At 38.4% G+C, this 72,089-nt stretch overlaps 1 long non-coding RNA gene and 1 other non-coding gene across 2 annotated transcripts; one reads left to right on the top strand and one right to left on the bottom strand.

The window, feature by feature from the left end:
- Nucleotides 1-40,091: 40,091 nt before the first annotated feature.
- Nucleotides 40,092-40,198, bottom strand: LOC144309374 (U6 spliceosomal RNA). Its single transcript, XR_013375390.1, has one exon. It is a non-coding gene; the product is annotated as a U6 spliceosomal RNA (small nuclear RNA).
- A 1,733-nt stretch (nucleotides 40,199-41,931) lies between these two features.
- LOC144308037 (uncharacterized) lies at nucleotides 41,932-57,584 on the top strand. The gene is made up of 4 exons (XR_013374688.1): nucleotides 41,932-42,118; nucleotides 42,238-42,300; nucleotides 50,161-50,242; nucleotides 57,387-57,584. It is a non-coding gene; the product is annotated as an uncharacterized LOC144308037 (long non-coding RNA).
- Nucleotides 57,585-72,089: the final 14,505 nt, after the last annotated feature.

Here is a 72,089-nt window from a genome sequence, read left to right as displayed (position 1 = left end):
TAATCAATCCCATGTACAATTGCACCAAAAACCATAAGATGCCTAGGAATAAACCTCACCAAAGACGAAAAAGATCTCTCCTCTGGAAACTATAGAATATTTATGAAAGAAATTGAAGACACAAAAGAAATGAAAAAAAACAGTCCATACTCAGGGATTGGAAAAACAAATGTTTTAAAATGTGTATACTACCCAAAGGAATCTACACATTTAATGCCATCTTTATAAAAATACCACCATCATTTTTCACAGAGCTAGAACAAGCAGTCCTAAAATTTGTATAGAACCATAAAAGACCCCGAATAGCCAAAGCAATCTTGAAAAAGAAAAACAAAGTTGGAGGAATCATAATTCCAGAATTTAAATTAACCTTTATTTAATATCTACTTTAGTCTAATTCCATGCTATAATATATATATATATTATATATATATGTATTATATACATATATAATCATGGGTCTTTGTGCTAGATATATGAAATCATTTAGGTAGTACAAAGATGGACATTTTTATTTCAATATTTATGGATTTATTTTAATGTATAAATAATGAAATAAAAATGTTTATCTGTGTACTAACTAAAAAAATTTAATATACTAGTAGTGGTACATATACCACACTTTAGGAAACTAGTGTGGGAGACTAGTCCAGCCCCATCACTTTAAAAATCATGAGATTTTCATCAAAGATAAATATGCAAATGCCAAAAAATGTATAAAACTCAAAAAGTTCTTTAAAACTGTTTCTCCACGCCCAGCATCAGCAACAGTGACACTGTAAAACCAAGCCCTGGTATTCTACAGCAAAATGTCGGCAATCATTGACCAGGCTTCTCTGAAGGCTCTAGAGCCCCCAAACACTAAGGGTTAGTCAAGTGTGCCCAGTGTCAAACCCAAACCCAAGCTCATATAATAACGTTTACATTAAAAGTCAAGGTTTTGATGAATGTCACACTTGGAAGCCAATTAAATGATCTGAAAGGAAGACACAATTTCCCATCGTCTAATTGACTTGCAGCACCTTCAAGGTAATAAATTTGTCACCTTGAATTATTAATGAGAAATGAATATTTGACTTGCTGCCTTGAATAGAAAATAGTTCATTATTGGGTAGCATTGTTCCTACCAAATAATAAGTCTGCCACTAGGGCAGTTTAGGGACAATGTGACTAAAAATGTATTTTTCTTCATCACTGTATTTTTCATACCATACAGCTCTTTATAACAAAATCCTATGATCATTTAAATAGGCAGAAATGGTACCTTTAGTTTAGAGCTTAATGCTGCATTAATTCTCATTGTCATAGACTTAATAGGTTTCTCCAATATTTTCAGATACTCAAACCTATGCTTGTGGTTAGGAAAAGGAATTCCATAGACCTTATTGTTACTTATTCAATATTTTCTTTAAATCAATTCCCTTGTTTACTTTTTGTATCTCCTAAACCATAAGATCTATAAAATTGTGGGGTTGATATATGAGTTGTTAATGTTTTTCAACTGTGTATTAAAGCAAACATGAGACTATTAAAATATAAAATATTGACGTATATACCACATGTAATTATCACCTACACACTTTGGGTAACACTGCACATACCACATATTTGAAACATTGCATTAAAAACTATGTACTTAAATAAAATGTGTTCTTGAGAAATAAAGGAGGAAGAAAGCATGCAATCTACAAAATCAAAATTTCAAAACATTCTTTTGGGGGAGAGACTTGGGACCTACCTAATTTGTTACTATTTTATGAAGAAATCCACTACTACCACCCCACCCCACTCCTTCAAATGCTATTTTCTGCCTTTTTAAAGCTGTACCTATTCTTCCTTCATAAAGCTCTCCCAGATTTCCAAATCAGTTCTGATCTTATTTTCCTCTGAAATCTCATAACACTGTATATTCTTTTTAAGGTTCTTATCATATTCTGAAATCAGCTGTAGTTATGTTTGCACTGGACTTATTCCTCTCATTAAACATCATATTCCTTGAGGTGGCTAATATAGTACTTTGAACACTGGATGCTCAATAAATGTCCTTTTGAGTTGAAAAAGTATGGCACAAACCAGGATATTTTGCTATATCTAATCCCAAAAACCTTCATTTATTGACAATCTTAAATGTCAATTATCTAAACACCAAATCTCAGTGTCCAGACACAGAAAATGATGATGAAGGTATAGGAGATTTGGGTGAACATACAGAAACTCTGTATGTCTTGTGTTGGATGCTGAGAGTCTCATTCAGCTTCCATTATAAGTGGCAACGAGTGACGTTTTGAATGCTCTTTCCATAAGCCTGCCTACTGGGACAACATATCTTATTTGATGGGTTCAGCAAGAAGCAATTAGGTTTTCTTACACAGGCCACATTTCTTGATCATGTCTGTGCTGTGTTCATTATACTCCCTCCCTTGACACCAATAAGTCGATTTTAAAGAGCATCCAATGCTTTACAGGGTATTATGGAAAGTTCTCTTTCTGAGTTATGTAGTTTTTCCCATTGTCCCTGAATATGTACAGCTCTTCAGTGAAAAGTAGGATATTATATTTCCTGAAGATTTGTTCCTCTTAGCCTCTCTCAACCTTATCTCCTAATCCTAAAGTCCAAAAGTAGGAAAAAAGTAACATATTTGGAATAATGAGACCCAGGGATAATCTAAGTATTTTTAAACATGCACAATTAGGAGGGCTATTTTATGCCCATTTTCCTGCCTAGGCAAAGGTCTACACAAGCAGACACATCATACCCACTGTGGCAGACAAGAAATGCCAAGACAACATTTATTCTATCCTCAATGAACGTAAAAGAGGAGTTCTATGATTGGTACCTGCATACAAGGTTACAGAAGACCACTTACCTAAAATGCTCAGATCCACTGCACTTCCCACTGTTATAGACACTAATGGGTTACTTTTCTCCCACTGATTTCTATATTTGGTAAAGGATTTGAGATAATAAGAGATGTGATAGGAGAGAGAGAGATGGAGGGAGATGAACCACTAAAGCACGAATAATGGAGCCAAAGTTTTGTAATAGAGGAAAGAGATATTTAAAAAAAAAACTATGATAAGTATAGCAGTACAAAAAACTGCTTTCAGCCTCCTGAAAGTCAAGACTCATTATCCAATAACAGTAACTTTGTCTTAGCACTGAAGTCTAAGAATTTTTTAGATGAATCATTTTGTAGAAAAAATAAACAGCAAAATTTGGTCTATCAAATCTTTACTCCGCTTGGGGCCTAGAATTCAAAAACAAATAAGAGCCAATCATAGAACTTAAGCTACTAAAAGTAAAACTTGTGTGATACAAATATGTGGATATATGCACACATATTTATGTGTAGATAAGATATGATTCAGTGTACTTGAAGTGAATCCCTTTGTTTAAAGATATACTTATTATTTTAAAAAACGGGGAGGGGCAAAGGGGGAGAGTCCCAAGCGGACTCCATGGTGAGCATAGAGCCCTACCCAGGGCTCAATCCCACAATCCCAAAATCTCAACCTGAGCTGAAACCAAGAGTTGGACACACAACCTACTGAGCCACCCCAGTGCCCCACTTAAGTGAATTCCTAAAGAAAGGGTTCTGAAGAGAAATTCTCTTACTACTTATTTTTGGGTAGAACCAGAGAGGGATATAGTAATCTAGTATAATGGTCCTCAAAATGTAGTCTCTTCAGTACCAGCAGCATCTTAATCACCTGGTAACTTGTTTGAAATGCAAAAATATGGAACCCACACGAGACCTACTGAGTCTGAAACTCTGAAGCTGGGGCGCAGAAGTCCATGTTTTAACTAGTCCCCAGTGGATTCTGGTGCAATGTAATGTTTAGTAAAACCCAACCCCCTAATCTTTCCCACCCTCTTTTGGATCCAGGTCCTGAACTCTTTATCTCCAGTTGAGAAATCAGATTGCCTAGGTGTTTGGCCTTTCAATCCCCACTCCTACTCCAGGATGCTTTCTAAAACACAGAACAGAACGATACAGACATTTTCTAAAATAAATTTCCCAGAGCCTACTCTATGCTTTACCCATATCAAAGCTTCAGAGTTACCCGGGATAATAAATTCAAATTCAAAAATAAATTTGATCTGTTTTGAAGATAAGAGGATAGCTAGAGATCAAGCAGTGTAAATGATTTTGGGAGTAGTATAATAAATTTTGGGAATTTCTTTAGACTTTGAAATAAACTGCCAAACAAATTATTCTATAAATGAGGACCACAGAAATACAGTAATCTGTCATATTTCATTCAACTAGAGATCACTTTTCCAGAAATCTCATCTATCTGCAATAATATGGGCAAAAAGGAAAATAAGAAAAAACAAAAACAAGTTTCAAAGAAGCACAAGTATCTATGACTTGATGTGATTTAATGTATACATAGGGTAATTTCTCTGTCTGATATTCAGAAACTATATTTTAGACAAACTTTTAATCATAATTTAGTGGGGCTATTTGGGGTTTATCGACTGACAGCAGCAAGAAATTCCCCTGGGGGACAGAGGATACCAGGGAGGAGGAGATAAACTCCCTAACACCAGCACCAGAAGAAATGCCATGTCTCCCAGCCACATATACAGTCCTCCCTAATATAAGTCTAAGTCAAATCACCACAATTTGCCAGTCAGCCTCATGGTCAACTTACTGAATGGCCAATGACTTAAATTCCTTGCTTTTTCACCTATTTAGTTTTCCTTTCTCTGTATATTCTTTTTATTTGAGTTTGATTTGCCAACATATACCATAATACCCAGTGTTCTTCCCATCAAGTGCCCCCCTCAGTGCCCCTCACCCAGTCACCCCCACCCCCTGCCCATCTCTCTTTCCACCACCCCTTGTTCATTTCCCAGAGTTAGGAGTCTCTCATGTTCTGTCTCCCTTTCTGATATTTCCCACTCATTTTCTCTCCTTTCCCCTATAATCCCTTACACTATTTTTCATTTTGTCTTCATAACAGCATTTTTAGAAATGTTAAATTTATTTCTGCCTTAGCTCCCTACTACTACAGCTGGAGAATCACAGTGAGACTGAGGGTATGAGGAGAATGCGTTCATAGAATATTCTACTGTAAAAAAACAAGCCTTATGAATATTTTTTCAAGAATATCTTAACATGGTTACATACATGAGAATTCTTTATATTCAAGAGCATAGTCAAGAATGTATTCAAAGATATATTTAAGAACAAAATTTAAATATATTTACTACATTCAAGGAGATATCGAAGTATCTATTTATGAGTTTATTCAAGAATATAACAAAAGTAGGAGGAGGGGCAAGATGGCGGAAGAGTAGGGTCCCCAAATCACCTGTCCCCACCAAATTACCTAGAAAACCTTCAAATCATCCTGATAATCTACAAATTCGGCTGAGATTTAAAGAGAGACCAGCTGGAATGCAACAGTGAGAAGAGTTCGCGCATCTATCAAGGTAGGAAGACGGGGAAAAAGAAACAGAAACAAAAGGCCTCCAAGGGGGAGGGGCCCCGCGAGGAGCCTGGCTGAGGCCGGGGCGAGTGTCCCCAGGACAGCAGAGCCCCGTCCCGGAGGAGCAGGAGCTGCACCGACCTTCCCGGGTGGAAAGGAGCTCGCAGGGAGTTGGAGCAGGACCCCAGGAGGGCAAGGATGCCTTCAGGCTCCCTGGGACACTAACAGACACCTGCGCGCCCAGGAGAGTGCACCGAGCTCCCTAAAGGGCTGCAGCGCGCACAGCTGAACCTGGGAACAGCTTGGAGGGGCTCGGGCGGCGGCTCCACGGAGGGGGTTGGGCGGCCGGGAGCACGAATCCAACAGCGCAGGCCCGGGAGCACAGGGCGTCGGGACACAGCCCAGGATCCGGCCTCCCCCCGGACAGGCAGAGGCCGTGAGGGCCCAGGATCGCAAAGACGCTCCTGCCCGAGCTGAGCAGATCAGCGGCCCCACCCCGGAGCCTCCAGGCCCTGCAGACGGAGAGCTCTGGAGTTACTGCTGGAGCTGACTCCAGGGCTCCAGAACTGGCCGCTGCCACTGGGCTTGTTCCTCCTGGGGCCTCATGGGGTAAACAACCCCCACTGAGCCCTGCACCAGGCAGGGGGCTGAGCAGCTCCCCCAAGTGCTAACACCTGAAAATCAGCACAACAGGCCCCTCCCCCAGAAGACCAGGGGAAGGCAAGGGACTTAAAGTATACACAATCAGAAGATACACCCCCATGGTTTTTTTTTTCTTTTTGATTTCTGTTTGCTTCCCCCACCCTTTTATTCCCTTTCTTTATTTTTCTTTCTCTTTTTCATCTCTTTTCTTCTTTTTTTCTTCCTTTTTTCTTTTTTCTCTTTCTCTTTTCTTTCCTTCTTTCTCTCCTCTCCTTTTCTCCTTTTCCCAATACAACTCGCTTTTGGCCACTCTGCACTGAGCAAAATGACTAGAAGGAAAACCTCACCTCAAAAGAAAGAATCAGAAACAGTCCTCTCTCCCACACAATTACAAAATCTGGATTACAATTCAAGGTCAGAAAGCCAATTCAGAAGCATTAATATACAGCTACTGGTAGCTCTAGAAAAAAACATAAAGGACTCAAGAGACTTCATGACTGCAGAATTTAGATCCAATCAGGCAGAAATTAAAAATCAATTGAAAGAGATGCAATCCAAACTAGAAGTCCTAACGATGAGGGTTAACGAGGTGGAAGAACGAGTGAGTGACATAGAAGACAAGTTGATGGCAAAGAGGGAAACTGAGGAAAAAAGAGACAAACAATTAAAAGACCATGAAGATAGATTAAGGGAAATAAACGACAGCCTGAGGAAGAAAAACCTACATTTAATTGGGGTTCCCGAGGGCGCTGAAAGGGACAGAGGGCCAGAATATGTATTTGAACAAATCATAGCTGAAAACTTTCCTAATCTGGGAAGGGAAACGGGCATTCAGATCCAGAAAATAGAGAGATCCCCCCTAAAATCAATAAAAACTGTTCAACACCTAGACATTTAATAGTTAAGCTTGCAAATTCCAAAGATAAAGAGAAGATCCTTAAAGCAGCAAGAGACAAGAAATCCCTGACTTTTATAGGGAGGAGTATTAGGGTAACAGCAGACCTCTCCACAGAGACCTGGCAGGCCAGGAAGGGCTGGCAGGATATATTCAGGGTCCACAATGAGAAGACTATGCAACCAAGAATACTCTATCCATCAAGGCTCTCATTCAAAATGGAAGGAGAGATAAAGAGCTTTCAAGACAGGCAAGAACTGAAAGAATATGTGACCTCCAAACTAGCTCTGCAAGAAATTTTAAGGGGGACTCTTAGAATTCCCCTTTAAGAAGAAGTTCAGTGCAACAATCCACAAAAACAAGGACTGAATAGATATCATGATGACACTAAACTCATATCTTTCAATAGTAACTCTGAATGTGAACGGGCTTAATGACCCCATCAAAAGGCGCAGGGTTTCAGACTGGATAAAAAGCAGGACCCATCTATTTGCTGTCTACAAGAGACCCATTTTAGACAGAAGGACACCTACAGCCTGAAAATAAAAGGTTGGAGAACCATTTACCAATCAAATGGCCCTCAAAAGAAAGCAGGGGTAGCCATCCTCATATCAGATAAACTAAAATTTACCTCGAAGACTGTAGTGAGAGATGAAGAGGGACACTATATCATACTTAAAGGATCTATCCAACAAGAGGACTTAATAATCCTCAATATATATGCCCCGAATGTGGGAGCTCCCAAATATTTAAATCAATTAATAACCAAAGTGAAGAAATACTTAGATAATAATACACTTATACTTGGTGACTTCAATCTAGCTCTTTCTATAGTCGATAGGTCTTCTAAGCACAACATCTCCAAAGAAACGAGAGCTTTAAATGATACACTGGACCAGATGGATTTCACAGATATCGACAGAACTTTACATCCAAACTCAACTGAATACACATTCTTCTCAAGTGCACATGGAACTTTCTCCAGAATAGACCAAATACTGGGTCACAAATCGGGTCTGAACCGATACCAAAAGATTGGGATCGTCCCCTGCATATCCTCAGACCATAATGCCTTGAAATTAGAACTAAATCACAACAAGAACTTTGGAAGGACCTCAAACACGTGGAGGTTAAGGACCATCCTGCTAAAAGATGAAAGGGTCAACCAGGAAATTAAGGAAGAATTAAAAAGATTCCTGGAAACTAATGAGAATGAAGATACAACCATTCAAAATCTTTGGGACACAGCAAAAGCAGTCCTCAGGGGGAAATACATCGCAATGCAAGCATCCATTCAAAAACTGGAAAGAACTCAAATACAAAAGCTAACCTTACACATAAAGGAGCTAGAGAAAAAAAAATCAGATAGATCCTACACCCAGCAGAAGAAGAGAGTTAATTAAGATTCGAGCAGAACTCAATGAAATGGAGATCAGAAGAACTGTGGAACAGATCAACAAAACCAGGAGTTGGTTCTTTGAAAGAATTAATAAGATAGATAAACCATTAGCCAGCCTTATTAAAAAGAACAGAGAGAAGACTCAAATTAATAAAATTATGAATGAGAAAGGAGAGATCACTACCAACACCAAGGAGATACAAACGATTTTAAAAACATATTATGAACAGCTATACGCCAATAAACTAGGCAATCTAGAAGAAATGGACGCATTCCTGGAAAGCCACAAACTACCAAAACTGGAACAGGAAGAAATAGAAAACCTGAACAGGCCAATAACCAGGGGGGAAATTGAAGCAGTCATCAAAAACCTCCCAAGACACAAAAGTCCAGGGCCAGATGGCTTCCCAGGGGAATTCTATCAAACGTTTAAAGAAGAAACCATACCTATTCTCCTAAAGCTGTTTGGAAAGCTAGAAAGAGATGGAGTACTTCCAAATTCGTTCTATGAGGCCAGCATCACCTTAATTCCAAAACCAGACAAAGACCCCACCAAAAAGGACAATTACAGACCAATATCCCTGATGAACATGGATGCAAAAATTCTCAACAAGATACTAGCCAATCGGATCCAACAGTACATTAAGAAAATAATTATTCACCATGACCAAGTAGGATTTATCCCCAGGACACAAGGCTGGTTCAACACTCGTAAAACAATCAATGTGATTCATCATATCAGCAAGAGAAAAACCAAGAACCAAAGAACCAAGATGCTCTCATTAGATGCAGAGAAAGCATTTGACAAAATACAGCATCCATTCCTGATCAAAACTCTTCAGAGTGTAGGGATAGAGGGAACATTCCTCGACATCTTTTTTTTTCTTTTTTTTTCATTCCTCAACATCTTAAAAGCCACCTACGAAAAGCCCACAGCAAATATAATTCTCAATGGAGAAGCACTGGGAGCCTTTCCCCTAAGATCAGGAATAAGACAGGGATGTCCACTCTCACCACTGCTATTCAACATAGTACTGGAAGTCCTAGCCTCAGCAATCAGACAACAAAAAGACATTAAAGGCATTCAAATTGGCAAAGAAGTCAAACTCGCCCTCTTCGCCAATGACATGATACTCTACATAGAAAACCCAAAAGCCCCCACCCCAAGATTGCTAGAACTCATACAGCAATTTGGCAGCGTGGCAGGATACAAAATCAATGCCCAGAAATCAATGGCATTTCTATACACTAACAATGAGACTGAAGAAAGAGAAATTAAGGAGTCAATCCCATTTACAATTACACCCAAAAGCATAAGATACCTAGGAATAAACCTAACCAAAGAGGTAAAGGATCTATACCCTAAAAACTATACAACACTTCTGAAAGAAATTGAGGAAGACACAAAGAGATGGAAAAATATTCCATGCTCAGGGATTGGCAGAATTAATATTGTGAAAATGTCAATGTACCCAGGGAAATTTACACATTTAATGCAATCCCTATCAACATACCATGGACTTTTTTCAGAGAGTTAGAACAAATTATTTTAAGATTTGTGTGGAATCAGAAAAGACCTCGAATAGCCAGGGGAATTTTAAAAAATAAAACCATAGCTGGGGGCATCACAATGCCAGATTTCAGGTTGTACTACAGTGCTGTGGTCATCAAGACAGTGTGGTACTGGCACAAAAACAGACACATAGATCAATGGAACAGAATAGAGAACCAAGAAGTAGACCCTGAACTTTATGGTCAACTAATACTCGGTAAAGGAGGAAAGACTATCCACTGGAAGAAAGACAGTCTCTTCAATAAATGGTGCTGGGAAAATTGGACATCCACATGCAGAAGAAAGAAACTAGACCACTCTCTTGCACCATACACAAAGATAAACTCAAAATGGATGAAAGATCTTAATGGGAGACAAGATTCCATCAAAATCCTAGAGGAGAACACAGGCAACACCCTTTTTGAAGTCGGCCACAGTAACTTCTTGCAAGATACATCCACGAAGGCAAAAGAAACTAAAGCAAAAATGAACTATTGGGACTTCATCAAGATAAGAAGCTTTTGCACAGCAAAGGATACAGTCAACAAAACTCAAAGACAACCTACAGAATGGGAGGAGATATTTGCAAATGACATATCAGATCAAGGGCTAGTTTCCAAGATCTATAAAGAACTTATGAAACTCAACAGCAAAGAAACAAGCAATCCAATCATGAAATGGGCAAAAGATATTAAGAGAAATCTCACAGAGGAAGACATAGACATGGCCAACATGCACATGAGAAAATGCTCTGCATCACTTGCCATCAGGGAAATACAAATCAAAACCACAATGAGATACCACCTCACTCCGGTGAGAATGGGGAACATTAACAAGGCAGGAAACCACAAATGTTGGAGAGGTTGTGGAGATAGGGGAACCCTCTTGCACTGTTGGTGGGAATGTGAACTGGTGCAGCCACTCTGGAAAACTGTGTGGAGGTTCTTCAAAGAGTTAAAAATATAACTGCCCTATGACCTAGCAGTTGCACTGCTGGGGATTTACCCCAAAGAAAGAGATGCAGTGAAATGGCAGGACACCTGCACCCCGATGTTTATAGCAGCAATGTCCACAATAGCCAAACTGCGGAAGGAGCCTTGGTGTCCATCGAAAGATGAATGGATAAAGAAGATGTGGTCTCTCTTTATATATATAAATACATACACACACAATGGAATAAAATCTTTTTTAAAAAAGGTAAAATATTTTTAAAAAGCAAAAATAAACAAATTAAACTCTTAATACTAAAAAGCTTCTATACAGCAAAACAATAATCAGCAAAATGAAAAGGCAACCTAAGGAATGAGATATTTCCAATCTATCTAATTGGTTACAATCTAAGGTACATACAACTCAGTAGCAAAAAAAAAAAAATCTACTTAAAATGGGCAAATGTAAAGTGTATTCAGAATATGTTCTTCATAATACATTTTCCTTCAAGAATACTCTCTGGGGGATCCCTGGGGGGCGCAGCGGTTTGGCGCCTGCCTTTGGCCCAGGGCGCAATCCTGGAGACCCGGGATCGAATCCCACATTGGGCTCCCGGTGCATGGAGCCTGCTTCTCCCTCTGCGTGTGTCTCTGCCTCTCTCTCTCTCTCTCTCTCTCTGTGACTATCATAAATAAATAAAAATTTAAAAAATATTTAAAAAATACTCTCTGAGTTTAATGTATTTGATTAATTATAAAATGGTTATATTTTTCTTGTTCATATAGTCTTGCAATTTGTGAAACACCATATTCAAAAATGAAAATAGAACCAAATTATGCATGATATCTGTTTACTTTCAGTCCAACAATCGTGCCTCAATTTAACCAAAGCTAGAGTATGTTCATGACTTAACACAAGGCTAAACTTTCTTTACCTCCTGTCAAGAAGAAACTACACAAACATCACACTACATAAACATAATATAAATATATTATCTGACCATGTACAGTGGAATTCCATTATATATCACTAAGATAATATGTCAAAATTTTAATAATAAATATTTTAACTTGAGAATAATGTTTGCATAATTTTTAAACTAGAAAATATTTTACTAACAGTACTTTATTCATTTTATGCTATATACATTTATTGCCTGGAGACCATCACTATATTACAGCCCAGTACAACAGTGAGTTCTCATAATGATGGCACAGAATTTCAAAAATTAAACTAAAATATAATATTAACTTCTGTTTAGTATGCTTAGTTTACAAAAAAATTAAATATACAATTCACTGCAAAAAGATTTCCAACAAAAATTTTAAAACAATAATCAAAAACAAAAGTTTATGCACTTAAAGATATAAGCATGGATTATTAGGAAATTTCAGTTATGTTTAAAGGAATATTTCATGTCTTTTCTAGACACCATTGTAAAGGTTTCTCAATAAAATACTAGCAAAGCAAATCCAACAAGTAAATTTTAAATATTTTTTCCATTTTAATTGAGATATTATTGATACATAACATGTAATTTTAAGGTGTACAATTCGATGATATTATATTATATCATATTATATTATATTGCCACAATCAGCTTTGTTAACACCTCCATCTTCTCACATAATTACCATTTTTAATAACAATATCACTTAAGATCTACTCTCTTAACAACATTCAAGTATATAATACAACACTTTTAATCATAGTCACCATGTTGTACATTTGATTCCCAGAATACATTCATCCTATAGCTGGAAATTTGTACCCTTTGACCAACATCTCCCCATTTTCTCCACCCTCAGCCTCTGGCAGCCACCATTCTACTCTACTTCTTTTTTTTTTTTTAATTTTTTTTTAAAATTTTTATTTATTTATGATAGTCACAGAGAGAGAGAGAGAGAGAGAGAGAGAGAGGCAGAGGGAGAAGCAGGCTCCATGCACCGGGAGCCCGACGTGGGATTCGATCCCGGGTCTCCAGGATCGCGCCCTGGGCCAAAGGCAGGAGCCAAACCGCTGCGCCACCCAGGGATCCCTCTACTCTATTTCTATGAGTTTGGCTTTTTTAGGAATCCATATATAAATGAGAACACATATTATTTGTCTTTCTCTTATTTCACTTAACATAATGTCCTCAAGGTCCATCCATGTTGTCACAAAGGGCAGGATTTCCCTCTTTTTTATGGATGAATAATATTCCTGTGTGTGTGTGTGTGTAATGTAATATATACATGCCACATTTTCTTTATCCATTTATCTATCACTGGACACTTTGATTGTTTCCATGTCTTAGTTATCATAAATAATGCTTCAATAAGCATGGGAGTGTAGCTATCTCTTCAAGATAATGATTTCATTTCCTTCAGATATAATGCAAAAGTAGAATTTCTGGATCATACAGTAGTTCTAGCTTCAATTTTTTGAGGAGCTCACATAGAATTTTCCATAGTTGCTATACTAATTTACATTCCTACCAACAGTTCACAAGTGCTTGCTTTTCTCCACAGCCTTGTTAGTACTTGTCTCTTGTCTTTTTTGCCATTCTAACAGGTGTGAGATGACATATCATTGAACTTTTGATTTGCACTTCTCTGATTAATGATGTTAAGTATCTTTTTATGTATCTATTGGTCATTTGTATATCTTCTTTAGAAAAAAAGTCTATTCAAGTCCTTTGCCCATTTTAAGTAGATTTTTTTTGCTACTGAGTTGTATGTACCTTAGATAGTAACCACTTAGATAGATTGGAAATATCTCATTCCTTAGGTTGCCTTTTCATTTTGCTGATTATTGTTTTGCTGTATAGAAGCTTTTTAGTATTAAGCAGTTTAATTTGTTTATTTTTGCTTTTTAAAAAATATTTTACTTTAAAAAAAAAGATTTTATTCATATGAGAGAAAGAGCCCAAGTGGGGGTAGCACCAAAGGGAGAGGGACAAGCAGATGCTCTGCTGAGCACAGAGCCTGACTCAGGGTTTGATCCCAGGATCCTGATATCATGACCTCAGTTGAAGTCATACACTTAACTGACGGAGCCACCCAAGCACCCCTAAAGATTTTTCTTTTTAATTAATCTCTACACCGAATGTGGGTCTTTCACTTAACAGTCTCAAGATCAAGAGATACAGGCTCTACCAACTGAGCCAGCCTGGTACTAGCTGTACTTTTCCTTTTGTTGCTTGTACTTTTGATGTCATATCCAAAAAGTCATTGACAAGACCAATGTCAAGGAGCTTTTCTCCTATGTTTTCTTCTAGTAGTTTTATAGTTTCAGATCTTATATTTAAGTCTTTAATCTGTTTCAAGTTAAGTTTTGTGAGTACTGTAAGGTAGGGACCTAATTTCATTCTTTTGCTTGTGAATATCCAGTTTTCCCAATTTCATTTATTGAAGAGACTATTCTTTCTTTGTTGAGTATTCTTGGCTCTCTTGTCAAATACTAGTTGACTATATATGTGTAGGTTTCTTTCTGGGCTCTCAATTCTATTCCACTGGTCTATGTGTTTGTTTTTATGTCAGTACCATATTGTTTTAATTACTATAGCTTTGTAACAAAGTGTAAAATCGAGAACTGTGATGACTCCAGCTCTGTCTTCTCAGGATGGTTTTGATTATTCTGGGCCTTTTAAAGAGATTGAATTTGTTATCCTAAGAACGCCCTACACAGAAAATCCCAGATACAGATAGCTTCATTGGTGAATTCTATCAAACATATTAAAAAGAATGATTACCGGGGCAGCCCGGGTGACTCAGCGGTTTAGTGCCGCCTTCAGCCCAGGGCCTGATCCTGGAGACCTGGGATCGAGTCCAACATCAGGCTTCCTGCATGGAGCCTGCTTCTCCCTCTACCTGTGTCTCTGCCTCTCTCTCTCTCTCTCTCTCTCTCTCTCTCTCTGTCTCTCTGTCTCTCTGTGTCTCTCATGAATAAATAAATAAAATCTTAAAAAAAGAATGATTACCAATGCTTTAAAAAAATTTTCCAAAAAAAGAAGGGATGAAAACACTTCTCAACTCATTGTATAAGGTTAGTATTACTCAGATATCAAAACCCAGGTAAAGACATTATAAGAAAAGAAAATTACAAACTAATATCCCTATATAGATGAAAAAAATCTTCAAAAAAATACTAACAAATCAAAGCCAGAAACATATAAAAAGGATTATACACCATGACCAAGAGTGATTTATCTCAGAAATGTGAGATTGATTCAAAATATTAAAAGCAATCAATATAATGCATGATATTAATAGAGTGAAGGACAAAAAAAAACCCAGTCAGTAGATGCAGGAAAAACATTTCATAAATTCTAATAGCTTTTCACACACACACAAATACTAAACACACTAGATATAGAAATAACTTTTCTTAAGAAGATAATCAGCATTTCTGAAAACACATACTAACATCATACTTAAAAGACTGAAAACATTATCCCTAAGATCAGGAAGAAGATAAGGATACCTACTCTTGCCTCTTCTATTCAACATTGTATTGGAGGTACAAAGCCAAGCAAGGGGAAAAAAAAGGCATTCAGATTAGGAAGTAAGAACTAAACTAATCTTTATTTTAAAAATAACATGCTATTGTATAGAGAAAATCCTAAGGAAGCCACTAGAAAGACTATTAGAACTAATAAACAATTCCATCAAGGTTTTAATATACAAGATTGATATAAAAATCAATATACAGAAATCAATATTTTTGCTATATACTACAAATACAAAATAAAATTAAGAAAACAATTTCATTTACAATGGCATGAAAAAATACTTAGTGATCTAGCTAACAAAATGAGTATAAGTCTTATATGCTAAAAACTATAAAGCATTATTGAAATAAATTAAAAAGACCTAAATAAATGGAACGATATCCCATCTTCATGGGATATTGTTAATACGACAATACTCCCCAAACTGATCAACAGATTCAACATGATACCTAGCAAATCTCAGTTAATTTCTTTGCAGGAATTGGCAAGATGATTATAAAATTCATATGTATATGTAGTGGATTTTGTGTAGCCAAAACAATCTTTAAAAAAAAACAAAGTTAGGGTACCTGAGAGGCTTAGTCTTTTAAGGGGCAGACTCTCAATTTTGGCTCAGGTCATGCTCTCAGGGTCCTGGGATTGAGTCCCACACTGGGCTCTGTGCTCAGCAGGGAGTCTGCTTGAGTCTTCTTGCACTCCCTGTCCCCTCCCCCTGCTCACATTCTCACTCTCTCTTTCTGAAATAAATAAATCTTTAAAAAAAGAACATAGGGGCGCCTGGGAGGCTCAGTTAGTTAAGCCTTGACTCTTGATTTTGGCTCAGGTCATGATCTCAGTGTCATGAGATTGAGCCCCATGTCAGGTATAGTTTTAAAAGTCTAACTTCGGGGGATGCCTGGGTGGCTCAGGGGTTGAGCGCCCGCCTTGGCTCAGGGTGTGATCCCCGGGGTCCTGGGATGGGGTCCCGCATCGGGCTTCCTGCAGGGAGCCTGCTTCTCCCTCTGCCTATGTCTCTGCCTCTCTCTGTGTGTCTCTCATGAATAAATAAAATCTTAAATTTTTTTTAAAGTCAAACTTCTATCCCTATTCTCTCCACTATGTTCCCTCTCTCCCCCATGGATAACCAGAAGTCCCCCCTCAAGTATTTTTCTCTACCACTACTCCTTCTTTCTTCCCCAAAGTAAATATTATTCTGGCTTCTGGAATTATTGATTAATTTGCCTTGCTTTTTCACTTCCATGTAAGTGGAATCATAGTATGTATTCTTTTGGGTCATGTTTGTTTTTTAACTTCCATGTAAGTGGAATCATAGTATGTATTCTTTGGGTCATGTTTGTGAGATTCAGCCATGGTGTTTCATGAAATAGCCATTTGTTCATCTTCATCACCGTATAGTATTCACAGTTTATCACAGTAATGTTGAGGGATCTTTTGGATTGTTTCCAGTTTGAGGGCATAAACTTTTCATGGTTCTAGAAGCCCTGCATAGCAGGGAGTCTGCTTCTCCCTCTCCCTCAGCCCCTCCACCTCTGCTCATGCTTTCTTTCTTTCTCTGAAATATATATATATATATATATATATATATATATATATATATTTAAAAATTAAATATATATATATTTAAATATATATATATATATATTTCATGATACCACCACCCACTTGTTCAAGAAATAGAGTATCACCAGCACACCAGAGGCCCCCCTCATGTATATTTTTTTAAATATAAAATACATAATGAGCTTACAGAATATTTCTAGATCAGATTCAGGACTGTAAGGTTTTTACTTGGCATCATCAAGAATACATTAGGTCTATATCTCCTTTTGTCTGTGCCAAAATGCCTGCTTCTTACCAACACTAATAAAAGCACTTATTCCTTTTATCTCTTAATGACACTAAACTATCACCAAGAGTAAGATTACTAAACACAGTTAAAGGTTTTTAAAAATTAAATCAGTCCTTAAGCTATATCTGACTAGGTATGGAGAATCAATTTCAAAATCACTAGGAATAGCTGTTTTATGTTTTATGCATTGTTATGACATCACTTCTACATGCAGGGTTATTTCCATTTTATTTCATTTTGTAGTGATCACCTCTTAAATTTTAATTGAATTTTGTAATTATATATGATATTATAAAGATCCAGAGTTACAAATCTAAAAAACAAGGTATAGTTTTAAAAGTCTAACTTCTATCTGTATTCTCTCTCCACTATGTTCCCTCTCTCTCCCATGGATAACCATTTCAAAAGTAATTTTTTTAAATAAAATCTTTTAAAAATTATTTTCTAGCTCTATTGACTAAAAAAGGCTAGAAACAGTGACCAACCCAAGAGCAATGAGCAACCTTAGCACTCAACTTGTCATGTCTAAATACCATTTTCCACTAAAAGAAATGAAGGCTTGCAAACTCCCAATAATAAAACAAATAAGTCATAGGGATAAAAAGTATACTTTAGTTTATAGTTTAGTTTATAGTTTAAAAAGTATAGTTTAGGGAATATTATTAATAATATTGTAATAACTTTATAGAGTGACAGATAACTATACTTATTATAGTGAGTACTTCATAATGTTTTTGTTGTTGTCAGTATATTGTACATCTGAAAATGATAATAATATGTATGTCAATTATGTCTTAATTAATTCATTAATTACTTACCAACCATGTTCTAGAAGAAAGAGAAAAAAGGAACCAAGGCTTCTTGGAGAAATTACAGATTCCAGGTCTGGGACAGGAAATGTTCAAATTGAGACTAGATCATCTGGTCATACAAGATAGCAAGGAAATTACCAAAAATAAATAGGTCAGGGATCCCTGGGTGGCTCAGTGGTTTAGAGCCTGCCTTCAGCCCAGGGCGTGATCCTGGAGGCTGGGGATCAAATACCACATCGGGCTCCCCTGCATGGAGCCTGCTTCTCCCTCTGCTTGTGTCTCTGCCTCTGTGTGTGTGTGTCTCTCTTGTGAGTGACTAAATAAAATCTTAAATAAATAAATAAATAAATAAATAAATAAATAAATAAATAAATAAATAAAAAGTCATGGTAAAGGACTCAGGAGTCAATGTGAATAGTTTTAACAATTTAATCATTGACAAAAATGGTAACTACAAAAAAAGGATTGCTGCAATGGATTGAAACAGAGTTTATTAAAAATATGGGTTCATACTAAAACAACTCATTACTGATGAATGCTGATTAACGAACACATTTTGAAAGTTAGTAAATAAAAAGAAAGAATCAAGAATTTACCTTGCACTTCTTATAGATGTAACCTCACTGAAACTGAATAGTTAGTGAGGTAAATTTGTCTTTATGAAGGCATTCAAACTAATAAATGAATAAGGAATTTTAATAGTAATAAGATATCACCATTTCATAACCCCTACAGATGTAAGTGATGAGTGTCAGTGGCTACCGACATCACAAAAAGAGACAGATATTATATGCTTCATTATGGAAGTATGTAACCCCATCTATAGGCTATTCTTATGAAAAAATCAAACCTGAATTTGGTCAAATACTTAACTGTATCAATTTATAGGAAATTAGGACAGAGAAATATTTTAAGAGACACTACTAGGATGCAATGAGCAAAATCCAGACTGGGAAATTCTACTGAACAAGTGATCTGGTTTCTTAAGTAAAGGAATTATAAATGAGAGACAAAGGGAGAGAGAGAGACCTAAAGATTAAGTGAGATTTAAGAAACATATCAAATAAGTGCAATGTATGGGTCTTATTTGGATCTTTATTCAAATAAACCCTTGAAAGAAAATTTATAAGAAAATCAAAAAAATTGATAGACTGGTTATATTATTTGATGATAATTGTTAAATTTTTAGATATGATTATGGTACTGAGAATATGATTTTTTATAAAAAGTTTTATGGTTTAGAAATATACCTGAAATACTTAAGATGGAATCAGATGATGTTTTGGACTTGCTTCAAAATAATCCTAGGTAGGAGAGTAATATATTATACAGATGAAACATGATTGACCATGAATTGATATTTGTTGAATTTGGTTGATGAGTTTACAAAGTTCATTATGTTGTCTATTTTGGTAAATGTTTGAGGTTTTTCATAATGAAAGACATTTTTTCTTAATATTAAATTTATTTTTTATTGGTGTTCAATTTGCCAACATACAGAAAAACACCCAGTGCTCATCCCATCAAGTGCCCACCTCAGCGCCCGTCACCCATTCACCCCCACCCCCCCCCTCCCCTTCCACCACCCCTAGTTCGTTTCCCAGAGTTAGGAGTCTTTATGTTCTGTCTCCCTTTCTGATATTTCCCACACACTTCTTCTCCCTTCCCTTATATTCCCTTTCACAATTATTTATATTCCCCAAATGAATGAGAACATACAATGTTTGTCCTCCTCTGATTGACTCATTTCACTCAGCCATAATACCCTCCAGTTCCATCCACGTTGAAGCAAATGGTGGGTATTTGTCATTTCTAATGGCGAATATTCCATTGTATACATAAACCACATCTTCTTTATCCATTCATCTTTCGATGGACACTGAGGCTCCTTCCACAGTTTGGCTATTGTGGACATTGCTGCTATAAACATCGGGGTGCAGGTGTCCTGGCGTTTCATTGCATCTGTATCTTTGGGGTAAATCCCCAGCAGTACAATTGCTGGGTTGTAGGGCAGGTCTATTTTTAACTCTTTGAGGAAGTTCCACACAGTTTTCCAGAGTGGCTGCACCAGTTCACATTCCCACCAACAGTGTAAGAGGGTTCCCTTTTCTCCGCATCCTCTCCAACATTTGTGGTTTCCTGCCTTGTTAATTTTCCCCATTCTCACTGGTGTGAGGTGGTATCTCATTGTAGTTTTGATTTGTATTTCCCTGATGGCAAGTGATGCAGAGCATTTCTTCATGTGCTTGTTGGCCATGTCTATGTCTTCCTCTGTGAGATTTCTCTTCATGTCTTTTGCCCATTTCATGATTGGATTGTTTGTTTCTTTGCTGTTGAGTTTAACAAGTTCTTTATAGATCTCGGATACTACCCCTTTATCTGATAGGTCATTTCCAAATATCTTCTCCCATTCTGTAGGTTGTCTTTGAGTTTTGTTCACTGTATCCTTTGCTGTGCAAAAGCTTCTTATCTTGATGAAGTCCCAATAGTTCATTTTTGCTTTTGTTTCTTTTGCCTTCGTGGATGTATCTTGCAAGAAGTTATTGTGGCCGACTTCAAAAAGGGTGTTGCCTGTGTTCTCCTCTAGGATTTTGATGGAATCTTGTCTCAAATTTAGATCTTTCATCCATTTTGAGTTTATCTTTGTGTATGGTGCAAGAGAGTGGTCTAGTTTCATTCTTCTGCATGTGGATGTCCAATTTTCCCAGCACCATTTAATGAAGAGACTGTCTTTCTTCCAATGGATAGTCTTTCCTCCTTTATCGAATATTAGTTGACCATAAAGTTGAGGGTCCACTTCTGGATTCTCTATTCTGTTCCATTGATCTATGTGTCTGTTTTTGTGCCAGTACCACACTGTCTTGATGACCACAGCACTGTAGTACAACCTGAAATCTGGCATTGTGATGCCCCCAGCTATGGTTTTATTTTTTAAAATTCCCCTGGCTATTCAGGGTCTTTTCTGATTCCACACAAATCTTAAAATAATTTGTTCTAACTCTCTGAAAAAAGTCCATGGTATGTTGATAGGGATTGCATTAAATGTGTAAATTTCCCTGGGTACATTGACATTTTCACAATATTAATTCTGCCAATCCCTGAGCATGGAATATTTTTCCATCTCTTTGTGTCTTCCTCAATTTCTTTCCGAAGTGTTCTATAGTTTTTAGGGTATAGATCTTTTACCTCTTTGGTTAGGTTTATTCCTACGTATCTTATGCTTTTGGGTGCAACTGTAAATGGGATTGACTCCTTAATTTCTCTTTCTTCAGTCTCATCGTTAGTGTATAGAAATGCCACTGACTTCCGGGCATTGATTTTGAATCCTGCCATGCTACCAAATTGCTGTGTGAGTTCTAGCAATCTTGGGGTGGGGGCTTTTGGGTTTTCTATGTAGAGTATCATGTTATTGGCGAAGAGGGCGAGTTTGACTTCTTTGCCAATTTGAATGCCTTTAATGTCTTTTTGTTGTCTGATTGCTGAGGCTAGGACTTCCAGTACTATGTTGAATAGCAGTGGTGAGAGTGGACATCCCTGTCTTATTCCTGATCTTAGGGGAAAGGCTCCCAGTGCTTCCCCATTGAGAATTATATTTGCTGTGGGCTTTTCGTAGGTGGCTTTTAAGATGTTGAGGAATGAAAAAAAAAGAAAAAAAAAGATGTCGAGGAATGTTCCCTCTATCCCTACACTCTGAAGAGTTTTGATCAGGAATGGATGCTGTATTTTGTCAAATGCTTTCTCTGCATCTAATGAGAGCATCTTGGTTCTTTGGTTCTTGGTTTTTCTCTTGCTGATATGATGAATCACATTGATTGTTTTACGAGTGTTGAACCAGCCTTGTGTCCTGGGGATAAATCCTACTTGGTCATGGTGAATAATTATTTTCTTAATGTACTGTTGGATCCGATTGGCTAGTATCTTGTTGAGAATTTTTGCATCCATGTTCATCAGGGATATTGGTCTGTAATTGTCCTTTTTGGTGGGGTCTTTGTCTGGTTTTGGAATTAAGGTGATGCTGGCCTCATAGAACGAATTTGGAAGTACTCCATCTCTTTCTAGCTTTCCAAACAGCTTTAGGAGAATAGGTATGGTTTCTTCTTTAAACGTTTGATAGAATTCCCCTGGGAAACCATCTGGCCCTGGACTTTTGTGTCTTGGGAGGTTTTTGATGACTGCTTCAATTTCCTCCCTGGTTATTGGCCTGTTCAGGTTTTCTATTTCTTCCTGTTCCAGTTTTGGTAGTTTGTGGCTTTCCAGAAATACGTCCATTTCTTCTAGATTGCCTAGTTTATTGGCGTATAGCTGTTCATAATGTGTTTTTAAAATCGTTTGTATTTCCTTTTTGTTGGTAGTGATCATGAAAGACATTTTTTAATAGTACAAGAAAAACAAAGCTTATTAAAATTGTCCAATCTTTCCAATTAATCTATAAACCTAAAAATGCACAGATACTTAAAGATATAATTAATTACAGTTGTAGTAAGTGGTTTTTTGGTTTAATGAGTGCTTCTGTCAAGGGGGATTTTCACTTAGTTATTCATAATACAATTGTTAGTAGATCCATATTTTTCATTTGTTCCATTTCAGTTGGTAATTTTACTTACATCAATTTATTCATTATAGAAAAAATGAATCAACTTTCTCAGTAAAGGGAGACAAACAACAAAGAGAAATAAGTAAAATAGCTCATTAATTTTACTTTTAGGGAATTGAACAATAGTTTGAAAGCATCGTTCTAAAAAGAGTTCTAAGTCAAGTTCAATCTCTTCAGATCTCATCTAGAGAGCTGTTTGGTCTTGGATGTCACATTTTAAGAAAGATATCAACAAGTGTGCTACTTGCTAGAGAAGAATGACCACAATTGTAAGGTGATCTAGAAATCCTGTCAAATGAAAAGGAATTGAAGGAACTGAAAAAAAAGGAATTGAAGGAACTTGAAAAGTTAACCTGACAAGAAAAATCTTGAGTGTGTATTCAAACAGCATTCAAATATATGAAAGGACCAGCAAGCAGTTGGTAGATAGATTTACAATATGTCACTCAAGAAAGCTAAAATGGGTTAAAGTTGCAGAATAGTAGTTTTGTCTCCACTGTAGAGAACTTTCTAACTGTAAGAACTATCTAGCAGTGTACTCTGTGTCCTAGATAATATAAAGCTGTCCCCAGAAGTGGGCAAACAGACAGGACAACACAATGTCCCAGGTTTCTCCCAACCCTAAGGTTCTGAGTCTAAGCTGTTCAACAAAAGTCTGCTTAAAACCAAGTGGGAAGCTTCCTTAGCTTAAAAAAAGTTTTCTTTAATCGGACAGGTACCTATTTATTCAATAAACACAAATACAGAGGAGATATTTTTGGGAAAAAATCAATACTTTTAAAGATAAAACCCATCAATGTTACTTGTGTCAAATGCCTAGAGTAAATTAAGTTTACAACTTCAGCAGACTGTCATGTGAAAGTGTGGCAGCGACTAACAAATTGAATTACCATAGTACTACATCACTCACAAAAGTATTATTGATAGTGACAGAGGGATATTGAATTTAAATTATTCATTTTTATTGATTGAACAGCACATCTTAACTAGGAAACAAGAAGAAAAGAGCTGATATGTTAGACTTGAATTTTACCTCCCATTGAGAATGACCCCCCAAAAGGAATATGTATATATGGATTTGAGCCCTGTAAAAATTAACTGAAGTTTCCTCAGGATACCCTTGCACAGCTGACTTCTCTATCCATGCCCACCTAAGTGGGGACCTAAATATCCAGAACTCTGTGCTTTAATGTCCCCTTCTTGTGTTCCCACCTTACCCTGTTTCCCTGGCAACCTAGTGGCCTGGTTTCATTCCTTATTTCAAAACCATGTATTGGATACTTTTTCTGTGTTAAATGCCATGCTGGGCATCAGGGATGCATGAATGGGTATGGCTTTCTCTCAAGGAAGACACAGTCTAATGAAAGGAAAGAGATACATAAAACAAAATAAAACAAGCTGTAATAAATTGTTACACATTTCTCCCTTAGCATTCAAAATCCACTGTCCTAAGCTCTGTCATCCTCATATCTAAGGAGATTCTTACCTTTTGGGGAATTGTGGGATTCATCTCAGAATGCTATATAAGCTATGGACTCTCTCTCTAGAAAAAAAAATCACAAACATATATATATTTGATTAAACTTGAGGGAGTTTAGAGATCCTTGGAAGCCTAAATAAGAAGCTCTAGAGATAAAAGCCTTGCCCTAAGATGCTCAGGATCATTAAATACTGTTTTTCCTAATTCTGGAGCATTTCAATTGTCATGGGGAATTTCCAGAATCTAAATGCATCAAGGCAAAAGAATTAAATGACAATAAGAATTTTAGGATTCTTAAAAGGTCAGGAAAGGTGAGGAAACCATTATTCTCCTGACCAGATTACTCCACACAGGTGGCCTAAATTCAGAGATGTACTATGCCTAGGTCTTGTACACTGTTATGAATGTTTGTGTTCCCTCCAAATTCACAGATTAAAGCCCTTAATCCCCAGTATGATTATATTTAGATATGGGACCTTTAAGGAAGTAATTAAAGCTAAATGAGGTCTTAAGGATGGGGCCATGGTCAGACAGGTTAAGTGTCCTTATAAGAATAAATACCAGAGGCTTTGGGCGCTCTCTCTTCCTGCCCCCTCTCAAACACACAAGGAAGAAAGAGGTCATGTGAGCACAAAGCAAGGCTGCCAACTACAAGCCAAGAGGCCTCAGAATGAAATCTACCTTGCTGACACCTTGATCTTAGACTTCCAGAATCTAGAACTGTGAGAAATAAATATCTGTTGATTAAGCCCCCCAGTCTGTGGTAGACTAGGCGACTAATACATTTACCAAAGGAAAATCCTTTCATCTAAGTTCTTTGAGTACTTTCAAGCATCTGTCTGTCACCTCCAAAATCTCCCTTGTTTTAGGATGCCTGGGTGGCTCAGGGGTTGAGCATCTGCCTTTGGCTCAGGGCTGGGGTCCTGGGATCAAGTCCCACATCGGGATCCCTGCGAGGAGCCTGTTTCTCCCTCCATGTCTCTGCCTCTCTCTCCGTGTCTCTCATGAATAAATAAATAAAATCTTAAAAAAAAATCTCCCTTGTTTCATTTTAATTAAACAAAGACAGGAACATTATTCCATCCCCCTCAGAAAAACAAAAACACAATTTACATCCATGAATTTTATAGCTGCAGAGATGTGTATCTTAATTGATTTGGGGTTTTTTTAATTAAAACATGTATGGTTGTTGGTAGAGCTTGAAAATTAAGCAGCTACCATTGGGGCCTCAGGCAAGGAAATTTCTCTACAGCAAAGGAACAAGTAGCCCCAAGTAAACAGCAATCACCTGGCTAGCTATACCCACTACCCTTTTTTTATCTCAAAGCCTTGCTACTCAAAGTGTGGTCAATGAGCTAGGAGTACCAGTATCACCTGGGAGTTTATAAGAAATGCAGAATCCCTGACCCATCATAAACCCACTAAATTAGAATTTGTATTTTAACAAGATACCCAAGTGATTCATGAGCATTAAAGTTTGAGAAGCACTGTGTTAAAGAACATCTTAGCTCTTCTTGTAATAGCACTCTCAGGCCTAAGGGATTTGGACTGTTGGACAAATGGATTTAAGGACTGAGGTACTTCCACTGGGGTAGTCTCAGCATCTAGCAGAGTGCCTGGAGCCTAAGAAACTGCAATAAATATTTGTTCACTGATCCATCAAAAAAGTATTTTTTGAGCTCTACTATGTGTAAGGCACTATGCAAGGCATTGTAGATACAATATTCAGAAAGCCCTCATGGATCTTAGAGTCTAGTGCAGTGTTTCTCAAAGAGGTATCATATTACTATCCATATCTTAATTATAGGGGTGGGTATGTGTTTAAAATAAGCTAATTCCTGGCACCCACTCCAGATCAGCTGAATCATAATCTGAATGGACATGGCCCCAGGAGTCAGCATTTAACAGGCACTTCAGGTGATTCTTGTGTACACTGAAGTCTGAGAACAATTGACTTAGTAGATTGTGGAGGACTAATGAATAAATTCATTCATTTTACAATTTATTGAGTCCCTACTATGTGCGAGGCACTGTTTTAGGCACTAGAGATATAGTGGTGAGTGAAACCCCCCGTTCTTGGGGTGCCTGGATGGCTCAGTCAGTTGAGCATCTGACGATTTTAGCTTGGGTCATGGTCTTAGAGTCATGAGACCAAGCCCTGGGTCAGGTTCCCCACATAGTGGGAGTCTGCTTCTCTCCCTTTCCCTTTCCCTCTGCCCCTCCCCTCACTTGTTCTCTCTCTCAAATAAAGAAATATTTTTTAAAAAAAGAAATTCCTTGTTCTCACGGAGTGCACACTCTAAATGGAGGAGGTGGATAATAAACAAGCACATATGTCAACTAGTGATAAATGCTATGAAGAAAACTAAAGCTAGGGCTAGTTAGTGATGGGGGTGCTATTTCATATAGGGTGGTCCAGAAACGTCTCTTTGTAAAGACAATACTTGAGCAAAGACTGTAATGAAGTGAATAAATGAGTCATGCAGATATATTGGAAAGAGTTTTCTGGGTAGAAGGAACAATATGGGTTAAGACCCTGTGGTAGGAATGTGCCTGACATGTTTAAAACTAGAAGAGGCCAGTTAGAAAAATATTAAAGAAGATTCAGAGAGGTAATATAGATGTGGGAATATGGACAAGTCCTGTTGGTCTTTGTAGGCCATTTTAAAGATATTGGCTTTTACACCCTGAGAAATAGGGAGCCATTGGAGAGTTTTAAGCAGCGAAGCAAAATGATATGATTTATATTTTTATAAAATTAATTGCTGTGTAGAGAACAGACTATATGAGGTGAATTAGGGAAAAGCTAAGCTGCTATAACAAAGAGATTCAACCTTATGGTAGATTAAGGAACAAAGGAATTTGTTTTTCTCTTACTTAGCCCTAATGTGAACAGTTCAGGTCTATAGAGCCAGTCTATTGCTCATGGTAATTCATGGACCTTTCCAAGTTGTTGCTCTGCCATTACCTAGGGCCTTGTCATGATCTGCAAGATAAAAGCCAGGTTATCAAGATATCTAAGTTCCAGCAGACAGAAAAAAGAAGATGAGGTCATAGAAGAAGCCCAAATGTCAGAAACTCTTGACTCAGAAATAGCACGTCACTTCTTCTAACATTCTGTTGATGAGAACTTAGTCACATGGCTACTCCTAACTGCAAGCAATGTTGGGATGTGTAGCAGCAGGATAGTTGTGCATCGTTATATTCCTGTGGATATATAGAGTTAAATGGGTTTTGATGGACAACTAGCTACATGTACCATAGAGGACAAGGGCAAAAGAAGGGAGATGTTGCAGTCAACCAAATGAAAGATTATTGTGTCCTGAGGTAAGGTGGTGGCAGTGGAAGTGGGAAGGAGTGCTTACTTATGTATATACTATATTTTAAAGGATGTGCTGATAGACTGAATGTGGATGTGAAAGCCAAGGATGACTCCGAACATTTTATTTTTATTTTTTATTTTTATTTTTTGGATTTTATTTTTTTAATTTTTTAAAAATATTTATTTTTTATTGGAGTTCAATTTGCCAACATATAGCATAACACCCAGTGCTCATCCCATCAAGTGCCCCCCTCAGTGCCCATCACCCAGTCACCCCCACCCCCTGCCCACCTTCCCTTCCACTACCCCTTGTTCATTTCCCAGAGTTAGGAGTCTCTCAGGTTCTGTCTCCCTTTCTGATATTTCTCACTCATTTTTTCTCCTTTCCCCTTGACTCTAAACATTTTAATCTGAATAACCTGAAGAAAGGAGTTGAATGAATGATCAGATAAAAAATATTCCACCTGAACCAGAAATTTCTCTCTTCTCTCCATCTTCCTTAAACCAGCACTACATCTTGGTGTGAATAAGACTCAAAAATCCTTCTTAAATATTCCAATTTTCAATTCTATTTTCTACATGTGTGACCTTAAGCAAATCATTTCATTTTACTAGGTCTTAGTTTCCTTCTCTATAAAACAGTAATAATAATAGCACATCAATTTAATGTGCATATTAAGATAACGTACAGAAAGTACATAGCATAGTACAGGACACATAGGAAGCACTCTGTATAAAGCAGCCCAAGACTTGTTACAAGGATTAAATAGGACTATATTTACCTTGTAAAGCACATAACACAATTCTTGACACATAGTAACTACTTATAAATGGCAGTTGTTATTATTAAAAGGCTAGAGTTGCCAAAGAAAAATCCAGTGACTTTCCAAATTCTTCCACAGATAGCACTGAGAAGAGTATGCTCTCACCACAGTGCAGAAAATAAATGAACATGCTGTATGGAGATGTTAGACTATCAGAAATATGTCTCTTAGACCTTGGCTTGTAAGTATCAGCCATAGTCTCTCCCTATCTCTGGTATACCAGACACTGACATCCTCCATATACTAGTGTCAGAGAGTTATATAAATGATTTTCATTCAAACCATATGTTGTTGCAGTTTCATTAACCAATGCCTTCACCTTCCAAAGGAGCAAAGCATCCAATGGAAACTAAACTCAAGCAGGCTACATGAATGAATGCTTGTATTTGACAGGATGAAGAGACTTGCATAAACCAAACAGAAGGAGAGCTGTGAGAACCACTAGTCTCCTTTTCCCCCATGGTCAGTCACTAAATTCAAGAAAGAAAATATATTTCTGATCAACAAATGAGATTTCTATTATGACCCATCTGTTATAATCTGTGTACCTATGTACCACCCTACACAGTTTGCAACACACTCACAGACATTGATACTTTCAACAATTCTATAGGTTAGTAATTCTAATTTACAGATGAAAAAACTAAGAGTTAAGAGGTAAAATAACTTGCCCCCATCCAAACAGTTAGCAAGCAATTTAATTCATTTATTACAAGGTAGGGACCTGCCACAGCTTGGATTTAAGATCTTTATGGTGAAATTCTAAATTTGTATCATCATACTTGTGTTTTCCCACAATCAACAAGGTTTCCTAGTGTAGGTACCCAATGCAAACTAGAATCTGCAAATCCTGAGTGCCCCCTCCTCATCTTAGTAAGACTTTATAGCATTTGAGTTAATTAGCTTATCCAGGTTTTTTTCACCTATGACTAGAAGCTGAGCTATACCTGAGCAAAATGTTTCAGAAGGCAATGTTCCATACACCCTGATTAGATTGTTTCCCATGGCAGTACTTGCCTTCTGTTTGACTTGAGTTAGAACCCTGAGTTCACATCTTCTGAGAAAAACTGTGCAAATTACTCTTTTCTTCTAAGCCTCAGTTTCCTCAACAGCAAAGTTAGATACTAGTGGTATCCACTTCACAGGACTGTTGCAGGAAATGAAGTAATGTCTGTAAAATACCAGGTACATATTAGTCATCCAATAGATGATGATGATCTGATGGGGGTAGGATTGATTGCAATGGCAGTATTAATTATAATTATGGTTTCCAGATCATTCCCTTGACACTTCCCATAAAAACATTTATCCCAGTTCTCTTCAAAGCCCTATCTGCTTGCTAAACCTATTGAATTACCTCCTAACCTGCTGATAATAATTTAATGTGTTACTTCCACCAGATAATACATATGCATTTTAAGAAGATGATTGAAAAATACTTGTCCTGAAAAATAACCAAACCAAAACTGCTGTACCTCAAAGAAAGAGATTTGAGGGCTAGTTTTAGTTTGGCTATACCCACCTTCTGCAGGCACACCCTTATTCTATCTGGTATAGATCCAGGCCTGACTGGTTGTGTTTGGCTCCACATGTAAAAGAAAAAGAAGGAAGAATGGGTTCTGCCAGGTATTCCAGAAATTGACTTCCAAGTCAAGATATTTGAAAATGTTTTGAAAAAAAAACAAACAGAAGAATAAAATCAAATAAACCTTTGTCATTCCAACCTCCCTAGCTTCCTGCCTCCCTGCATCCCCTTCCTTTACCCCCCAACAGGAACATGCATGCACGCACACACACACACACACACACACACACACACACGTAAAACAAATATATGGACCCACATAAGCTGCATAAAATATCATAATGTTCTGTCACAGTGAGGCCAAGGGTAAATGTTGTGCTGTACTGTAGTCAAATGCATTTGATAAGAAATAATGCATGAGAAGGGGAAAGCAGGTGTTATCAGAAATGTGCAAAATACCTCTATGCTTCTCAGAATTAATAAACACAAAAAGGCTGAACACAGAACAAAATCAGTCAGAACCCATCTTTTTCTAAGAATATGTGACTTTCCATGGTTATTTCTGAACACCTATATGGTGCACAAGCCGTGATAAATCTTTTAGATATAAGTTGGTCTTTTCCAGAGGAGCAGAATATCCTGCCTAGGGTATCTGGCTGCTGTGGATTTTCACATTTTAATCAGACACTGGCAAAGCTTTTTTGTATAAGACAAAAGGGCTGTATCATATATTCATCCAAGTAAAATTAACAATACAGAATGCCACCCTATTCCTCAATTTATAATCTCTTTTAGGAGGGTTGTCATCCTTGCTAGCTTTCCAATAAACCCAAATCTGAAGGCTCTTGACTATGGGAGAGTGTAAGTCTTCTAAACAATAAATGGTTTTATCCAAGAAAATGGAATTTTCCATGGATCCTGGCTTAAGTCTGTCTTTGAAATCAAAGGTACTACATCAGGCAATAGGACAATTAATTCAGAAAACTTTAAGTACAAACCAGAGCCAGCCTCACTAGGAGTGGCTGTCTATGTTTATAATTCCCCATCAACTTGTCATATAGTATTAAAATTCATAGTTTTGGAGTAAAACACAAAAATGCTGGTTAAAACGTATTGCCCCAAAAGAGGAGTATGTATATATTGGTTTATCAGGAAAGGAACTGATCTTGATAGAGCCAGAGCATTTGAATATTACCAATTGATGTACATCTGACAGAGGTCCTGACTTCTGGAGTTAAGGGACAGGGAAAGTGGAACAGGTGCTGAAAAGACTTGCAGTAGAACATAAAATTACATCATCAATTAAACAATTTTGCCAAGAGTCAGACCTTTTGGCCATCCCCATCTCTAAGCATCTTCTTACTTTACACTAGCCCCTGGAGGACTCTGAATGATAACCATGCATTATCACCTTGGTAGGGCTTTAATCAGCCTTATCTGATATGAAAAGCAGAGAACATTTACTCACTTCTGGTATTGCTTTCCATGACTCCCCTCACTTCTTCCCAGGAAGACGGAACTCACCTAAGTGGTCAGAAAAAGCCTGTTGCATTTGTCCTAGCCCCTTTATCAACTCTTAGTCTTGGGAGTAAAGCTGTCGACATGGAATGTGTATTCTGTTCTGCTCATCCATGTAGAAAGTGTTATAGGAACATAAATATCCATGGGGAGGGGAAGGGCTATGTGATGGTCTAGTGCTACTTTTGGGTAAATAAGTCTGGGATACAGTATTAAGAAGCTCACTTATCCATAGATATAAGCTACATTTTAAAATATCAGCTTAATTGAGAAAGGGGTTATTTTCATTTCCCATCCTCTGTTCTCTTTTTTCTTAAATATCTATTTATTCAGAATTCAAAGTGTTATTCATTGGACTTCCTTCAATCCAAATACCTCATGCACTGGACCAAGAACATGGAGAAACAGACTAGGACTAGAATTAGCAGACTAAAATAACATGAGGAGAATGTCTGGGTGGAGCCAGGTCACATGGTTATAGGCCTTGGACTTCAGTATATAGATAAGATACTTTAAACTTGGCAGTCTGTAGATGCTTACATTAGGCCAAGAGCCTAGTTTTTATAGTTATGCAATTGGATTTTGAATACACCAGGCCAAAATTAACTAGTGAGAAATTTCTCCAAATTTGATTGAAGTTCACAGATCATGGAATCCAGATATATGAGTAGACTGGCATCCCTAGCAAGGCTAAAACCAAGATATCTTCTATCTATTATTTTTTTCTTCAGATAATATTGAGTTTCCACCACAATCTTTAGCAATTCTGAGTACTAGACATAGACAACATAATTTTGTCTAGAACAACTTCTTTGGGTATTGGCCACTATATTAGCTGCCTGTTATTGCATAACAAATTATCCCAAAATTTAGTGGCTTAAAACAAAAAACATTAATTATCTCACAATCTCTGTAGGTCAGGAATCAGGTGCAGCTTAGCTGGACCTTCTATGTCAAAGGTAAAGTATTTTCCAAGGTTGCAATCACCTCAAGGCTCAACTAAGGGAGGATCCACTTCCAAGCCCACTCCCATGGCTGGTATCAGAATTTAGTTCCTCAGAGTATTGGACTGAGGGTGTCATTATTTGCCATATGGGCCTTTTCCAAGGGAAGCTCACAACATGGCAATTGACATCAATTCATACAAGTGAAAAGAGCCAGAGAGGGAGAAAGTACTAAGATGAAGCCAGTCTTTTGTAACTTAATTATTAAAGTGACACCCCATCATTATGACATATTCCATTTGTTAAAAGCAAGACACTAGGTCCAGTTCACATATAGGGAAAAGGATTCCAAAAGGGGTGAATTGTAAGAAACAAGGATCAATCCATATGAGCTACAAGGTGGCTATCATAACTTGTTAGTTTGTTAATTGAAAATTATGGGGCCAGTGATAGGATTATCTTATAGGTTCTTTTTTTTTATCTTATAGGTTCTATTAATTCTTTGAACTCTATGTAACATCAGAGACTTGGCATTGAACTACTATAAACTCTGGGGCCTTGAAGTGACCACACTCATTCCAATAAGTAATAGCACAGGCTAAAGCTGCTGAAAAATCCCAATTGGACACCGGCCTTGAAACCTTTCTAGTTAAGACTGAGCAGAATGAGAAGATAGAGAGGATATATTTGGTCCTTAATTTCCTTGAAATTTTACTCATGAGGACAAGCAAGCTTCATTTTGAACTTTAAGTTCTTTGGATTTTAAGAAATTTGGACTATTCTCTGGACTTTCAGTGAAAAGTGCAAGGGAATTCAATATTTGAACTTTAATGTCCCCCTAGAATTGTAATAAGGGCAGACTGTACTCAAATGAGTGGCATCTAACTGTTGTACATTATTATTGTAGTGTCTTAATGTCCTTTGATCTCACTGTATATCCTCTGATAGATGACTTAAAACAATATAGCTGGACATCATATGAAAAGGTTATTAGAATAGAGAATGAGGGGTGCCTGGGTGGCTCTGCAGGTTAAGCATCTGCCTTCAGGTCAGGTCATGATCCTGACGTCCTGGGATTGAGGCCCACGTTGGGCTCCCTGCTCAGTGGGGAGCCTGCTTCTACCTCTCCTCCCAGTTCATTCTCTCTCTCTCTCTCTCAAATAAATGAATAAAATCTTTTTTAAAAAATAGAGAATGAATTTTCATCATTAGGTATGGCATGATCCTGATGTTAATTTAATCAATATAGTCTTCAGACATATTTCAGAGCCTTCTGGGTGCATTAGCACCTACATTGTCCATCATCACTCCCAGTGATTGCTATTGGGGAAGTAGCTTCATCAAGGTGGGAGCAGGACTATCATAAACTGCTGACCTCCTGCTCTATGGAAATTGTTCAACAGTTAAACTTCATGATTTAAGAGAAAAATAAACTGGAATAAACTGGGGAATATTAGGGGAGTCTCTTCTTCCCACTCCAGATGTTTCTTTTCATGTGTTGTGATATACCTATAGGGAGGAGGGGACTGAGAAATAATTTAACTGGTTGTCAAACTTGGGACAAGGAAATGTGCATGCACAGTTCTGTTCATACATCTCCTTACTGGAATATGACAGACTACAAAGGAGCTGTGTTCTGCTCTGATCTCTGCCAAACAGTGAGAGGGGCCTGACCCTGTGAAGGCCCTGCAATGGTATGGCACAGGCTGTGACCGAGAGGACAAGTCTCTCTAACACAGGGGCACAGTATTAGAAAGCCCACTTGCTCATTGATCTATATAGGGTGTCCTTCACCCCAGACTTTATCCATATTAAAGGTGATATTTTAGATTATCTTTAGATTCCTTTGAATTTCTCAATTGTTCAGAACTCAAGGTAAATAAAATACCATGCTATTGATTGGTCCCCCACTTGCTCACAAACACATGTGGTCTGTTTATGAAGGGAAATTTGCTTCTCAAGATGACATGAAAGAGAATTCCTATGGATAATGAGTGGGGGGACCCTGAATATACAACATGAAAATCTTGAAAGGTTGTCACCCAAAGCAGGAAGTAGGACCCTGAAAAGGGAAATGAGTCTTAACCACTTGGCTGAGGGCCAGCTGGGAATAACAGAACTATTCTCAGAACTTTACTTTTGAATTCAAAGATCCCTTTAGGCTCTACAAATGCTCATTTTAAAAAATTCTCCTGATTCAACAAGGTCTGAAGGCTGAAGTAGAATTGAGCAACTGTGATAAATAGCAATATGATCAGTGGCTTATTTGCTCTCACAAATTCCTATTGCCTCTGGGGATTTTCCTGATACTGGGGGACATGAATTTGCAAATAATGTCTTTCTCTGGGTCTGGAAGAGTTTCTGTCATTTTCTTCATTTTTGTTGACATTTCCCCAATAATTTATGAGCTTCCGTTGATATGTAGAAAGATCAATAGCTATGTGCGTCTTTGGGAACTAAGTGACAAAATAACACTAACATGCTCCAGTAAAAAGCATCACATTTCTCTTGTCATGGTCAATATTTGAAGTTGGTAAAACATAGAGGTGACTCTTTCTTTGTGCATATCTATATTTCCTCAGATATTCTGAAGCATGGATTCCTTTCTAAATGCCAAGGGACAGTAGTTATTCAAAAGAGCTAAGACACAGCATTAGGGGTGACAAGGAGCCCTCTCGGTGGCCATGGAAATGAAGAGTGAAGAGGTAGGTTCCATCTCTTACCCAACTATACCTGGGGCATCTTTGTTTTAATCTGTTTTATGTATTGAGCTTTCCTGAAATATTTCATTTGAACACAGAGTCCTAAAATTTTTAAAAGTTTGAAAATCCAACAGCAAAAATATAAACCCAATTAAAAAATAGGAAAAGGACTTGAACCTTTCTCTAAAGAAGACATACAGATGGCCAATAAGCACATGAAAAGATGCTCAGCATTACTAATTATTAGGGAAATGCAAGTCAAAACCACAGTGAGATACTGCATCCCACCTATCAGGATGCCTGTAAATTAAAAAAGTAGAAAATAACAAGTGTTGGTGAGGATGTGGAGAAATTGGAACACTTGTGTATTACTGGTGGAAATATAGATAGTATAACTGCTGTTAAAATGATATGGTTACTCCTAAAAAAAATAAAAATAGAATTACCATATGATTCAGCAATTCTACTCCTGGATATATACCCACAAGAATTGGAAGCAGAGGCTCAAACAGATATTTGTACACCTATATTCATAGCAACGTTATTAATAATAGCCAATGATAAATGGATAAACAAAATGTAATATATCCATACAATGGAATATTATCCAGCCTTTAAAATGAAGGAATTCTGACACAGGTTATAACATGGATGAAATTTGAAGGCATTATACTAAACAAAATAAGACACAAAAGGACAAATATTGTATGATTTTACTTATATGAGATAACTATTATAGTCAAATTCATAAACAAAGAAAGTAGAATAGTAGTTGCCAGAGACTTGTGGGAAAGTGGAATGGGGAAATAATGTTTAATTGGTACAGAATTTTGATCTGGGAAGACGAAGACATTCTGGAAATGGATAGATGGTGATGATTGCACATCACTGTGAATGTAGCTTCCGTAATAGTTTATTAAAGGTATACATCATTAGGCAAGGTTCTAAGACCAAGTTAAGGGAGAAGAAAAGTTTAAAGTTTGGGAGTAAAGTGGATTCTGTTGGATGCAGTTAAACTCAGATGCCAAAGTTGGGTTGAAGAGACCCCAAAACTGGAGGAAACAAAGAATATAGTCAACCCAGAGAGCAAAGAAGACTTGAAATATGGGCCTAACCGTAGTGTGACAAAGTTGGGGTAGTAGGAACAGTAGTCCTGAACCATCATTGACTCACAGGACACAGCACTCCAAACACTATACCGCTAATGGAGCTAACTTAACCTTTCTCAAAAATTCTGAACCAGGTAAGGGGAGACAGTGACAGGAGAAGCTATTGAGAATTCCTTAAGAATACTACCATCCATGGATGCCTGGGTGGCTCAGTGGTTGAGCGGCTGCCTTCAGCTCAGGATGTGATCCCAGAGTTCCAGAATCGAGTCCTTCATCAGGCTCCCTGCAGGGAGCCTGCTTCTCCCTCTGCCTTGTGTCTCTGCCTCTCTCATGAATGAATAAATAAATAAATAAATAAATAAATCTTTAAAAAATACTACCATCCAATGTGAGAGAGAAATATTCAAGGCTCAGAAGACCACTGGAAAAGAGAGGAATGTACCACTTCCAAAACAGTCAATTTACATATGGACGATTAAGCATGAAACACAACACTAAGCTCAGTCACCATGGGGTTTCCATTGTCATTAAGAACTAGCTAATTCTTGCCTCCATTGGTGTTCACTTTAAAGAAAGTAAGCCTGGGTGACTCAATTGTTTAAGCAGCTGCCCTAGGTTCAGGTCATGATCTCAGGGTCCTGGGATCAAGCCCTGCGTGGGTCTCCCTGCTCAGCAGGGAGTCTGCTTATCTCTCCCATTCCCTCTCTCCTTCTACCCTTATTCTTACTTGTGCTCTCTTTCTCAAATAAATAAATAAGACCTTTAAAAAATAAAGAAAGTGCTTCCAAACACACCAGGAGATTTCTATGTCAATAATAACTAAATCTTAGGACACCTGGGTGGCTCAGTGGTTGAGTGTCTGTCTCTGGCTCAGGGCATGATCTTGGGTCTGAGGATTGAGTCCTGCATCTGGCTCCCCTCAAGGACCCTGCTTTTCCCTCTGCCTCTGTCTCTGCCTCTCTCTCTGTTTGTCTCTTATGAATAAATAAATAAATAAATCTTTAAAAAACAAAACAACTAAATCTTTTTAAAAGTCATTTATATATTACCTTCAAATCTTCATATCATCCTTGACTTTCTTCTTTCTCTCATACCCCCCACATCCAGTCTGTCAGTAAACTGCCTTCAAAATAAATGCAGATTCTATCTCCTCTTCAAATCTGCTGACTTTGAAATAAATTCAAAATCTGCCTCCTCTTCATCTCTTCTACCAAGCCATTATTTGTTGCCATGTCTACTCCAACAGCTTCCTAACTACCTTACCTCTACTTCTGTCTTCCTATGGTCTGCTCTAAGCAAAGCAACCAGAGGGAGCCATTTAAAATATAAATCAGATCATTGACATGATATATAAAAAGGCAGTATAATGCAGAGTAGGAGTGCAAGTCTGGAGCTAGACTGCTATAGTTAAAATTCTAGATCCATCACTTTCTAGCTGTATGACCTTAGCTAAGAAATTTAATCTCTATGTAACTTTCTCTCATCCTTACAACAAAGATAGTATTAGTAGCTATATTATAGATATGCTTGAAGATTACATTAGTTGATACACCCAACACACTTAGCTTAGTACCTGGAACCATAAATTTTAGCTATTGTTATGTCACGTAACTGCTCAAAACCCTCCAAAATGATTCTCATCATGCTTAGAATAAAAATCCGAAGTCTGTACCACAGCTTAAAAGATCCTACATGAACTGACCTTTACATACTTCCCTGATTTCACTTTCTTTCATTCTTTTCCCTGTTCAACTAAATTGTATTCACATTGACCTCTTTGCTGTTACTAAAACACACTGGACATTATAGTATATATAGTTTATAATTTCACTTGTTCATTCAACAAATATTTGTTGGACAACTACTATGTAACAGGAACTGCTGTATGTATTTAAAATACATCAATGAACAAAGCAGATGAAAATCTATACCCTCTATAAACAGATCTAAGCCCACCCCCTCCCATCTTTGTCTACTAAATCCTATTTCCCTAGGCAAATCAAAGATAAGTGAAAGTTGATCAGGAAGACTGTGAGGCCAGGTACAGGCAAAAGAGACAAGTGAGAGGGAAATGTAGCCCTAGTTTCTCACATGAGTGTCAAGTTTCCCGAAGTTGAGTGGTTTATTAAGGAGTCCCGAGAGCTCAGGGCCAATCACCTGACGGTATCTCTCAGTCCCAAGCCATACCAACCAGTCTGCCCAATGAGACAGTCCCATCCTTCCTGGGTAAGGCCCAGGCACATAAAATTAGTTGTACTTATGTCCCCAGCTGAAACATTAAAGGACTTCAACCCAACATTGTGAGAAAAGGACTTATTTTGCTAACACAATAAATGTGACATGGTCTAATAGGTCACTGCTGAGGGAGCTCTTTAGGAGATTATTTTAAAACATATGAGTAACTTATTAAGACATGGATAGTAGATTCTTTTTATTTATGTACACTGAGGTGAAGAAAATCCTCAATATTTTTTAGTTAATTACTAAGCTAACTTCTGAATTTCAAGGCTTTTTTGTTTTCTACGAGGTAAGCAAGAACACAAACCACTGAGCCAGTCCAACAGGAGCCTAGTACACTCTGGCCCAGGCCACAGGATGGCCCCTCCTGCACATGTCCCAGCCTTCTCACTCAAGTTCCTTTGCACAGGACTTAACTAAGGAGCAGAATGATAAGGCAAAGTGAGGACATTTCCTGAAGACGCTAGGTTTTCAGGGTCTGTAAATGCTGTAAGATACAGGCTACAGGAACTATCTGAGGGCTCTGGAGCTAAAATAAAAGGTTGGACAGGCAACCAACACTAACAAACCTGGTTAAAAAAAAAACAAAACTCTAAGGGTCATGTCATACATCCTAATTACTCCTCTCTATCCTTATTTAGCATTGGGCCTAGCTGGCTGCTAGGCCTCATTCCCTACCCTAAAGCAGCAGGCAACAAATGCTTGTGAGTCAAGGTTGCTGTTTACAGCAATCTGGTAGTAAATCCTTCTTTGAAGCAAAAATGACCCCAAAATTCTTCTGCATATCTGCACTATGTCTATTGATTTTCTGTTTTCCCACTGTGTATATTTTTAATTATACAAGTACTACATGGATACATTCTTGTAAAAATGCAATTGGTACACATAAAATAAAAGGGCCCCTTGACCACTGACTCCCTATTCTATTCCCCCACCTAGAGAGAACCACTATGATCAATTTGGTCTATATCCCTCAAAGCCTTTTCCTATTCATCTTGGTTCCTTTATACATCTGAGTTCACAAAGCTGTTTTGAGGGATTTTTTTTAAAGAAATAGTTTCAAACTGTTATAGTGTAATTTTTGCTTGCTTTTTCTTCTTGACAATATGCCTTAGAGATTTTTCATGTTAGTAAATACACAGTTATCTTACTCTTTTTAACTGTTACATAGTATTCCATAATAAGGCTATACCTTTGTTTATTTAATCAGTTACCTTTGAGGGGTCTCCCATGTTCTCTTGGGCTACTCTTAAAATTTCTCAGAGATGCCTGCTAGACCAAATGTTTATGCCCCCCCACCGCAATTCATATGTTGAAACCGTAACCTCCAATGTGATGGTATGATCAGGCGGAGCCTTTGCAAGGTGATTAGGACATGAGGGTGGAGCCCATGTGAATGGGATTAATGCTCTTGTTAAAGAGACACCAGAGAATTCCCTTGCCCCTTCTACCACATGAAGACACAGTGAGAAGATAGCTATTTATGAACCAGAAAGTATGCCCTCATAGACACTGAATCTGCCAGTGCTTGACCTTGACATCCCAGCCTTCAGAACTGTGAGAAACAAATCTGTTGTTCATACGTCACCCAGTCTATGGTATTCTTTTATAGCAGCCTGGACAGACTAAGACAATGTCCCATTACAGAAAATAACCTGTTTTCCTTTATCATGAAACTACTTTGTTTTATTCCACTTTTCACTTTTCCCCCACTAACTCTCTATTTGGGAAACTGTTGCCTTGATTTAGATGGAGGACTATGGAATAAATTGCTCTGATTTTCACTCTTTCACCAGGATGGTAAAACTTTTTCTTTTCTTTTCTTTTAAATATGGAACGCTTCATGAATTTGCATGTCATCCTTGCGCAGGGGCCATGCTAATCTTCTCTGTATCGTTCCAATTTTAGTATATGTGCTGCCGAAGCGAGCACTGGTAAACATTTTCTATCCTTACCATAACAGTGTGATTTATTCACAGCTACTCTGTCCCATCTCCTGTTTACTTCCCAAAGGCAAACTCAATCTGTTCACTCTTTCTGTAGTTTCTAAGACAACTTATCTCCAGAAGCAATTATCTATAACTTCTAAAAAATATACCACCTTCCAGGGATGTTATTCAAAATATTTAGCAACCATATGAACCAGGCACAGACCAATCTTACTGGATGCCTGAACAGGGCAAACAGTAGTTTTTGTATCATGCTGACACCAATTAGCTAAGTGCCAGTTTTTCTCTACCACTCCTTCATAAGATTGTCTGCCAAACATGTGTCTGCTACCAAATCACATTTTTGTTCCCCAAACTTCAATCATTAATTCAATACACATTTATCAGGAGGCTACAAAGTCCCTTGTATTTAGGCATTGCATTAGAGCAGGGTTTGACCCCAGGACTATTGACATTTCAGGTAAGATAAATGTTGTGGGGGACTGTCCAGTGCACTGTAAGATGTTTAGCAGCATTCCTGGCCTCTAACCATTAGATTCCAGTAGCAGCTGCCTCCTCCCCAGTTGTGACAAACAAAAATGACTCCAGACATCGCCAAATGTCCCCTGGGGGGACAAAATCACCTATGTATGAAAACCACTATAGTAGATGTTGATGAGATAGAAGACAAAATTTCTGCCCTAGGTTAGATTACAGTCTCATTTAACATTTCATTTAATATACTAGTGGGCCAGCCTAAAATGTTTCTGTTGTTACAGTTATGTAACCTCAATATTCACTCTTTACTCAAGTTAATATAGAAGCATCTTCATAGGGGATCCCTGGGTGGCGCAGCAGTTTAGCACCTGCCTTTGGCCCAGGGCATGATCCTCGAGACCCGGGATCGAATCCCACGTCGAGCTCCCTGCATGGAGCCTGCTTCTCCCTCTGCCTATGTCGCTGCCTCTCTCTCTCTGTGACTATCATGAATAAATAAATAAAATATTTAAAAAGAAAAAAAAAGAAGCATCTTCATATTGGCAGCCTTGGCCCTAAGAGTATGAGCAGTAGTTAATGAAAGAATGCTTATAAGCTTCATTAATAGAAACTGTAATCACACCTGTGCCTTTTTTATTCAATAGCTGATTCCTGAAGAATTGTGGATAAATGCAATTACACTTCCCCACTGACAGAATTTAATACCTCAGAACCACTTTTTTAAATCTCCACTTGATTCTAAATGGATATAATCTCCTTAGACTTTAGGTATCAATTAAGAACATGTGTGTAAATCTGCTAACCCAGTTCTCGGTACTTGTCATGGATTATCTCATTCATTCATCACAACAAGCCTATAAGGTAGGTTTTGTTATCATCGCAATTTAAAGATGAAGGAATAGAAGTGCAGAAAAGTTAAATATGTGACCTAAGGTCATACAACCATTACAGGGTAGGCCCAGAGCCCAAATCCTCAACTACTACATGGCACTGCCTCAATAAAGATGAAGAAGAGAAAGAATAATGAGGAAAAGGAAGAGAAAGAGGAGTAAAGAATTAAACTTACTCCTGCCTCCTCCCATGGATTTGAATGTAGTCCAAGTACCAAGAGAAGGAGGTTCTGTATTACAAATGCCCCGGACCACTTTGGAACTTATGACCACCTTAGCAACAGGTGCCACAGATCCAAAGTCAAGAGTCCCTAGCAGGTCTTAAAGATGTGTCCTGAGAGGGCATATGAAATTGGCAGGAACTACTAGCCTTGCTCAAGGTCAGAGAAGCAAGAGCATAACGTCCAAATATTTTGACAATGTCTCACTACCCTATTCACTGCAACATAATCCAAAGAAACTGAACTGCTTGCTGTGGAAGAGGAAGCTCAAGGTCAGAAAAACAGAAGATCCTGAAGCCAGAACACCAAATAACTGTTAGTATGGAAATCCACCAGAGGAGTCTTTAGATAGAGACTCTGAATGGTCCACCACCAAAGTTAAGCATCTCCACTGTACTTCAGTGTTTCTCTTCTTTTTCTTTTTGCCTCTGCAGCACAGAATCTTCACTGACTTGATTTTCATTGTTTGCTAAGTCCACCCAAATACACTGTCCTAGGTAAGTTAATATATATAATATATATAATATATAAATATATATTCAGTCATTTCTGCTATAATATGGCATATCCTTTTAAAATTACTGCACTATGCAAAATTGCACAATGAAAACCACAGGGCTTATGGGAAAAATGGGGTTAGAGGAACAACAATAAAAAATATCAGTAGCATGTTAAAAACCAGATAGGAAAGGCAGCACAGTTTTACACATGTTAATGGTTAAGAAATACATAAATACTACAATAAATATGGAACTTCACCTTGAAAACACCTAAAGTTTGCTTGTAAATGTAGGCATAGCAGGTTATGAGTTATTGTGAAGTGGTGGAAGGAATGTTATCTGAAATCAGATGGAAAGTTGTAACACTAAATGTGAATGGCTATGGCTAGTAGATGTTTAAGGGTGTGTTTTGTGTATTACCAAACCACTCAGTTCAGCTGGGTGTAGTTTTCTGCATTCACCTAATATTTCTTGTTGACGGAATCATGCTCAAGCAAACACAAAATTCATGTCATGCTCAAATTGTTCCCTAATATATCAACCACATTGGAACAAACTCAAGTTTTCAAAACAGACATTATAGCAGAACTGACTTACAATGATTTAGGTACTAAGAAGATGGAAAACAGTGGCAGAATGGAGTATTATCAAGGAAAATAAGCCTCCAATTAAAATTCCAGGCTACCTTTCCATGCTACTGTAAAGGCATACACCTACAACTAAAAGAAAGTATCTTTTTATATTCTCCCTTTTATTCAAAGATCCTAAAACAAAATACTATGGGGGCTGCAGGTTCTATTTATCTCCTACTGTGAAGGCACTGACTTGGACCCGCTGCCTTCCCCAAATAGACAAGATAGGTACGTAGAAGTCTGGGGGATTATCTGACATTCAGAGAACCTTTACACCAACCAATACTTAATAAGTCCAACTGAAGTAAATAGAGACAGAAACAGCCCCAGTGTTCATTTTTAATTCTTTGCTTTTCTTTTCATTCTTTGCCTCATTTTGTTGCTTTTGCATATCTAATTCCCCCCTCCTAGAATAATCTTTCTTCCCCTTGTGGTGGTTTTTTTTTTTTAATTTATTTTTTATTGGTGTTCAATTTACTAACATACAGAATAACCCCCAGTGCCCGTCACCCATTCACTCCCACCCCCCGCCCTCCTCCCCTTCCACCACCCCTAGTTCATTTCCCAGAGTTAGCAGTCTTTACGTTCTGTCTCCCTTTCTGATATTTCCCACACATTTCTTCCCCCTTCCCTTATATTCCCTTTCACTATTATTTATATTCCCCAAATGAATGAGAACATATAATGTTTGTCCTTCTCCGACTGACTTACTTCACTCAGCATAATACCCTCCAGTTCCATCCACGTTGAAGCAAATGGTGGGTATTTGTCATTTCTAACGGCTGAGAAATATTCCATTGTATACATAAACCACATCTTCTTTATCCATTCATCTTTCGATGGACACCGAGGCTCCTTCCACAGTTTGGCTATCGTGGCCATTGCTGCTATAAACATCGGGGTGCAGGTGTCCCGGCGTTTCATTGCATTTGTATCTTTGGGGTAAATCCCCAACAGTGCAATTGCTGGGTCGTAGGGCAGGTATATTTTTAACTGATTGAGGAACCTCCACACAGTTTTCCAGAGTGGCTGCACCAGTTCACATTCCCACCAACAGTGTATGAGGGTTCCCTTTTCTCCACATCCTCTCCAACATTTGTTGTTTCCTGCCTTGTTAATTTTCCCCATTCTCACTGGTGTAGGGTGGTGTCTCATTGTTTTTTGTTTTTTTGTTTTTTGTTTTTTTTTTTTTGGGTGGTATCTCATTGTGGTTTTGATTTGTATTTCCTTGATGGCAAGTGATGCAGAGCATTTTCTCATGTGCATGTTGGCCATGTCTATGTCTTCCTCTGTGAGATTTCTGTTCATGTCTTTTGCCCATTTCATGATTGGATTGTTTGTTTCTTTGGTGTTGAGTTTAAGAAGTTCTTTATAGATCTTGTAAACTAGCCCTTTATATGATATGTCATTTGCAAATATCTCCTCCCATTCTGTAGGTTGTCTTTGAGTTTTGTTGACTGTATCCTTTGCTGTGCAAAAGCTTCTTATCTTGATGAAGTCCCAATAGTTCATTTTTGCTTTTGTTTCTTTTGCCTTCATGGATGTATCTTGCAAGAAGTTACTATGGTCGAGTTCAAAAAGGGTGTTGCCTGTGTTCTTCTCTAGGATTTTGATGGAATCTTGTCTCACATTTAGATCTTTCATCCATTTTGAGTTTATCTTTGTGTATGGTGAAAGAGAGTGGTCTAGTTTCATTCTTCTGCATGTGGATGTCCAATTTTCCCAGCACCATTTATTGAAGAGACTGTCTTTCTTCCAATGGATAGTCTTTCCTCCTTTATCGAATATTAGTTGCCCATAAAGTTCAGGGTCCACTTCTGGATTCTCTATTCTGTTCCACTGATCTATGTGTCTGTTTTTGTGCCAGTACCACACTGTCTTGATGACCACAGCTTTGTAGTACAACCTGAAATCTGGCATTGCGATGCCCCCAGATATGGTTTTCTTTTTTAAAATTCCCCTGGCTATTCGGGGTCTTTTCTGATTCCACACAAATCTTAAAATAATTTGTTCTAACTCTCTGAAGAAAGTCCATGGTATTTTGATAGGGATTGCATTAAACGTGTATATTGCCCTGGGTAACATTGACATTTTCACAATATTAATTCTGCCAATCCATGAGCATGGAATATTTTTCCATCTCTTTGTGTCTTCCTCAATTTCTTTCAGAAGTGTTCTATAGTTTTGAGGGTATAGATCCTTTACATCTTTGGTTAGGTTTATTCCTAGGTATCTTATGCTTTTGGGTGCAATTGTAAATGGGATTGACTCCTTAATTTCTCTTTCTTCAGTCTCATTGTTAGTGTATAGAAATGCCACTGACTTCTGGGCATTGATTTTGTATCCTGCCATGCTACCGAATTGCTGTATGAGTTCTAGCAATCTTGGGGTGGAGACTTTTGGGTTTTCTATGTAGAGTATCATGTCATCTGCGAAGAGGGAGAGTTTGACTTCTTCTTTGCCAATTTGAATGCCTTTAATGTCTTTTTGTTGTCTGATTGCTGAGGCTAGGACTTCCAGTACTATGTTGAACAGCAGTGGTGAGAGTGGACATCCCTGTCTTGTTCCTGATCTTAGGGGAAAGGCTCCCAGTGCTTCCCCATTGAGAATGATATTTGCTGTGGGCTTTTCATAGATGGCTTTTAAGATGTCGAGGAATGTTCCCTCTATCCCCACACTCTGAAGAGTTTTGATCAGGAATGGATGCTGTATTTTGTCAAATGCTTTCTCTGCATCCAATGAGAGGATCATATGGTTCTTGGTTTTTCTCTTGCTGATATGATGAATCACATTGATTGTTTTACGGGTGTTGAACCAGCCTTGTGTCCCAGGGCTAAATCCTACTTGGTCATGGTGCATAATTTTCTTAATGTACTGTTGGATCCTATTGGCCAGTATCTTGTTGAGAATTTTTGCATCCATGTTCATCAGGGATATTGGTCTGTAATTCTCCTTTTTGGTGGGGTCTTTGTCTGGTTTTGGAATTAAGGTGATGCTGGCCTCATAGAACGAATTTGGAAGTACTCCATCTCTTTCTATCTTTCCAAACAGCTTTAGGAGAATAGGTATGGTTTCTTCTTTAAACGTTTGATAAAATTCCCCTGGGAAGCCATCTGGCCCTGGACTCTTGTGTCTTGGGAGGTTTTTGATGACTGCTTCAATTTCCTCCCTGGTTATTGGCCTGTTCAGGTTTTCTGTTTCTTCCTGTTCCAGTTTTGGTAGTTTGTGGCTTTCCAGGAATGCGTCCATTTCTTCTAGATTGCCTAATTTATTGGCGTATAGCTGTTCATAATATGTTTTTAAAATCGTTTGTATTTCCTTGGTGTTGGTAGTGATCTCTCCTTTCTCATTCATGATTTTATTAATTTGAGTCTTCTCTCTCTTCTTTTTAATAAGGCTGGCTAATGGTTTATCTATCTTGTTAATTCTTTCAAAGAACCAACTCCTGGTTTTGTTGATCTGTTCCACAGTTCTTCTGGTCTCGATTTCGTTGAGTTCTGCTCGAATCTTTATTAACTCCCTTCTTCTCTTGGGTGTAGGATCTATTTGCTGTTTTTTCTCTAGCTCCTTTATGTGTAAGGTTAGCTTTTGTATTTGAGTTCTTTCCAGTTTTTGAATGGATGCTTGTATTGCGATGTATTTCCCCCTTAGGACTGCTTTTGCTGCATCCCAAAGATTTTGAACGGTTGTATCTTCATTCTCATTAGTTTCCATGAATCTTTTTAATTCTTCTTTAATTTCCTGGTTGACCCTTTTATCTTTTAGCAGGATGGTCCTTAACCTCCACGTGTTTGAGGTCCTTCCAAACTTCTTGTTGTGATTTAGTTCTAATTTCAAGGCATTATGGTCTGAGAATATGCAGGGGATAATCCCAATCTTTTGGTATCGGTTCAGACCCGATTTGTGACCCAATATGTGGTCTATTCTGGAGAAAGTTCCATGTGCGCTTGAGAAGAATGTGTATTCAGTTGAGTTTGGATGTAAAGTTCTGTCGATATCTGTGAAATCCATCTGGTCCAGTGTATCATTTAAAGCTCTCGTTTCTTTGGAGATGTTGTGCTTAGAAGACCTATCGAGTATAGAAAGAGCTAGATTGAAGTCACCAAGAATAAGTGTATTATTATCTAAGTATTTCTTCACTTTGGTTAATAATTGATTGATATATTTGGCAGGTCCCACATTCGGGGCATATATATTGAGGATTGTTAAGTCCTCTTGTTGAATAGATCCTTTAAGTATGATATAGTGTCCCTCTTCATCTCTCACTACAGTCTTTGGGGTAAATTTTAGTTTATCTGATATAAGGATGGCTACCCCTGCTTTCTTTTGAGGACCATTCGAATGGTACATGGTTCTCCAACCTTTTATTTTCAGGCTGTAGGTGTCCTTCTGTCTAAAATGAGTCTCTTGTAGACAGCAAATAGATGGGTCCTGCTTTTTTATCCAGTCTGAAACCCTGCGCCTTTTGATGGGGTCATTAAGCCCGTTCACATTCAGAGTTACTATTGAGAGATATGAGTTTAGTGTCATCATGAGATCTATTCAGTCCTTGTTGTTGTGGACTGTTCCACTGAACTTCTTCTTAAAGGGGAATTTTAAGAGGCCCCCTTAAAATTTCTTGCAGAGCTGGTTTGGAGGTCACATATTCTTTTAGTTGCTGCCTGTCTTGGAAGCTCTTTATCTCTCCTTCCATTTTGAATGAGAGCCTTGCTGGATAAAGTATTCTTGGTTGCATGTTCTTTTCATTTAGGACCCTGAATATATCCTGCCAGCCCTTTCTGGCCTGCCAGGTCTCTGTGGAGAGGTCTGCTGTTACCCTAATACTCCTCCCCATAAAAGTCAGGGATTTCTTGTCTCTTGCTGCTTTAAGGATCTTCTCTTTATCTTTGGAATTGGCAAGCTTCACTATTAAATGTCGAGGTGTTGAACGGTTTTTATTGATTTTAGGGGGGGATCTCTCTATTTCCTGGATCTGAATGCCTGTTTCCCTTCCCAGGTTAGGAAAGTTTTCAGCTAGAATTTGTTCAAATACATATTCTGGCCCTCTGGCCCTTTCGGCGCCCTCGGGAACCCCAATTAAACGTAGGTTTTTCTTTCTCAGGCTGTCGTTTATTTCCCTTAATCTATCCTCATGGTATTTTAATTGTTTGTCTCTTTTTTCCTCAGTTTCCCTCTTTGCTATCAACTTGTCTTCTATGTCACTCACTCGTTCTTCCACCTCGTTAACCCTCGTCGTTAGGACTTCTAGTTTGGATTGCATCTCATTCAATTGATTTTTAATTTCTGCCTGATTAGCTCTAAATTCTGCAGTCATGAAGTCTCTTGAGTCCTTTATACTTTTTTCTAGAGCCACCAGTAGCTGTATAATAGTGCTTCTGAATTGGCTTTCTGACATTGAATTGTAATCCAGATTTTGTAACTCTGTGGGAGAGAGGACTGTTTCTGATTCTTTCTTTTGAGGTGAGGTTTTCCTTCTAGTCATTTTGCTCAGTGCAGAGTGGCCAAAAGCAAGTTGTACTGGGAATAAGAGAAAAAGAGAGGAGAGAAAGAAGGAAAGAAAAGAGAAAAAAAAAAGGGAAGAAAAAAACGAAAAAAAAAGAGAGAAGAAAAAGAGAAAGAAAAAGGAGAAAAAAAAGGGGGTGGGGGAAGGAAACAAATCAAAAATCAAAACAAAACAAAAACAAACAAAACAAAACAAAACAAAAAAAAGAACCACGGGGGAGTATCTTCTGATTCTGTGTACTTTAAGTCCCTTGGCTCCTCCTGGAAGTTGTCAGTCTAGCTGGTGTTCTGGGGGAGGGGCCTGTTGTGCTGATTTTCAGGTGTTAGCAGTTGGGGGAGCTGCTGTGCCCCTGCCTGGTGCAGGGCTCAGTGGGGGTTGTTTATCCCGTGAGGCCGCAGGAGGAACAGCCCCAGTGGCGGGGCAGCTCTGGAAACCTGGATTCAGCTCCGGCAGGAACTCCGTCTGCAGGGCCTGGAGGCTCCGGGGCGGGGCCGCTGATCTGCTCAGCTCGGGGCAGGAGCGTCCTTGCTGTCCTGGGCCCTCCCGGCCTCTGCCTGTCCCGGGGTAGGCGGGATCCTGGGCTGTGTCCCGGCGCCCTGTGCTCCGGAGCCTGCGCTGGTGGATTCGCGCTCCCGGGCCGCGCAACCCCCTCCGCGGAGCCGCCGCCCGAGCCCCTCCGAGCTGCTCCGGGTCCCGCCGTGCGCGCTGCAGCCCTTAGGGAGCTCGGCGCACTCTCCTGGGCGCGCAGTTGCTCTGTTACTGTCTCAGGGAACCCGAGGGCATCCTCGCCCTCCTGGGTCCTGCTCCAACTCCCTGGAGCCCCTTTCTGCCCGGGAAGGTCGGTGCAGCTCCTGCCCCTCCGGGACGGGGCTCTCCTGTCCTGGGGACACTCGCCCCGGCCTCAGCCCGGCTCCTAGCGGGGCCCCTCCCCCTCGGGGGCCTTTGTTTCTTTACTTCTTTTCCCCCGTCTTCCTACCTTGATAGATGCGCGAACTCTTCTCACTGTAGCGTTCCAGCTGGTCTCTCTTTAATTCTCAGGCCGAATTCATAGATTTTCAGGATGATTGGAAGGTTTTCTAGGTAATTTGGTGGAGACAGGTGATTTGGAGACCCTACTCTTCCGCCATCTTGCTCCTCCCCCTCCCTTGTGGTGGTTTTAAAAATATGTCCACAAATTTTTTGATACTTTCCCACTTCAAGAAGTGAAGTTTAATTCGCTTCCCTTTGAGTATGGCCTGGACTTAATGACTCACTTCTAACAAATAGGATAGAAGTGATGGTATATCACTTCTGAGATTAAGTTATAAAAAAGACTGTGGCTTCCATCTTGGTTTTCTGTGTCTCCCTTTGGAATCATTTGCCATGACAGAAGCCGGCTGCCATGCTTTAAGTTTTCCTAGCTTTCATTTGGTGATTGTTTATATATTTTTATTTTTTTGCTGGGGCTTTCAATTTTTCCATTTCTTTCAAGGATTTTGCCCTTGCTTATTGGTGTATTTTTATAATAGTTGCTTTAAAATTTTTTCATATAATTCCAACATCTGTCATCTAGGATTACATCTGTTGATTGTCTTTTCTCATGTGAGTTAAGACATTTCTAATTCTTTATATGCTTAATAATTTTGGATTATATCCTGGATAATTTAAATGCTGCCTTACCAGATCTTGAAAATTGTTTAAACCCTATGAAGAATGCTGATACTGATGGTTTTGTTTTAGCAGGCAGTCAGCGTTCTGATCCAACTTCTGTGGGTTGTGGTTCCAAAGTCCATTCCATTTTCAAAGCCTTTACAGCACTATCCAGGTATGTTTCACATGTCTGCCTTTTAGTGAATAGTCTGGGATCTAGGTTGTGGTCTGTTTAGTTCTTGAAGACTTTAGTCTGCTAAATAGGGTCTAACCCAGACATGTTCACTCAGGGTTGAGCTCTAGAGTTCATAAACAACTTTATAAGGTCACTTTCCCAAGCTTCTCCCTTTCTGTGATCTCCTCAGAACTTTCTGGTTCCCTGAGGCTCTTTTTGTTCAGTCCTCTGGACTGAAAGCTGAGGTTTAGTTATCCTACTCTGCTATTCACTTTTGCAATGTGCCCTTGTTTAGGTCCAAGCAATAGGGTACAGAAAGAGGAAAGAAGCAATGGAAACTGGCCCAACCCTCTTATAACTACAGATCCACCAAAAAGAAAAGAGAATACTCTGTCCTCAAAGACTTAGCCCCTGCAGCCTTCAATTATCAACTGCTGCCCACTATTTCCACAGAATTTCTTGGGAGTCAGAGCACAAGAAAACAGAAAAGAGTTTTTAAAAAAGTGGAAGATTTCCACACTAAGTGTTAGTAGTTCCCTTTTCCATTCTTTTTTTAAAGATTTTATTTATTTATTCATGAGAGATGAGAGAAAGAGGCAGAGACACAGGCAGAGGGAGAAGCAGGCTCCATGCAGGGAGCCCGATGTGGGACTCAATCCGGAGACTCCAGGATCAGGCCCTGGGCTGAATGAAGGTGATGCTAAACCACCTGGGCTGCCCCCGCTTTTCCATTCTTGAGCCAGAATTAGATCACTTCTCCTAGAGCTCTGTCTGCTCACTGATGGCCACTTAACTGGATTCTGGTATGCTGAGTTCGGGCCAGAGTATAGCAAAATTTTTTAAGTGGCATACTCACCAGTTCAGCGATAGTGTGATTTCTGTTTTTTCCTCCCAATCTGCTACTATTTACTTTTCAGACTATTCGATGTTCTATTCATTCTGTTCAGGCTTTATAGCTATATACAACACTGGAGGGTAGAGTATGCTTATTTCATCTAATCCAGAATTGGAACCCCATTATGCTATATTATAATTATCTAATTTTGTTTTTCTGTTTCTCCCTGCAAGCTCCTTAGAACTGAGATTCTATATATCCCCCATAACTAGAACAGACCTTAGAATAACACTGGTGATTAATAAATTATTCTGTAATGAGTGAGTGATTGAAGGTCCTAACCAGGGATGCCTGGGTGGCTCAGCAGTTAAGCATGTCTGCCTTCAGCTCAAGGTGTGATCCTAGAGTACTGGGATTGAGTCCCACATTGGGCTCCTTGCATAGAGCCTGATTCTCCCTCTGCCTGTGTCTCTCTACCTCTCTTTCTGTGTCTCTCCTGAATAAATAAATAAAATCTTAAAAAAGAAGGTCCTAATCAGGAAACCTACCCATTCCTAAAGTCCAAAAGCAAGGAAACCAGCTTGGCAGCATGAGCATGGAGCAGAGCTTGTGCCAGTAGGAAAGAGTTACAATGCCCTCTTCAGTAGTGTAAAATTATTTCTCCAGAAGGCCTCTGATGGCAATGCTCCCATCTTTGCCATTTAATCCATTACTAGTTGCAAGACAGAGATTTCACACATAGTAGTAAAGGGATGGCTATATTTTAAAAATGACCATCAATCAGTAATTTGAATGAACAAGCCCATATAATATTCTCAACTCTATGTTAAGCACAGGAAGAATAAACAAGGAAAAGGCATTGACCCTACTTCTCAATTTGGTTATAATACAGTCACAATTTGTATGACTAACTCATTGAAAAACAGAAAAAATTCAAGGCATGACATCAGGAAATATGTAATTGTGAAGAGTACTGTAGTAGTTCAAAGGGGTGCAGATCAGGGTGGTCTGGAACTGCTACAACAGAGGAAGACGCAAAACTTGAGACAAGTCTTGAACTATGGGTTAAAGAGTAGTAAGTGGAGGTCTTTTTAGAAAGATTAAGCAACACAAGCAAAGCTGTGAATGGGGAAGAACATGAGAAACAGATGGGCCTGACTACAGAAAAGATTATATTTGATGAGCTCAGTAGTCTATACTTATTGCTACATTCTGGCCATGGTGTCAAAAATATTAAAAACCCAGAACTAAGAGGGATCTTCACTTATTCAACTCTATCCAGTGCCAAGACTCTGATTCATGCACCAGTTCCCCTGTCCTATACACACACACACACACACACACACACACACAAAGACCCTCTTTCTGACAACATGGGTCCATTTAGAATCAGTGTTTCTCTTTTAAGAAGTATCAGAAGATATTTTCTCTCTCTACTGGGGTTGCCAGGACACCATGTGGTGGGAGCCTAAATGTAGAATAAAGGAAAGCAAAGACAAACAGGGCCCAAAATAAATGGCAAAAAAGAGCCTGATGATATCAACTGATCCCTTAAATCAGCCCTCACTGAAGTCAGTTCCCTGTTATATGATACAACTGACTCTATTTTTGAGTTTTTTGAATTGGGCTTCTGTTATATGCCACAAAAAGAATCTTGAATAACACAAGACTTCTCCATACTCTCACCAACTGGTTAAGCAGCCATAGGATTTGGAGTTCCCAAATTATAGGGCAATCATTTCTTTCTGAGGCAGCCTATTACATCTTTAGATAGCCCTCATAGAATATTATTCCTTTCACTGAATTAAAATTTGCCTCCATTTTACTTCATCTTCTTGGTTCTAGTTCTCATCTCTGGAGCCAAATAGAATAACGGTGATCTCTCTGGCACACTCATTTGAGGACAACTTCTATGTCTTCCCTGAGATTGCTCACACTCAGTTCCTTCAGCAGTTCCTGATGGCATAGTTTGTATGACTGCAAGCCCCCTTACAGTCTGAGTAACACTGCTCCCAATGGGTTCCAGTTTGTAAAAGGTATTGTCCAAGACTAAGTGAAACACACTAGTTAGAACAATACACATTACAATTGGATTATCACTTGTCTCACATTCTATTATCGCAATGGTTCTCAACTTTGGTTTCCCATTGGAATCACCTGGGGAGATTTAAATATACTTATTTCTAGGCCCTACCCCCACAGATTCCTATGCAGTTGATCTGAGTTGCAGCCTGGGAAGCCAAGTGTGTGAACCACCATATTAATGTGTCACAAAAAATACACACTCACAGGCAAAAATATGTGAAGGGAGTTAAAAGGTAAACACTTCTGGTTATAAAATAAATAAGTTACAGGGATGAAAAGTACAACATAAGGAATATAGTAAAAAATATTGTAATAACTTTATATGGTGACAGAGGGTAACTACACTTATGGTTAACAATGAATAATTTATAGAATTATAATTCTATATATTATAGAATGTACTAGCATTAATATATTAATATTAGTATAATATTCTATATATAGAATTGTTGAATCACTATGTAGTACACTTGAAAGTAATATAACACTGCATGTCTACTTTAATTTAACAAAATATATTTAAAACAAACACATAGACATGTCTCATAGCTAATTTACCTTTGAGCTCATTGAATATTAAAGCCCCTAAGCCTTCTTTATATGAGCTCTGCTATGCCATACTCCATATTTGGGCAATCAGTTTCTTGGAATTTCCCCCACAGTCATATATATAATTGAAGTTCAATTTGCCAAAATATAGTGTAACACCCAATGCTCAACCCGTCAAGGAACTCCCTCAGTGCCTGTCACCCAGTCACCCCATCCCCCTGTCCACCTCCCCTTCCACTACCCCTTGTTCATTTCTCATAGTTAGGAGTCTCTCATGTTCTGTCACCCTCTCTGATTTTTCCCACTCATTTTCTCTCCTTTCCCCTTTAATCCCTTTCACTATTTCTTATATTCCCCATATGAGTGAAACCATATAATGACTGTCCTTCTACGATTGACTTACTTCACTCAGCATAATGCCCTCTAGTTCCATTCACATCGAAGCAAATGATGGGTATTCATCTTTTCTAATGGCTAACATTCCATTGTGTGTGTGTGCATAGATATAGATATATAGATATATGGATGTATAGATATATAGATATATATACCACATCTTCTTTATCCATTCATCTTTCGATGGACACCAAGGCTCCTTCCACAGTTTGGCTATTGTGGACATTGCTGCTATAAACATGGGGTGCAGGTGTCCTGCCGTTTCACTGCATCTGTATCTTTGGGGTAAATCCCCAGCAGTGCAATTGCTGGGTCATAGGGCAGTTCTATTTTTAACTCTTTGAGGAACCTCCACACAGTTTTCCAGAGTGGCTGTACCATTTCACATTCCCACCAACAGTGAAAGAGAGTTCCCCCTTCTCCACATCCTCTCCAACATTTGTTGTTTCCTGTCTTGTTAATTTTCACCATTCTCAAGATGTGAAGTGGTATCTCATTGTGGTTTTGATTTGTATTTCCCTCATGGCCAGTGATGGCGGAGCATTTTCTCATGTGCTTGTTGGCCATGTCTATGTCTTCCTCTGTGAGATTTCTGTTCATGTCTTTTGCCCATTTCATGATTGGATTGTTTGTTTCTTTGCTGTTGAGTTTAATAAGTTCTTTATAGATCTTGGATACAAGCCCTTTGTCTGATAGGTCATTTGCAAATATCTTCTCCCATTCTGTAGGTTGTCTTTTAGTTTTGTTGACTGTTTCTTCTGCTGGGCAGAAGCTTTTTATCTTAATGAAGTCCTAGTAATTCATTTTTGCTTTTGTTTCCCTTGCCTTCATAGATGAATCTTGCAAGAAGTTACTGTGGCCAAGTTCAAAAAGGGTGTTGTCTATGTTCTCCTCTAGGATTTTGATGGATTCTAGACTCACATTTAGAGCTTCCAAAGATTTTGAGTTTATGTTTGTGTGTGGTGTAAGAGAATGGTATAGTTTCCTTCTTCTGCAGGTGGCCGTCCACTTTTCCCAGCACCATTTATTGAAGAGACTGTCCTTTTTCCAGTGGATAGTCGTTCCTGCTTTGTCAAATATTAGTTGACCATAGAATTGAGGACCCATTTCTGGGTTCTCTATTTGTTCCATTGATCTATGTGTCTGTTTTTGTGCCAGTACCACACTGTCTTGATGATCATAGCTTTGTGGTACAACTTGAAATCCAGCATTGTGATGCCCCCAGCTCTGGTTTTCTTTTTCAATATTCCCCTTGCTATTCGGGGTCTTTTCTGATTCCACACAAATCTTAAGATGATTTGCTCCAACTCTCTGAAGAAAGTCCATGGTATTTTGATAGGGATTGCATTAAATGTGTACAATGCCCTGGGTAGCATAGACATTTTCACAATATTAATTAAATAATTAATTAATTCTTCCAATCCATGAGCATGGAATATTTTTCCATCTCTTTGTGTCTTCCTCAATTTCTTTCAGAAGAGTTTTGTAGGGCAGCCCTGGTGGCCCAGCGGTTTAGTGCCACCTTCAGCCTGGGGTGTGATCCTGGAGATCTGGGATCGAGTCCCATGTCAGGCTCCCAGTATGGAGCCTGCTTCTCCCTCTGCCTGTGTTTCTGCCTCTCTCTCTCTCTGTCTCTCATGAATAAATAAATAAAATCTTTATTAAAAAAGAAGTGTTTTGTAGTTTTTAGGGTATAGATCCCTTACCTCTTTGGTTAGGTATATTCCTAGGTATCTTATGGTTTTGGGTGCAGTTGTAAATGGGATTGAGTCCTTAATTTCTCTTTCTTCAGTCTCGTTGTTAGTGTATAGAAATGCCACTGACTTCTGAGTATTGATTTTGTATCCTGCCACATTGCCGAATTGCTGTATGAGTTCTAGCAATCTTCCTAGTCTTTTATGCTACATTTATAAAATTTCACCTTGCAGATTCTGCCCATCTACCAAATCTGTCAAAATTTGCAGAATCATAATTCTGGCTTCCATTGTAATATCCCTTTATAAATCTTATGGGCCTGTTTTTTATGACTTCAACCAAGTCATGAATAAAAATGTTTAACAGACCAAGGTTGAGGATAGAACCCTATAGCTTGTTACTAGAAATCATTATATTAATAGTGTCCAAATCTGTACGGATACATTTTTGTTATATCACTTCAACAAACTGCTAATTGACATAACTATATGAGTGAGACTACAGATCGTCACACTTTCCACAAATATATCATGGGAAATCATGCTAAAGCCCTAGATGACAGCCACATATGTATATCGTATGGTACATTCCCCAGATCCATCACTCAACTAATTAAATGAATGAAATTTGCATTACATGACTTCTCAGCAAAACTGTGTTGCCTCCTACTGATCAGACCTAACACTTCTTGAGATTTTAAACTATCCTTTAATAGCATTTCTAGAATCATTGTCTAAGACTGACATCAAGTTTGCCATTCTGTGTTTCATACAATGAATCCATCATTTCTTCCTTTCTAAAAACTAGAATTTAATTTGGCCATTTCATGTCTTCCCCAAAATGGGTAGAACCCAGGGTCTAACTTCTTCTTCAACTTTTATTATCTGCTAAAAAACCTAGAAATTAATGTCTTACTGTATCTGATGTATGACTTTCACACCTAAGATAGCTGTGTCTTATTGAGAACTGAGACACTGAACTAACTAGCCTCTACTTCCACTCCAACTTTCTGCTGTAAAATTGAGCACTATAGACATTAGCAAGCATCAAAACACCCCATTAGGGAACCAAATAAAGGCTCCTCTCCTCATCTTAGCTCAAAGGTCTTTTTCTTCTTTGTTCATTATATTCACTATCATTCACTTCTCCAGGAGGGGTTGCCGAAGTGTGTGTGTTATGGGATGGGGCTGATTTCCGTGTCATCAATTTTTTTTTTTATCTGTGGCTGTACTGTACCTTTGAGTGTTTTGCTGCTTTATCATTCTCTTTGAGCTGGGAGCAAAGAGAGAGCCCACATTATTATTTAGTAGAAGCTGCAATTGAAGAGTCTGGGCAGCAAGCAGAATAAGGAACAGCAGAATATTCCTTTGTTCTTACACAGCTGCTTGCTTTTTACCTCTATATTTTATATGTTCAGATCTTACCTGTCAAATACTTTCATGTCTCTCTCCCTCCCTTTCTCATGTTCCCTCTCTCCTTTCTTCCACCTTCTGTTTCTCAAATACATTGCTATATTATGTCCTCATAGCAAAGCTGGGCCTCTCATGTTGATCTGAATTCATTATTTTTGTTAATTTTATTTAGATGGAATTTCTTGAACATACATGGAAAGGAACTGAGATGAAAAGAGGCACTCTTGAGCAGCCCAGGTTGGCTCAGCGGTTTAGCACTACGTTCATCCCAGGGCCTGATCCCGGGATCGAGTCCCACGTCGGGCTCCCTGCATGGAGCCTGCTTCTCCTTCTGCCTGTGTCTCCGCCTCTCTCTCTCTCTGTATCTCTGATGAATGAATAAATAAAATCTTTTTTAAAAAGAAAGAAAAAGAAAAGAGGCACTCTCGTGAGCATGGCTGGTCCTAACAGAACTGGTCAACAAGTAAAGTCTTGTTGTCATTGTCCTCAGCTCATACTACCAAGCATGTGATGCTTGCACACAAGCTCCCCTTTTTCCCTGAATCTGATCTTGCAGGTCTAATGCTTACCTAGGAATTATGCCCCCTTTAATATCTTTTCTGCAGGTCTTGGGAAGGAGGCTCTGGTGTAGAAGTATGGGCACTGGCTTTGGTCAGCTCAGCTCCATCACTGATTTACCTCTGTCTTGGTCCACCCGTTCAACTTTTCTAAACCTATTATTTTATCTATGGGTTGGGATAATAATAATAACAACATTAACAATAATGTTGATCCCTATGAGATTGTTATAAGGATTTGAGAGACATGAAAGAATTCTATAAACTTTGATCAGTGAACTAAGAAGAGTGGGCTACTGAGTCTCAAGGCCCTCATATGAACTTACATATATATAAAATATTATCAATTATGATAATGATAGTTAAGATATAATAGTTATTATGTGTAACAATGATTGTTAAAATGCATGAGGTATCTGACAGCCCCTCTTCTATGCACTACACACACGTCATATGTGCACATATGTAACCATGTACATAAAAACCAGAGGTCTTCTGTAAACCATGCCACCCATGTGTGCTGTCTGAGCTCACACAACAGGCACACTGTAGTATACAAGAAAAAGCACAAAGTAGGACATCAGGAGATCTAAGATATAGCCCTCACTAAGCCATGAATTTGCTCTGTAGTCTTAGGCAAGTTTACTCCCATCAGAGATAAAGTAGACAATGCCTACAAACCCTTCCTCTTACATTCAGAGACTAATAGTAAAAGGGGACATAGCACTATGGTAATGCAAGAGTCCCTGTTCCAGTGCCTCACTATGAATACTGATGGGAAAGGATTAGTTCTCATGCCAATCACCAGGGCTGGTCCAGCCTTTATGTTCAGCCAGTACAGTATGCTTGTGACTCTCCTGATGAGGATGGAAAGGATGACGAAGATGAGTATCAGCTATTTTGTGATGTCTGGAGTCCTACTGCCTTCAAAGAAATGGCAGGAGTTGCCCCTGGCCTTGATTCTAACAGGATTCTTCTTGCTGATTTTATCCAGATTCAAACTCATCTCAATCCTTATCCATTAAATACTCTACAAAAGGTCTCAAATGCCAACTTCCAACCCCAGAACCCAAGCAGTCCAGGCCCCATCACCAAGAGCTGTGGCAACTACTACTCCTGCCCACCCACTGCTGCAAAAGGCTAACAAGCAAAGGCTATGCCTCATATAACCCTAAGAAAATTGCCTTTCTCTAAGAAGGCTCCAAAGGATATATATTTTCTAGTAGCCATTGAGGTGGTATGAAAAAGCTACCTACTCAAACTTCTCTCCTCCATAACCTAATGTCTTCATGCATGAAATTCCACTGTACATCATTTCTTTGAGGGAAGCATCCTGCTAATATGCAGATGATATATGAGAAAGGTAATACATTAGAGCATTAACATATTAACCTATAGTTTATCAGGTAAATTTTATATACAACAGGTCCCAAAGGGAATGGGACACAAAACAAGGAATTTTTGACAATTATGCAGAAGGTAAAGAGATATCCAGAGATAGAGGAGACTCCTTGAATTGCAAAAAAACCTCAAAACCATGAGAGTGATGTGGAGTATGGGAAAGAGGGGCATACTAGGGCAGCCCGGGTGGCTCAGTAGTTTAGCATCTGCCTTTGGCCCAGGGTGTGATCCTGGAGTCCTGAGATCGAGTCCCACATCAGGCTCCCTGCATGGAGCCTGCTTCTCCCTCTGCCTGTGGCTCTGCCTCTGTGTGTGTGTGTCTATCATGAATGGATAAATAAAATCTTTAAAAAAAACAGTAGCTTTGTGATGTCATGGAATACATAAGCTTTGGATTCAGACAGATGTGGGTGTAACTACTGACTCTGTTAATTTATTTACTCTAAGCCTAGGTTTCCTGATCTGTAAAATGAGAATAAAAGGGCTGATGTCATAACTAAATCTGAATGAATGATATAAAAAATGTAAAGCATTTGACATATGGTAAATAATAATATAATTCTCTTCCAATGTGAAGTCCTACCAATTAAGCTTATGAACCAAAGGGCAGATGCAATCATAAGTATTAATCTTTTCCAGGCTCTACAAGTTGTATGGTTCTAAAAGACCACTAAGAATGAGATAGAAAAGCTGCCTTATTTTGCAAAACAACTTTAGGGCCCATGTGTCTGATAGAAAGCAGCTAGGCTAGACATCTTTTCTTTAGTCTCAAGGACACATACTCTGCATTTGATAAACTATTGGAGACAACTCTAAGAAGCCTAGAGCAATGTAATACCAAGAGCTGACTGCTACTGTTTCAGTGCCTCAAAGCTAAGTCACTTGGATACCTACATTTCTGTTGTCAAGGAAATAGGATTCTCTGAGTCCTAGACAGATGGTGAGTGTGGTTAGGATGCTCCTTCCCAGGTGGAGGAAAAAAGGTAGAGAGGGCAGAGTGAGATTGCTCAGCCCAGGCTGTGTCAGGAGCCAGAGGTAGTGAAATGGAGTTACCATGCCCCAGTTTCCCAAAATATCCCTCTCCTAAGGCATATAAAGAAAAGAACTGGTGGTGACTACTACTAGCTCCTAGCTTGCTGAACATACTCAAGTAAATAACAAGAATCATAAGATCTCTAACCTTTACTGAGCTCCTGCAGCTCAGAACAATGCCGTGAGGGAGGCTGAACAGATATTATAATCCCACATCACATATGCGGAATCTGAAGCTCAGAGACAATATGTAGTTTATCCACAGTCCTGCAGACATTAAAGGATAGAAGTATTATTCAAGCCTAAGTCTGTTTAGATCCCATTCTAGAGGTTACCACATGGGAAGAAACAGAGTCATGAAGAATGCACCAGTATACAACTCTATTATCTGTGGCTTTTTGTCAGCAAAAACCATGCAGAGAGACCTATAGGGATGATGATGCTGCATTTATAATGGGGACCAAGAATAACAAATCCAGTTTAAGGAAGTAGGTACTTTGATGACTCACACTATATGTCTCCACAATGCTCTGAAACCCCAAATAAAACTAGCAGAATTTGGCAGAACTAGCAGAGCGAGTGATAAAAAGAAGAAATCTTATTCCTTAGTAAGAACTCTTCTAGGAGGAAAACAGGCCTGGAAATAGTAAGCAGTGAAGAAACTAAAGATTACAATATCCCTAGTCTTTAAAATTTAAATAAAAATCATATGTTCATTTAAATTTCATGTGGAAACATAAGATGTCCTCAACCAAATATTTATATGGCCATAATTAATCTGTCATTTGCCACAATGATTCTATATAGCAAACCATCCCTAAACTCAGAATCATGAAACAATAATCATTTATTTTTACTCACATGTCACTCACCTAGGTTAGGCCTATGTGGGCTTGGCACCAAGCTTGGGATGGATACAGGTATGCTCCACATGTCTCATTTTCCCTGTAATAGCAGGATCATTGGGACATGTTCTTTTCATGATAGTGGCAGAAGGGCAAAAGATAAGCCTAATTATAAAACACATTCCACAGCTCTGCTCTTGCCATGTCTCCTCAGTGAGGTGGCTAAGCCCAAAGTCAAGGAGTGGGGGACCATAGTCCAACCACCACTAGGCCAAAGCAAATTACATGGCCAACCTCAATATTAAGAGGATAGGGAAGTATACTCCTTCTACAGGGTTTGAGAAGGAAGATCAAGGAAGTGAACAAAAAATGTAACACAGTCAGTAAAAATTCTAGATGTGGGGCAGTATTTGTTTAAATTTAAAAGGCAGCACAGTTTAGTGGTGAAGAGCTTAGGCTATGCTGTTAAACAGGCTTGAGTTGAAATCTCACTTTGCCACATAGTATAGTAGCTTTTTACACATGATCACCATCTTGTATGTGCCAATGTGGGGCATAGTGGAAGAGGAGGTCATCAAAATGAGCAGAATGTTTGTTGCACTTAAGATATTACCCCAAAGGGATCCCTGGGTGGCACAGCGGTTTGGCGCCTGCCTTTGGCCCGGGGCGCGATCCTGGAGACCCGGGATCGAATCCCACGTCGGGCTCCCTGCATGGAGCCTGCTTCTCCCTCTGCCTGTGTCTCTGCCTCTCTGTCTCTCTCTGTGTAACTATCATGAATAAATAAATAAAATCTTTTAAAAAAAAGATATCACCCCAAAGAAATCTTAAAATTGCTGTAACCAACAAGAAATATGTCTTGTACTCAAGAGTTCCAGTAAATCAAGGGGTGCCTGGCTGTCTCAGTCAGTGAAGCATGCAAATCTTGATCTCAGGGTTGTAAGTTTGAGCTCCATACTGGGTGTAGAGATTAGTTAAAAATAAAATTTAAAAAAATTTTTAAAAAGAGTTCCAGTTAATTAAGTCTTAATTGTTTGGGTTTTTTTTTTCACTTTGCTTTGATTGCAAAAGAAAATGAAACATTTCCTGCAACAAACCCAAATTATCCTAAAAAAATGGATTTGAGATTTGGCCCCAGGTAAGTTTTCTCTCATCAAAATTAATCACAAAGCCCAGGCAGAATATACATGGAGCATCTATTTGAAAGGTAAATATCAGGGATAGAAAGAACACCAGAATTTGAGGCATCACAAACCCAGCAGTGAGTTTACCATATTCTTTCCTCCTAAATCACCTGGCCAGTAATCAAAGTGTCAGAAACCCAAAAGTGTACTCTATGGTACAGATAGAGAAAGCTCCCCAAAAAGCTCTCTAGTTGTGGATGGAGGAACAGGAAAAGGAATTACTCATGATCATAAAGTAAAAGAAAACCCTAGTTTCTTTTCCTTCTTTCTCATTTTCACAGTATCTCAATCTCTAGGTGATTCTGCAGCTATAGCAATGGAAGCAGCAGACACTGGAAAACTGCAGAAGCCAAAACTCTGGAGAGAACTTTTCTTTCCCTTTGGTTGAGTTATAGTTCCAAGATGGCTAAGCTCATTACTTTTTTATTTTCTCTTTGTCCTCTTGATGCCTGGCCCTGCCAATAGGACAATCATGAAAGTAGGTGGTTTCTCATCAGAATATCAAAAAAGAAAGCCCCCAGGGAACCATAAAATATTGAGGATATTGAAGAGAGGGAGGAGCTCATAAATGTAACCCTATAATGCTGCTTATGAACTCCTACTCTCACTCCCCATGCATGTATGTGTGGATCTGGTCTGAATCAGCATACCAAATTCAGTTTCAAGAACTGAATCAAAAAACAGGCCATTACTCAGATTCCAGTCTGGCCACTGGGTGGCACATAGGCAGACAGATTCATATAGTACTGCAAAAGTTTTAGAAACTAAACTGACATAGGAACTTCAGGCCACAGAAAAAGTGTTGGAACTTGTGGTCTGAACTAAACCAGATGGATAACCTGATAACCCAATTAAAAATAAAAATATCAACATGCTCAACAGAATTTAAACAAATCCTAGGGTCGCAAAATATAATATTCAGGGGCACCTGGGTGGCTTAGTAGGTTAAGCATCCAACTCTTGTTTTCACCTCAGTTCATGATCTCAGGGTCACAAGACTGAGCCCTGCATTGGACTTCACATTCAGTGAGGAATCTGCTTGAGATTCTCTCTCTCTCCCTCCCCTTCTATTCCTCTCCCCACTTGCATGTGCACATACTCTTACTCTCTCTCTAAAATAAAAAAAATGTAATATTAAAAATGTCCATGATACAATCCAAAATTGCTAGACATATGAACGACCACAAAAATCTTGGTTGATATAGAAAAAGATAATCAAGAAATGACACAGATGTTGGGATTATCTGATAAAGACTTCATACAGCTATTATAGAGAAAGATCTAGGTGACCTTGAGTTTGATTATGATTTTTTAGATACAGCACCAAAAGCACCATATACAAAAAAATTGATAAATTGAGCTTTATTAAAATTAAAAATGTGTTCTTTGCAAAAGGCACTGCTAAGATAATGAAAAGACAATCCACAGAGTGGGATAAAATATTCACAAAATACATATCTGGTAAAGATATTCATATCCAAAAAAATTTTTAAAACCTTTTAAAACTCAACAATAAGAAAGCAAACAAATTTTTAAAATGGGCAAAAGATTTAAAGAGATACCTCATCAAAAAAGATATACAGGTGGCAAATAAGCATATGAAAAGATGCTCAACATGATATGTCATAAGGGAATTACAAATAAAACACCACTACATATTACTCAGCTATTAGAAATGACAAATACCCACCATTTGCTTCAACGTGGATGGAACTGGAGGGTATTATGCTGAGTGAAGTAAGTCAGTCGGAGAAGGACAAACATTATATGTTCTCATTCATTTGGGGAATATAAATAATAGTGAAAGGGAAAATAACGAAGGGAGAAGAAATGTGTGGGAAATATCAGAAAGAGAGACAGAACGTAAAGACTGCTAACTCTGGGAAACGAACTAGGGGTGGTAGAAGGGGAGGAGGGCGGGGGGTGGGAGTGAATGGGTGACGGGCACTGGGTGTTATTCTGTATGTTAGTAAATTGAACACCAATAAAAAAATAAATTAAAAAAAAGAAAAAAAAAACACCACTACACGCTTCTTAGAATATCTAAAATCCAAAAACCCAATAATATTATATGCTGGCAAGTGTGCAGAACAAGAGGAACTCTCACTCATTGCTAATGGCAATGGAAAATGGCACATCCACTTTGGGGAACAGTTTAACAGTTTCTTACACAGTTAAACATACTTTTACCATATGATCTTTTTACCATATGATCTGGCAACTGTGCTCATTGGTATTTACCCACTTTAGCTATAAACTATGTCTGAAAAAAAAAAAACAGTACACAAATGTCTATAGCAGCTTTACTCCTTTTTTTTTTTTTAACAGCTTTACTCCTGATCACCAAATGTGGAAGGAACAAAGATGTCCTTCAATAGGTAAATGGATAAACAAACAACTTTGGTACAGCCATACAATGGAATGTTACTCAAGCAATGAAAATAAATGAGCTATCAAGCCGCAAAAAGACATGGAAAAACTTTAAATACATATTGGTAAGTGAAAGAATCTAGCCTGAAAGGCCATATAAGATTCCAACTATATATTATGGAAAAGGCAAAACTATAGAGATAGTAAAAAGATCAGTGGTGGTCGGGGGTTTGGGGATATAGAGGGATGACTGGATGGATCATAAGAACTTTTTAGGGTGGTGAAACTATTCTGTGTGATACTGTAATGGTAAATACAGTATGCATAATGGTGACATTATGCATTTGTCAAAACCCACAGAACTATGCAACACAAAGAATAAACCTCAATGTAAAGTAGACTTTAGTTAATAATAATGTATCAATATTGGTTTGTTAATTATAACAAATGTGGCACAAGAAAAGATGTTAATAATAGGGATAACTGTATGGGAGTAGAGCGTGGTAACAGAGAACACTCTGTACTGTTTGTTTGATTTTTCTGTGAATGTGAAACTGTTCTTTAAAAAGTTAACTAATTACCAGAAATGTTAAAATTTAAAGATGGATTTTGTAACACATAGAAAAATCACTAAAAATATTGTTCACAACAGTAGATTAAAATAGAATACTAAAAATGTTTACTCCAAAATAAGGCTGGATGAGAGAAATAAAGGAATAAAACACAGAAGAAACAAAACAAACATGGCAGATGTAAATCCAAATATACCAACAATTACATTAAATATAAATCATCTAAACATACCAATTAAAAGACAAAACAGACGATAGAGAAAGAACAACCTGGCTTCTGCATCCTAGTCCTCAATATTGCACAGTCTAATTGAGACTATAACCCAGAATCCGAGAAGATGATAAGTGAACCTCATACTCATGGTGCTCCAACAAACCTGAGAACATCTTTCAGTTCTTCCAGCACACTAAAATCATTTCTGTACAGGAACTCTGTACTTGCTCTTATCTGTTCCTGGAACACTGTTTGCATGAGTGCTTCCTTACCTTTTAGGGCTGAGTTAAATGTCACCTACTCAGGGAAGCCTTCTCAGGCCACCCTATGTAGTTAGCCTGCCTCTCCTTCACTCTCTATCCCCTTGTCTTGCTTTTCTTCATATCTTTATCACTATCTGAAATTAACTTGCTTGATTGTTTACCTCTTTGTCATCTCTCCCACAAGGATGTCAGGTTCATGAAGGCAGAGAATCATGTCTGTTTTGTTTACTGCAATATCCCCAGCATGTAGTAAGTGTTCATAAATATCTATTCAGTGAGGGAACAAGGAACATTTAAAATATATTTAAAGTATATATTACATCAACATAAAATTGAAGCATGGAATGTGCAGCACAGAAATTATTTTTTGATCAGATGTGGTTAACTGAGGCAGTCTTCTTTAAAAAGGTAAACTTTTATAAAGGTTTTGAAAATGGGCAGATACGTATTTGGAGAGAGGAGGGACAAGACATTCCAGGCCATGACAATTTCACAGGCATACAGCTGAGAGATGTAAACATACTTTAACAGCATGGTCCCAATTGGGCCATATCTAGGATTCAATTACATCTGGCAGATGGAGTTAAGTTACCACTTTCTTTACCACTCTCCACCCACAAACCAATTACATTGATTGACTTGTACTAGTACAAAATCTTCTGACAAAGGACATCAGCCATATCTCTTCTTGGATTTCTGTTGAATATATGGAGAACCCAGCTGAAGATATGTTTCTGAACAGATTTTAGGGCTCCTGGGAGTTCTCCAGCTGTATATGTTTCTGAACAGATTTTAGGGCCCCTGGGAAAGAATCCACCAATGAGTAAAAAGAAGTCTGGCGAATCAGATTTAGCAAGAGGGGCTGAGAATGAGGGGCAGGCAGAGTTTACAGTTATAGGATAGCTGTTGTTGCCTAAATCCATCTCAACCCAACTACTCTGACTGGGCAAATATGTGCTCTGGGGAATTAGGACTATGAGCAAAAAGCAAATGAGCTGACTAAACTCTGTAATATCACAGGACCCGAATAACTGTGTTATGAGATTCCCCTAAGGGAACATAATGCAGGAAGGAGAAACCTTTGCCCCTTCTGACTTTGCAGTTGATTGTCAAGGTCCATTGCTCTATGAGGATTGAGAGCATCAATAACCAGAATAATCAACAGGATATATCAGACTGGCAAGGCAGCAGCAGCAGCATCACTGACAGAATGAGGCACAGTATCAGCAGCAGTGATGGTGGTCTGGCTAATTCAGAGCTCATGTATGGTAACCCCTGGGGACTCCCATAAATACTTTGGCAGTGTCTTTTTGAGAGGGACAGGCTTAAAATTACTGTGTGATCAGATAGGGGCCAGAGCCAGGGTCAGTTAGTTATAGCCATAAATCAGACATGACAGCACAATGAAACGTGATACAAAAACAACCTTCACACTAGAATGACTATACATTATTTACTCTCTGACAAGAGCAGTTGTTTTCTTGGTGCCATTAACTGATTTGATGGTATTAAAAACCTAATAATTAAAATGACAAACTCACATGGACAAGTCAAAGTCTGCTTTGGTTAATCAATTTCCTTCTCAATGTGTGCTACTGCACTTCTAGAAAATCTGCTTATACTTGGGCAAATTTAGTGAACATGTTCATCAGTTCCACGACAGAAATGACACATTTTAAAATAGGAATCTTAGTACCACATACAAACTCACAGAAAGGAACATTAAAAATGGGATAAATAGAAGTCCTGGGGATGCCTGGGTGGCTCAGTGGTTTAGTGCCCACCTTCCACCCAGGGTGTGATCCTGGAATCCGGGGATCAAGTCCCACATCGGGCTCCCTGCGTGGAGCCTACTTCTCCCCCTGCCTATATATCTGTATCTCTCTCTGTGTGTCTCTTGTGAATAAATAAGTAAAATCTGTAAGAAAAAAAGAAGTCATGGCCACAGCAATCAGACAAAAAAAAAGAAATAAAATGTATCTAAACAGGTAAGGAAGAAGTAAAACTATTTGTAGATGACATGATACTACATATAGAAAATCTGAAAGACCCCACCAAAAAACTGCTACAACTGATAAATGAAGTCAGTAAAGTCGTATGATACAAAATCAGTGTATACAACATATTTCTATAATGAAGCAGCACAAAGAGAAATTAAGAAAACAATCCCACTTATAATTGCACCAAAAATAATAAGATACCTAGGAATAAACCTAACCAAAGAGGTAAAGGTCTGTACTCTGAAAACTACAAAACACTAATGAAAGAATTGAACATGACACAAGGAAATGGAAAGACATTCCGTGCTCTTGGGTTGGAAGAATATTGTTAAAATGTCTATACTACCCAAAGCAATCAATACAGTTAATGCATTCCCTATCAAAATACCAACAGCATTTTTTTTACAGAATTAGAACAAACAATTTAAAAATTGATATAGAGCCACAAAAGACCCTGAATAAGGCAAGTTTTCAAAGCAAACTTGAAGAAGAAAAGCAAAGCTGAAGGCATCACAATTCCAGACGTTAAGTTACATTACAAAGCTGGAGTAATCATAACAGCATGGTACTGGCACAAAAATAGACTCATACATCAATGGAACAGAATAGAAAACCCAGAAATAAACCCACAACTATATGGTCAATTAATCTTCAACAAAGCAGGAAATACTATACAATGCAAAAAAAAAAAAGAGATAGTCTTTTCAACAAATGTTGCTGGGAAAACTGGACAACTACATGCAAAAGAAAGAAACTGGACCACTAACACCACATACGAAAATAAATTCAAAATGGATGAAAAACCTAAGTATGAGACCTGAAACCATAAAAACCCTAGAGGAGAACACAGGCAGTAACTTCTTTGACATCAGCCATAGCAACTCTTTTCTAGATATGTTTCCAGAGGCAAGGGAAACAAAAGCAAAAATAAACTATTGGGACTACATCAAAGTAAAAAGTTCCTGCACAGCAAAGAAAACAATGAAACTAAAAAGCAATCTATGCAGTAGGAGAAGATATTTGCAAATGACATATCCAATAAAGAGTTAGTATCCAAAATATACAAAGAACTTACTTAACCCAGTACCCCCAAAACAATCCAATTAAAATGGGTAGAAAATATGAACAGATATTTCTCCAAATAAGACATCTAGATGGACAACAGACAAATGAAAAGATGCTCAATATTATTTATCATCAGGGAAATGCAAATCCAAACTACATTGAGATACCACCTGACATCTGCCCAGAATGGCTAAAATCAAAAACACAAGAAACAACAGGTGTTGGTGAGGATATGGAAAAAAAGAAGGTATGTAGATACCTCATGCACTGTTTAGCAGGAATGCAGCCACTCTGAAAAACAATGTGGAGGTCCCTCAAAAAGTTAAAAGAAATAGAGCTCTCCTATGATCCAGCGATCACACTATTGGGTATTTGCCCATAGAATATAAAAACACTAATCCAAAGGAATACATGCACCCATATGTTTATTGCAGCATTATTTAAAATAGCCAAGATATGGAAGCAGCCAAGTGTCCATTGATAGAGGGATATATAAAAAAGATGTGGTATATATATAATGGAATATTATTCAGCGATAAAGAAGAATGAAATCTTGCCATTTGCAATGGCCTGGATGGAGCTAGAGAGTATAATGCTAAGTGAAATAAGCCAGTCAGACAAAGATAAATACCATATGATTTCACACATATGTAGAATTTAAGAAAAAACCAAATGAGCAAAGAGGGGAAAAAGATACAAATCAAGAAACAGACACTTAATTATTGAGAATAAACTGATGGTTACCAGAGGGAAGGGGGTAAGGGAGTGTATTAAATAGGTGATGGGAGACTCCTAACTCTGGGAAACGAACAAGGGGTAGTGGAAGGAGAGGTGGGCGGGGGTTTGGGGTGACTGGGCGACAGGCACTGAGGGGGCACTTGATGGGATGAGCACTGGATGTTATGCTCTATGTTGGCAAATTGAACTCCAATAAAATTATACCAAAAAAAAAGATTCAAAAAAAAAATAAGTGATGGGGACTAAGGAGTGCACATGTGATGAACACCAGGTGATGTATGGAATTGTTGAATCACTAAATTAAAAAAAAAGAATTGGAATGTTTGTCTTTTTAAAAAATATATTTTAAATGGGATAAATATAGCAACTCAATTGGAATGTCACAGGAAATGTCATCTCATTGGTTAGATTCATGGAGATAGGCAAACACTTCCTAAAATGCTTTTTTACAGAAATATATATTCCACTTTGGACTAGCTCTTGAAATAATAAGAATAGGGGTGCCGGGGTGGCTCAGTCAGTTAAGCGCCTGCCTTTGGCTTAGGTCATGATCTCAGGGTCCTGGGATCATGTCCCACATTAGGCTCTCTGCTTGGCAGGGAATCTGCTTCTCCCTCTCCCTCTGATCCTTCCCCCTGCTCATTCTCTCTCTCTCTCTCTCTCTCTCTCTCTCTCTCTCTCTCTTCTCAAATAAATAAATAAATAAATAAATAAATAAATTCTTTTTAAAAAAAGAAATAATAGGAATAATAGCCAACACTTACTTGGGCTTACTCTGAGTCAGATACAACTCTAAGTATTTACTTGTAAACACATACCCAATCCTCCTAAAATTCCTATTAGTCAAGCACTTAGTATCTCTATTTTTCAGTTGAGCAAAATAAGACTCAAAAAGTCTATATAGTGAGTGGCAGAGAGAGTATTCCAACCTAGGAAGTCTGATATCAGAAATAAAGCTCTTATTTTGAATGTTTTCTGTGCATATTTAATGCTTGGATCCCACCTCTAGCTTCCCAGGGTCCACCAGAGTGGTACTCCATCACAGCCTACCTTTCTGAGCAATTCTCATACAACATGGAAAATAGGCTAAACAAAAATGTGCCTGTTCATGAACTTGTCTATTCAGCCCACTCTCTCCATGGGCAGGTAAGTATGCTGCTTGATTGGAAACCTCTGCTCTTTCACTCTAAGCAGATGAGTTGGTAGCAAAATAATTGTCCCAGCACTACTAGTTCAAGGTACTTAGTCTGGTTCATAAGACAAAACTGTTTTATTCCACATCTGGACATGATCCCCATGACTAGCTATTAGTAGGACATTCATTTTAAGTTGGTTCTCCAACATAGAGATGACTCTTACCAAGTCATCCATATTCTCTACTCTGGCCCAAGGTTCAGTTTCACAAGGAAATAGGCCATTAGGGTAAATAAACCTTCCACATAAATCTTAACCACTTTTTCAAAACTATTTCTTCTATTTCCCCTGCTTTGTATCATGTTTTATCACACACCTGATGACCCAACAATTTTTTGTTTTCTGTTTTTGAACAGATAGACCTAATTTACAATACCACCTCTGCCACTTCCTAGCTCCATGTTCAATCTAGGGCAAGTTACTTAACCTTTCTTTGATTTAAATTTCGCAACTCTAAAATGAGTACACAGACCTATCCTTACAATCAAGTTAGTGGGGAGAAAATGAGCATATGTGTGAAAACATTTGGCAAAGAAGATACAAAATAATATCATTTTGCTTTAAATTGCATAAACTCTCAGAAGGACAAATAGCTGGAATCAAAAGTGAAAATAAAATAATCTTATAAATCCAAGGAGACAGGATTTTTTTAAAAGATGTTATTTATTTATTCATGAGAGACACAGAGAGAGAGAGAGAAAGAGGCAGAGACACAGGCAGAGGGAGAAGCAGGCTCCATGCAGGGAGCCTGATGTGGGACTCGATCCCAGGACTCCGGGATCACATCCTGGGCCAAAAGCAGTCACTCAACCGCTGAGCCACCCAGGTGTCCCAGAGACAGGATTTTTGATGGATTACAGTTTCCAGGTGTCTATCTATGAACCTCCACTGCTCAGTATTAATAATCTGTATAGACTGTCATTTTCTTGGCATTCAGCAATGGCCAGAACTCAACCAATCTGTAATCACAGTTTCTAGTAAATACAACAACTTCAGTCCTCATAAATTCAAATCCTAGTCTCTACCATTTTAACCAATATCTAAACTAAATGCTCAGGTTCTTTAAGAACAGTGTCTAAAGCTATCGGACCATATTGCCAGACAGTGGGTTCAATTTTTAATTAAAATAGACCATGGGGTAAGGGGTGCCTGGGTGGTTCAGATGGTTAAGCACCTGCCTTCAGTTCGGGGCATGATCTCCAGGTCCTGGGATCAAGCCCTGCGTCGGGCTCCTGGCTCACTCTCCCGCTGCCTCTCTCCCCTGCTCATTCTCTCTCTCTCTCTCTCTCTCTCTCTCTCTCTCTCTTTCTCTCTCTCAAATGAATACATTTTTAAAGATCTTTAAAATAGACCATGGGGAATTATTAATGGGCCATTTAGCTTCTCCAGAATACCTCCAAACATATTTGTTTTTCTCTAACCTGCAGTCATTCTGAAATA

This window comes from Canis aureus, chromosome X (genome assembly GCF_053574225.1).
Source record: "Canis aureus isolate CA01 chromosome X, VMU_Caureus_v.1.0, whole genome shotgun sequence".
Taxonomy (NCBI): Eukaryota; Metazoa; Chordata; class Mammalia; order Carnivora; family Canidae; genus Canis; species Canis aureus.
This window is presented reverse-complemented; position numbering and strand designations above follow the sequence as displayed.